At 39.2% G+C, this 72089-nt stretch overlaps 2 protein-coding genes and 1 pseudogene across 2 annotated transcripts; 2 read left to right on the top strand and 1 right to left on the bottom strand.

The window, feature by feature from the left end:
- Positions 1-9830: 9830 nt before the first annotated feature.
- Positions 9831-27499, bottom strand: LOC149821130 (2-methoxy-6-polyprenyl-1,4-benzoquinol methylase, mitochondrial-like). Its single transcript, XM_089982402.1, has 8 exons — positions 27398-27499; positions 26625-26751; positions 26459-26520; positions 25363-25512; positions 12861-13005; positions 10799-10870; positions 10498-10606; positions 9831-10202 (listed from the first exon to the last, which is right to left on the bottom strand). The coding sequence occupies exons 1-8, from the start codon at positions 27489-27491 to the stop codon at positions 10101-10103; spliced, it is 861 nt and encodes a 286-aa protein (XP_089838528.1). The 5' UTR covers positions 27492-27499; the 3' UTR covers positions 9831-10100.
- Positions 27500-30698: 3199 nt separating this feature from the next.
- LOC149821131 (uncharacterized) lies at positions 30699-37831 on the top strand. The gene is made up of 3 exons (XM_089982901.1): positions 30699-31656; positions 36464-36904; positions 37295-37831. The coding sequence occupies exons 1-3, from the start codon at positions 31068-31070 to the stop codon at positions 37489-37491; spliced, it is 1227 nt and encodes a 408-aa protein (XP_089839027.1). The 5' UTR covers positions 30699-31067; the 3' UTR covers positions 37492-37831.
- A 25404-nt stretch (positions 37832-63235) lies between these two features.
- Positions 63236-64366, top strand: LOC149821132 (arogenate dehydratase/prephenate dehydratase 6, chloroplastic pseudogene; annotated as a pseudogene).
- The last annotated feature ends 7723 nt before the right edge of the window (positions 64367-72089 follow it).

Here is a 72089-nt window from a genome sequence, read left to right on the forward strand (position 1 = left end):
ACTGAAGGTGTTATGCCTGTCTAAGGTTTTCTCCTTGTATCAAAAGTCATTGTTTTTTATTTTTCTGGGAATTGCTTGAGGTAGTATGGTAAAGTTATTGTAGGGGAGATTAACTGTCTAATATGAGAAGTAAAGAGTTGACATTCATTGTACAGGATCTTGGTTTGGCTGATACATCATATCTCTAATATTTTGAGACTGCCTTTACAGGACGTCTCAGCAACCTCCAACTCAAGATCTTGTGGCAAAGGACTTGCATGGCATTGAGTGGCACTTTCGGCATATCTTCAGAGGTAAAACGAGACACTGAAGTTACCTCAGCAGTTTAAAATCCTTAATCAGCTTGCTTGTAAACTGCTTTTTTGAAAATAGTTCAAACTTTGACTACTTTCTAAAACATCTTATTCCTATATAGATTCTAAAGTACAATGAGCTTGTGGTAGAGCTGCTTCATCACATTCATAAGATGGACAAACAATTACCACTAGCAAATTTTATCTTGTGGTTAGAGCATTGGCTGGGTTGTGCAGTGTTTTTTCTGTTCTATTGTATTGTTTGATTACCAAATTGCAATAATGAATATCTTTCTTGTGTGTTACTATTTTCATTATCTCATAGCAACTGGTGTGAAGTAGCAAATGTGAATGATGCTAGGGAGTATCTACTGACCAGAAATGCCATGGATGTGGCAGCAATTCTCCAAGAAGAGCAGGTGAGTTCTTAATGAAAGTAAGACTACATCTTTCTATTCTTCCAATTAATATGAATTTCCTAATTTTGTCGACCATCAACCACCAAGCAAAGATATAATGTTTTAAGTTGCAGGATACTATATTCTGCGTAGTGGCAGCAATTCTCTATCTTGGAAATATTGACTTCAAAAAGGGGAAGGAAGCAGATTCTTCTGAATAGAAAGATGGTAAAGCAACGTACCACCTTCATACTGCAGCAGAACTTATGTATGATGATGATAAGTTTATTTCCATCATTTGTTTGAACTATTTTATTTTAATTTCCCAAAAAATAAAATAAGATGCTCCTATCAGGTGTGATGTCAAGGCTCTTGAGAACTCTTATCTAAGTGTGTCATAGTGACACCAGATGGAAACATAACAAAGTCTCTTGATCTAGATTCATCAGCACTAAGTCGGGATGACTTGGCAAAGACAATCACAATTTATTCTAGGCTATTTGACCAGTAAGTGCAAACCTTTTATAAGAACTCTTGTTGTTTAGTGTGATAATTAAGCTTCCTGAATCTGGATCACTTCTGTAGATACTTTGAAAGTGCAAACCTTTTGTTGTTTAGTCTATTTTGTTGTGGTGTGATAATTAAGCTTTCTGAACCAGGTTGGCCGAATATGCAGACCTGTTTTAACAAGTGGTTGTAATTAGCTTGATGGTTAAGCCTAATGCTAGGCCCATTTGGCAAGAGGGTTGAGCTTAGGTTGTTTGCCTTAAGGCCTTGGCCTGATTGGGATTGACTTGCCTGTTGGATCTGATGTGGCTCAAAATTTAGGCCTTGAAGGCTAGATAAGGCCTCACTTTTAGTCATGTTTATTTAGCGACGAGGCTGACAGCTTCAACCTGTATCATTTCTGCCATTGTCTTTCAGCAGTATTCTCACTCTTATTTCAGTGAACATCATGGTTTATTAAATATTCCTGTTGAAGATGCAGTTTGGATCATATGTTGGTAAAAGACACTAGCACTTGATGATCATAGATTTGTGGAACTCTTTGATGTTAGACAATCTTAGTACCACTATTGCCAGAGAACAATTCTCATTTGGGGTTTGAAATCATATTATTGTATGTCTTCAACGACACGTTTAGATGGTACAAAAAGAAAGTCTTTCATATCGTAATTGGAGCTACTTGTAGGCTTGACATTAGTCTAATGATGCCAACTGGCTTTTTGTACCTCGCTATGGATGGGCCTGGCTTGGCCTAAAATTCCAGGAATTACAGAATTTTGTTTCCATAGTCTTTTCTAGAATGCCATTCAAGGTCTTGAGGTTTTTGGCTTTTTAGTCCTCATTCTAAATAGAAGGAAGACTCAAAGTTGAACTTTCAGAGCCAGCGTGATTAGGTCTATGATCCTGAGGTGGTTTCTCCTAGTAAAATAAAGAAGTGTACCAACCGGGGACCCGCTTGTCTGGTAGGAGCAGCTAGTGTGTGTCGCCTTGTGTTGGGATGTTGCTAAGTTCAAATCCCAACGGTATTATTGTATAACTGGTAGGGGTCCGCCTGACCCCAGCTTGCCTTTAAAAAAAAAAGTGATCGGTGTTAAGTTGATGCCCCAAAATCCAAACCATCTCCAGCTCGCTCTTTCCCAGTACCCCAGAATGCGGGATCGCATTGGGTGTGACCCTTTTTTTAACATAAACATAACTCTTTGTCTAACGTCATACCTGGTATTCTCCAATGACAGCAATGCATCAATGCTTAGTTTGGATTTTTGAAAAAGATTTAGGTATGTTTTTATTTGAAGAAAATGTGCCATGGCATATGTTGTTTGTTGATGATATTGTTTTGATTGATGAGTCTAGAGCTGAAGTTAATGCTAAGTTAGAATTATGGAGACAAACATTGGAAGCAAGAGGTTTTAAGTTGAGTAAGAGTAAGACAGAATATATGGAATATCAGTTTAGTAAGCAACGAAGTAGTAATGGGAGTGTAGTGAAGCTTGGTGAGCAAGAAATACCGGTGAATGATAGTTTCAAATATTTGGTATCTATCATGGAGAAATTGATGGAGATGTAAATCATAGGATAAAGGTTGGGTGGATGAAATAGAAAAGTGTAACTGGAGTGTTGTGCGATCGTAGAATGCTATTGCGGTTGAAGGGAAAGTTTTATAGGACGACAATTAGGCCTGCTTTACTATATGGTACGGAATGTTGAGCTGCCAAGAGACATCATATTCAAAAAATGAGTGTAGCTGAGATGCGTATGCTTAGATGGATGTGTGAAAATACAATAAAAGATAAGATTCAAAACGAAGAGATATGTAAGAAGGTAGGTGTTGTATCCATTGAAAATAAGATGAGAGAGAATCGTTTACGGTGGTTTGAACATATTCGGCGAAGGCCTAATGATGCTCCAGTTAGAAGGATGGAGAAATGGAAAAATATATTAGTTAAAAGAGGTCGGGGTAAGCCTAATAAGACTTGGATGGAGATAATAGGAAATAATATGAATGCTTTGAACCTCACCGAGGACATGGCATTGGATAGAAATGATTGGAGGAGAAGGATTCATGTGGAAGACCTGGAATGATTTTCTTTTTTGGTTCATATCGCCGACCCCAATTGTTTTGGGATGAAGGCATAGTTGTTGTTGTTGTTGTTGTTGTTGTTGTTTATTTGAAATGCATATTGATATGATTTCAAAAATTGTTGATATGAGTTTCTAATAAGCATTGATATGATTTCTAAAAGAATTAGTGCAAGTTTCTAAACCGTTTATATAAAGTATGTCTTTATAAAGATACCTACAAATTAGAATAGTTAAACATAATATGTAAATCAAACATTGTTTATAATAAATTTTTTTATAAATTAGAATAATTAATTTTTTTAATAAAAGTGTATTTATAAATTGAAATTGTCGTTTCTTTGTGAAAATGTTAATAGAAGCGAACTTGATACTCTTTTATGATGTAATAAAAACACGAGCATATGATGTAATAGAAACGTGTTTCTATGTAAGATAGTTTGTGTTTATCAAGTAATCGAAACAACGACACAAGGAGTTTACCATAGTGGGATGGGGCCTTAGTGGGATGGGGCCTAGGCCGTGTGACGGGCAGCCTAAGTTCAAAACCCACGAGCGTCACCCCCGTGTAAGCCGAAGCTTGATGACTCTCTGGGGTTGAGGGGTAAGCCCTCAGAGTTTTACGTCGACAGAACAGTGACCGTAAGTACGGCAGGCTGAGCCAACACGACTAGGTCTTTGCGAACTGGGGCGGTTTCTCCTAGTAAAAACAAAATTAATTGAAACACGTTTCTTAAACATTTGATACCTCTGTCAATGATTTCGAATACAAGTTTAGTATCAGTGTCTGGTACTGGTTCGCCTCATACGTGATATGCAAGGGTGTACTGAGTACCAATGTAAGTTTTGGTGAAACTGTAAATCTGTTATCTCTATCACCAGCTAAGATTAACCTTAAGTCATCCTTCATTGTAAAAGTAAGCATGAATCCATGACGTCAGTCACCACAAATAGTAAAAGTAAGTCCATGATTCCATGTGTCACTACACTAGATATCAACAGAATTTGCCAGCTGGGACCAGAATGAACCAACATTTATGTACTTCTGTATTTCTTGAACTGGACGGTTGACATTGAAGAAGAGTGCATGACCTAAAGGAACCCTGATACATTTAAAGTTACCTTAATGGTACTTTCTTGAAAAACTCAACCAACCTCACAACTTAGAGAGAGAGAGAGAGAGAGAAGCTGCACAATAGTAGCCTCTATTTATAAGGCCATCACCTTGAATTGGTCGCCTTATACATGGTATTCCAAATTCTCATCTTTTGTTCTCACAACATTGTCATGACATGAGATGAGAAGGAGCCAAACAACTTCCTTTGTGCACCATCTATAAGAACACCAAGGCTGACACTCCAAATAATTGGTTTCTTCCCTTCGTGTTCTATTTCTTTAAATTTTGTGCTTTTCTGTTAAGTGATCTTCACTCATGGCCGTGGACCATGTTAGTAGCATGCCTGAAGGGTATGTCCCAGCCAGTTTTGCAGCAGTAGGGAAGATCGTCTTGGCAACCATGATGGTCTCCTTTGTCATACTCTTCTTCATCTTGGTCATCCAAGTTTGTTTGCGATTGATCGTTGTTAGGTCACATCATGTTAATGATCATTCTCGGTTTCTGAATTATTTCTTGTACTTTGGCGGAATTCATGATCCTTCTCCGGTGATGGGTACGACCCTCTGCACCTCTGGTTTAGAGCAATCAGTCATTCAATCACTTCCCACTTTCATCTTCGCGGCAGGTGGAGAAAAGAATGAACCAGAGTGTGCCATCTGTCTCTCAGCGTTCGAGGAGAAGGAGATGGGGAGATTGTTGCCAGAGTGTAGTCATGGATTCCATGTTGATTGCATTGATATGTGGTTTCAGTCACACTCTACATGCCCAACATGTAGGACCCTTGTCAAGCAATGGCATTTATCTAGTAATTGCACTACCAAAGGAGATGCTTGTGTAGTCCCAGAAATGCCACCAATTGATATCACCTCCTCCCCCTCCTCTTCTGTTGCTGCTGCTGCTGGTTTTAATTCTTCGAAAGAAGCAAGTGTCTCAGTTCCACTGGCAGAATTTGCTGGCGGGCAATCGATGAAACAGCCTGAAAGCTTAGAACCTTTAGAGAGACAGTTTGCAAAATCTCCAATTGCAAACCCCCTAATGAAATTGAAGAGAATTTTGAGCATGGAGAAGGGGAGGTCTAGTAGCAGCCTGGCTTGTGATGAGAGTGATGTGGAAGCAGGAAGGGAAGAGGGTCGTTCTTCTCATTGTTGATAAAATTTTCACTTATGTCATATATTACCAATTAAAGTATAGGCAAATTTTTAGTTTGAGAAGTCTGCTTAGAGGTTAACTTTTTTAAATGAACGACATGGTTATTACAACCAAAAGGCAACTCACCTTCTTCTTCTCTAAGTGCATGATTGGCCCTTCGTATAACCAAAAGTAACTCTCTCTCTCTCTCTCTCTCTCTCTCTCTCTCTCTCTCTCTCTCTCTCTCTCTCTCTCTCTCTCTCTGCTTAATTGGCCCAAGGAGTTTCGGATTTGGGCAATCTTGGATCACCAATCTCATGTAAGAAAGTTTGGAGCCTCAGCCTAACTTTCAAACAAGAATTGAAATCAAGTGCAATGTGTTCACACTTTTAAGTGTTGGAGCCCAACAGCAGATGGTGAATGAAGCAACACACTAAAAGCGTGCAATCACATTTCTTAAAACAAACACTAAAGGTAACGTGCATGACTTGACAATTACACATAATGCTACCAACGGGGGCTCCACTTATTTGGTAGGAGCAGTTAGTACACGTCACCATGTGCTGAACGTTGCATGTTCAAAACCCAATGATACGAAGGTCTGCCTAACCCCAGCTTTCTTTATAAATAAAAAGTACAAATAATGCTTATACACATGCACACACGAAACTGCTGATGCAAGCTTTTCACATCGTGGATCGCGCTTCCATATGACGGAAACAGGTCCAATTCTCTCCATGAAGCACGTTTTTGCATTCGCACCCCTTGGGGAAAGACTTTCCTTTCATTGTGTTGCTTTTGTGAAGAGCGTTCATACCCGCGGATCCTGTCAAACGCTAGGTGAGATTAGCAATCTCACCCAGCATTTACAACCACAAACCCGGGTTTGTGGGTTTGTGGTTGTAAATGCTGGGTGAGATAGATAATCTCACCTGATCCGGGCTTGAACGCTCCTCACAAAAGTGACACAATGGAAGGAAAGTTGTTCCCCAGGGGTGCTACTCGATTTTTGAAGGCGAAGTCGTTCCCCAAGGAAAGTCGTTCCCACTTGTACTGAGCTACAGTAAAGAGGGGTGGGGTTTGTGGTTGTAAACGATCTCACCCAGCGTTTGACAGGATCCGCTCTCTTCAACCCCTGGTGGCATGTTGTTTCGGCCCAAAACAGAGTTTTTCCACAGACTACAAACGCAATGTGTGATCTAGGCATTACCGAGTCTGACTTTATCAGATCTAGCTTAATCACATTAGGATTTGGATTGAGTCTGGTAGAAAAACAGAATGAAAAATACAAATTAGATTAACTAATAGGATATATTTTGTATCTAATCAGATCGGATAATCCATCAGATTCAGGTTCGGTTGTGCAAATCTGCATGTGGAATCCGATTTTGATTATTAATTTGATTCTTATTGGCTCTACCAAATCTGACTAATCGAATTGGGATTTGGTCGGCGTTGACATCCCTTTCAGAACAGGTGATCTGCCAAATCACATATCTTTAACAAGTGTTATGAAGATTTCATCATCAATTCCAGAGATCAACCGCTGCTAACAAAGCCGCTGATGAGGATGTCGTGTGGGCTGCCATTTTCACCATCCATTTCATGCACGGCAGATCAGGTGCAATCACATTGAACACTTTAGTGTGACACTACACCTGATCTACACTCCATTTTTTGTTGGGCTCCATGTTTTGTGGGTCTTGGTGTCATTGATCTTGACAATAAGGCTTTGTTTGGGATCCTTGAATTGGACGTGGGTTGCAGTTTTCTTGTGTATTCTCATGCTCTCTGTTGTTTGGGAGCAGTGGCGTCGCCAAAACACTGAAATTGATAGGCCCCAACACCATTCACAAGAGGATGTTTTTCACTACTATGTCCTAGGCATCATCATATTTTGGCAACACATAGAAATGGTGTTTCCATCTCAATGCAAGGCTCCCAAACAGACAGGGTTCCCTTCACATTCTCATTATGTTCAACGCATTAACCTAAACAAGCACCCATATTGTTCTTTCCTTTTGAACTATTTTTCAATCCATACAGTTGTTGCCCATAAAACCAAACAATGCTATGAAACCAACGTTCTTAATGGCCCACATTTGAACTTTAAAAGTTTTTCTTGTTCCAGTGGTGACAGGGTGAGGGGTTCATGTCACATGGACACGCGATTTAGGGGTTTCATGTCTCTGTGACATAACAGAGACACATCACATGACACTCTATGACACGTTAGAATATAAATAGATAACTTCTAATAGTTTCTGCAATATTTTTAACGATAGTTTCAATAACAAATATGTTATTATGTAATAAAATACTAAAAAATATTTTTCAATTAAATATGAAAAACTGCACCCTCATCTCCTAGTTTTCGAAAATGTTGCATATTTGTGACTCATACCCATATCGAGTACCCATTCATGTCCGTGTCCTTGTGACATACCGGTGACTGAAAATAGAATCTTAAAGGCTAAGCCAACTCACATTATCACAACTGTTTGGTGGGCATTGCATGGGTCTGGCCCTCCCAAGCATTAGGGATGCAAATGGGCTGGATCCATAATGTAAATCAATTGCCCGATTTAAGAGAAACAATCTAACCAACTATGAAGGTATCTAAGAATATCTAATGATATCTGGGAAAAACTAGAAATTGAAAGGAAATACGAGAAATAGCAGGAAACAAACTGGAAATCATCTCATAATTCAACTCTCTGATCTAAATTTTTACCTCTCATTTATAGATAGATGAGAGGTTACAATCACAGATGGCTCTGGCTTCCTATCCGGATAAATACCTAATTAGGAAAGCAAATCCTAATTATACTAAATTGTTAAAATGAGATACAAATCAATTACTTAGATCCAATATACATTACATCGACCCAAAATGAAAAAATATCCAAACTATAAAATATAGATATCAAATGATTCAATGAACCACATAGACCCTAATATGCATCGCTCCACTCCTGCATTATTCTTTTCGGGTTAAAGAAGATTTGCCTCAAAAGTAGATCCTGCTAGAGCTTCTTTAAATCCCAAAAGACTTATAGGAACTATGAATGTGAGGAAAATCATCGATCCAAAGAAGTTGACAATGGCAAGATCCGTTTTGCCGATTATCCAAATAGACAGAACCGGACCCTGTTGCTCCTTGGTAGCTGATGCAACTCCAAATCCGATTCTGGGTTTAGGTCAATCTAGGGTGAAGGTTTTACAAATTTTGGCTATTTCAGATTCAACTTCCCATGTATTTAGTTATTCCAAACCTGACCCGTTTGCAACATTAACAAGCATAGTGATGGCTTATAAGTGAATTACTTCGTGCCGTATCACATTAGAAAATTTAAAAGAACAAGCAAGTTTGTCCTTTCCTTTTTTCCTAGCTTAGAGCTTTGGACATGGAAAATGATTATACAGCACACTCTGTGGATCATCTTCCCCCTTCTTTTAGAATTGGACATGGAAGAAGACCACACAGCCTCACGGTTCTTTCTTCTCTCTTCACAACAGGAAATCTCCATATGGTACTATCAGATGCAATAAAAATAAGCTGCACTCATGCACTGTACACGCAAAAGGTACAAGCAGATTGGGTCTTAATTGGATCCAAACATAGATCTAATAGAAATTTTTGATCTGAATCCAATAGAAATTGTAGATATAAGTCGGAAACACATTTAGATTCTACAAGATCCACGTCCAAAAATAATGCTATCTGATTTGGATCAAGGGTCCAACTTAATCCGATTCACGTTACGCACCCATGGAAGCAGCCACCAAGGGTATTCAAATATCAGTCAAGATGACTAAAAAAATGCTATGTTAAGAACATCAAACATGTCTCATGATATAACCAATCTCCTTGTGGTGGGACGTTGATGGTTCAAACCCCAGTGGTACGTTGAATAATAACTGGTGGCCCGTGGGGATCTGCCTAACCCCAGCTTGCCTTTAAAAAAAACAAAAACATGTCTCATGAACACCCATAGGGCTCCACTCATCTGGTAGGGGCAACTTGTGAATGTCACCAAATTGACGGGACGTCACAAGTTGGAAGCCCACAAGTCGTGTCCCTCGAAAGGTCGAAGCTGGGTGTACTCCCTGGTGGGCAGAGGGACCTCAATAGTTTTACCAACCAGTGTGCGGTCAGTAAAAGGGGGGGGGGGTTGTTAACCTTGGACCATCCAAAAAAAAAGTTGTCCCATGAACAACAAAACAAGCTAAAGAATAAAAACGTGAGAATAGATTAAAAAACATGGCATTTATGTCAGGAAACTGAAAAGGGAAGCATGATGATGAAACATAAGCATTTATTTAAGAAAAAGAATCACAAAATTACACTAACAATATACAAGAGAAGGAAGAGAAAAGCCTAGAGGACCCCAACAACAGAGGCACCAGAATATAGAGGCTTCGAGACTTTAGCCAACAGGCCCAACTCTATTATACAATTGGAGAAAGGCATTACTCAAAACCCACCATGACACAGTTGTGGAAACAATGAAATCAAAACGCCTATGTTAGAACTGTTAATCAAACAACGATGGCTGAAGCATGGAATCAAACCTCTTACAATTTGAAGCCTGAATGAATCGCAACAACACCCCCGACAAGGTTTTCATACTCGACGTTTTGAAACCCTGCATCTGCAATCATTTCTGCAAATTTTTCCTGTTGGCAAGTAAACCAAATTATAAAGAATCAGTCAACATATTTGTTCAGACAACATATTTGTTGAAATTGCAAGCACAATGACATTTTGTATTCCACGTTTCAATTTGTTTCTATGTGATTGCAGCTCAAGGCTATTAAAAAGAACGAATAACACGGGCAGGGCAGCAACCCCTCCAATTAGTTAACCTGTATCCTCTGATTTCACTTTTCGATTTGTATGCATATGATTGCAAATTATGGTTATTAAAAAGATGCCAGCGAGGAAAAAAACTAATTGATTTCTGCTATTCACCTGGGGAGGAAAGCGGCGGATGCTTTCGACCAAATACTGATATGAATCTCGATCACCGGCAACAAGTTCCCCAACTTTTGGGATAACAGAAAATGAATATAAATCATAACTGTAAAATGAGAGATAAAGAGAGGGGCACCAAGAGTCAATTGTATTAACAGACATGCTGATTGTCCAGTTGCAAAAAAAGAAAAAGGTACTAATTCAAGTAAAGCTGGTAAAAATGCCAAAAGCAACAAACAGGAAGAGCAAAAGTGAAATCAGATGCTTTCAAATGCAAACATGACTTGGAAGAACTTACATCTGTTTAAATATGGGGACTTCCACATGGCTAAGCTCCAGGCAAAGGAATCTACCCCCTCGTTTCAATACCCTGATATTGCAAAAAGGACCTCCATCAGCTGAAGCATCACATAGTTCTTTCTATTGTAGATTTCATTTGCATAGCTGATTGTTTTAACTTGATGAAGGTAGAATATCTGATGATTCAAGGTGTTGAACGTTTGACCCTCACAAGTTTCAATAGAGACTCATGTTTTTTAGCTACTACTACAACAGATAATGTATTAAGAAAGTTCGCAACTCAATTTTGGATATCACCTATCCTATTTTTCAGTTCTTCCTAAATAAAGATTCAAAAGTCTGACTGACACCAGATTCAAAATGGATATCAATCTGCCCAGTCTCATTCAGATCATCAATAGCATGACTCACCTGATCTAGAAGTATGGTACTGTTCTATCCATTTTAACAGAACATCTCAAAGAAGTAACAACGTAGATTAAACACCTGCAAAGTTTTCATAACATAATGACAAACATCTCATTGTAAACATCCTCATTGCATTGCATAAAATTATCGATGCCAATATATTTAAGCAATATATCTCTTAAATGATAATGCTATCAAATATGCAGGGCCATATATGATGTGAACTAAACCTGACAGCAGCTGTATAAGCTTGGCCAGCTAACCAAAAGCTTGGCGCAAGTTTGAGCCAAGGTCAAGTTTTTGCTCATCCAAATCAAGTAATGTTTGAGCTTGACTCAAGAATGCATTGTTCATTACAATTTTATGGACAGGGGAACTTCAATCATGAGCTCTTATTATATGCACCGTCTGTTTACCCATTGGGTAACAGAATTTTTAAAGAATCTAAAAAGTTCTACACATATATTACCCACTACTTAAATGAGCTTGTTGAGCTCTTAACTAAACTCCCTAACAGAGTTTAAGCTCACATGCTTGATTATTAGGCTCAAGCTGGGTAATTTATCATGCAAACTCAAACAGCTCTGTTACAAAACCAAACCCAGAGACACAGACTAGCTGCTAAGCTTGACAAGATAGTTACAAAAGTGAAAACCCTGACCCCCTCTATAATGAGATAGCTAAGATATTTTAATACATGATAGATTGAAACTCCCATGAATATTAATAGAAATATTCATTATGTCATGCAAGATAGTGAGATACCCTAACTTACGTGCAGAGCTCCAATAGGAGACGGACAATTTGGATGAGTTTGGTTTTTGTAGGATGAGACCTTTGTAATCAACCAATATGCTTCATTCTTTCTGTATGCATAATTCCCGGTCAAGATTTTATATTTATTTTAATAAGTTTTTTGGTTACTTCAAAACAAATCCATGGATATGACTAGAAAACATGGAAAAGGCATGTGTGTCTTCTATGAAGAAGTTCAGCAAGATCAGATATAATTAAAGCACTCACAAGGATTATATGTAACGAAAGTTGCACTCCCAACTCTTACAGGTGCCTAAAAAACCCCAGATATCTTCAATTGCCATAAGAGGATCCAGAGCTTAAAAGCATGTGAGGATAGGGATAATAAGTGATAACAAGCCAGGATGTAATAAAAGTTGCAGTCCTGAAGATTATATGTAACTTAAGTTGCACTCCCATTCCCAACTCTTTTGGATGCCCAAAAAATCCAAATATGTTTCTTCGATAGCCATGAGGATCCAGAACGTAAAAGCAGGTAAGCTTATGGCTGAAATGGCTGGCCCATATTTGGGACAGGCTGGCAGCTTGTTGATAGGTCAGGCCAATCTAGCCTGGACTGTCTCCAAAATCACAGCCCGGGGCCAACCCCATTTCTAAAGAAAAAAAGCCACGTAACAAGATGAGCAAAGCTAGCCTATGTCTATTTTTCACCAGGCCAGCCCAACCAATGCCTTTTTTTGGCGGGGACAGTCCTAAGCTCAACTTTTGAGCTGGCCTACAGGCAGTCCACAGACCATCTAGTTCGATGTCCACCCTTAGGTAAGCTAACTAAGAAATCCAATAGTGCTTCCTATAAACAAAGGTAAAAGTATAGTCAATTTGTTTAGTATGTTCACCTATAAGCTTCTGCAAGGGCCTTATCTATGTGTGTCACATTCCTGATTCCAAATGCAATTGTATAGCCATCCATTGAATTGTCTTCAAAGGTCAAACCTTCCGCATTTCCTTCCTCCCATATGAGTGAGCGAGCTTCAGCTAGGCCTACAATTGCAATACAACAAAAAAAATATGGAAAATTATAATTCTAAACAGAAGGGAAAAAAAATTGCAAGGACTAGATGATCCTCCATTATATATTATGAACTCTTCCCGTCGCAAGAAACCATTTATTGCCCCATGAAACATGAAGATTTGGTCTAATTCGCGTTAGAACACAGCTAAACTGCTTATTCCTTTTGTTATACAGCCTTGTTCATTTAATCCTTAGCCAATGATTACAATTCTTCTTTTATGTGTTAAAAACATTGTTGTAAGTGAAACATGGGGGTCTGCATGATAAAGATGTGAAAGTATCTTCAACAAGATACTATGATCAAGACCTTAATATTCTTGATAACAAAAACGTGCACACATGCACAATAAGAACAATTAGAACACTTGTGCACAAAAGCACAAATCAATCTCACAAATGCACTAAAAGAATAAAAAGCTTTATTGAATGCTTGGGCTTTGACCCAAAGCCATAGAAAAATACATGAGAGAATGCCCATATTTATAGGGCTTAGTGGGCCTTGGAAGGGGCTCCACACATAGTCGTTGGAGGGGTCCAACCACTAGTGTGTTGGCCCCTCCCAAGGTAAGTACATTATTAAATGCAAAAAAGAAAAAAAGAATTTAAAAAGAAAAGAAAATACAAAAAGAATAACAAGCATATTCACGAAAAAGAATATGCATAAAAAGACTAAATTACCCCTACAGCTAACAATAGGAATATATATATATATATATATATATATATATATATATATATATATATATAATGAGTAGATACATATACATATATATAGTATATGTATATGTATTACCTTATATATATAATATATATATTAGATTACATGGTTGATTATACATAATTTAACACCCCCCCCCTCAAACTTAGGGCAAGATGAACGAGAGTTTGCCAAGGAGGAAGTTGAATCGCGGAACACACAAAGCTTTAGTGAAGAAATCTGCCAACTGATATTCTGACGTGACATATAGAAGGTCAATGACTCCTTTGAGATACGCCTCACGAACATAGTGACAGTTCATCTCTACGTGTTTAGTCCGCTCATGAAAAGTGTGATCTTTCGCAATATAAATTGCACTTTTGTTATCACAGCACAGCTTGGTAGTGTGAAATTGTCTATGAAGAGACAATACGCATACAAGCATAAATACTTTATAAAAGAAGTGCACGAAGACACTCTCACAACACTTGAACAAAATACACAAAAAGCGTAAAAGTAACAAACATGCAATAATGCATGTATTTCATAAAAAGGAGCAAATGCTTGAGACTCTCAAGCTTGAAGAATTACAAGGGGGAACACCCCTATTTATACAAAGCAAAAGGGTGCAAAGGGGGGGCTCCCAAAGGAGTCATTGGGGGCCCCCCAACGACTCTATTGAGGGACCCCCAATGCACCTTTATGAAGTACAAAAAAGAAAAAATAGAAAATAAAGAAATACAAAATACAAAAATAAATTACAACATATTCCCAAATGGAATATGCGCAAGATTACAAGAATACCCTTTTCGGGTAAGAAAATAAAATATGTATAAATATATATATATATATATATATATATATATATATATATATATATATATTTATATATGTAGAGATACATATACATATAATATATTATATGTATATGTATCTCTAAGTATATAAGTATATATATTTATACTTACAACAAGGTTTTGGAGATACATTTTAACACCCCCCCTCAAACTTACGGTGAGATAACCGCAAGTTTGTCAAGAAGGAAATGAAATATGGGCGAACATAGTGCTTTTGTGAAGAAGTCTGCAAGTTGATACTCAGACGTCACGTATGGTAGATCAATGACCTTCTTCAAATATTCTTCTCTGACATAATGGCAGTCCATTTCTATATGCTTTGTTCGCTCATGAAAGGTGTGATTCTTGGCAATATAAATTGCACTTTTATTGTCACAGCATAGCTTTGTTGGTTCTCTGATAAACACTCCCATATCTTCCAAAAGGCGTCGAATCCATACAATTTTCATGGTGGTAGATGTCATGACTCTATATTCGGCTTCAGTGGATGATAGAGAGACCTTCTGTTGTTTTTTGCATCGCCATGAGATCAAAGACTCACCTAAGAAAACACAAAAGCCAATGGTGGAGTGACGATTACTAGGGTCACCTCCCCAATCTGAGTCAGTATAAGCAAGTAATTTTAATTCAGAAGAAGAAGATAGAAATACTCTCTTATTCATTGTTCCCTTCAAATATCTGATGATGTGAAGCACAACACTCATATGAACGGTTGTAAGAGCGTGCTGAAACTGACTGGCGATGTGTATAGCATGTGACAAATCAGGTCGAGTAATGCTAAGATACATTAAAGAACCTACCAACTGCCTGTAAGGAGTAGGATCGGTTAGAGGAACACCGTCGTCAATCTTCATTTTTGCTCCCACAACTTCAGGAGTTTTGCATACTTTGTCATCAGAAATTTCTGATTTGTCAATAATCTCACAAGCAAGTTTAGACTGAGATAGAAAATAACCACGTTGCGAATAGGCAACCTCAATTCCAAGAAAATATGTCAGAAAAACCAAGTCTGACATCTCAAATTTTGAAGTCAAAACGGACTTAATACCCTTGACTCCTTGAACATCATCACCCGTAATTAACATGTCATCAACATAGAGTAATAATATCACAATCCCTGCATTAGATTTTCTAGTAAATAGAGCAGTGTCAGTATAACATGAGGAGAAACCATTTTCCAGCATTACACTGGTAAATCTGTCATACCAGGCTTTGGGGGCCTATTTCAAACCATAGAGGGCATTTCAAAGACGAAGAACTTTATCTTTAGGAATCTTCATGCCTGGTGGAGCATCCATATACACTTCTTCGTTAAGATCACCATTTAAAAAAGCATTTTTCACATCCATTTGAAAAATGTTCCAATTTTTAATAGATGCAATAGTAATAAGACATCTAACTGTAACTATTCGGGCTACAGGAGCAAAAGTTTCTTCATAATCAATTTCATACTCTTGCCCATACCCTTTTGCAACTAAGCGAGCTTTATACCTTTCCAGAGATCTGTCGCTCTTAGTTTTAACCTTAAAAACCCATCGACAACCTATAGTTTTCTTTCCTATGGGTAGAGTTTGGAAATCCCAAGTTTCAGCCTTTTTAAGAGCATTAAGTTCATTTTGCATAGCTTCTTGTCATTCTATACATTTTTTAGCTTCTTCAAAATTCTTTGGCTCAAAATAATAGTGAATGACACTAAGACAAACCCTATACCGGGGTGAGAAAGAATCAAAAGAAACAAAACGAGTTGGAGGTCTCCTATTCCTTTCAGATCTTCGGTGATCAAGGGTAGGAACAAGCTCACTATATTGGTCCATAGCACTTCTAAAGGTGTCTTGATTTCCACGAGAGTAGGTTATTGGATCACTTGAAATTCTACTTTCTTGTTCATTGAGTGAGTTATGTTCACCAACATCACCATCATTTTCCTCATCATGATTTGATGATACATTATCATCATTAGATATATCATCATTACTAGACAATAAGTCAAATAGGAAGGAATAATCAAAATTTTCTTGTTGAGAAACATTTTTTTCAAAGTCACTTTCATTTTCTAAAAAAGTTACATTTCTAGAGACATATAACTTATCATCTCGAAGATCATAACAACGAAACCCTTTTTGAGTTTCGGAATATCTAAGAAAGGTGCAAGGGATAGCCTTGGGAGAGAGTTTGTCATTCTTATCCGTAAGTATAAAACACTTACACCCAACAACTCGTAACCTACTATAATCAGGTTCAAGCTTATATAAAATCTCAAAAGGGGATATTTTTCCTAATATTCTAGATGGTAACAGAAGCAAGAGCTGCTTCTGCCCAAAAGTTTTAGGAATGTTTTGGGAAATAAGAAGGATCCTAGTGGTCTCAATGATGTGCCTATGTTTTCTTTCGGCCAACCCATTCTGTTGAGGGGTTTTAGGACAAGACCTTTGGTGGACAATTCCATGATCCTCAAAATATACTTTAAATTGATTGGAGAGATATTCCCCTCCAGAATCACTTCTAAATATCTTTATATTACTGTTGAATTGATTTTTGATCATTGAATTGAAGGTTTTAAAACACGAAAAAATTTCATGTTTGAACTTAAGAAAATAGATCCACGAATATCTGGAAAAATCATCCACAAAAATGACATAATAAGAAAAGTCTCCTTTTGAAGCAACAGGTGCGGGTCCCCAAACATCCGAATGAACAATTTCGAAAGTTTTAGAAGAGAACATAGTTCTTTGCTCAAAAGGTAAACTTTGCATTTTTCCGAGAATACAATCATTACAAGAAAAAGAACTTTTACATAGGTCTTTTGCAAAATGTAAATAAGACAACTTGGTGATATTAGGATGACCAAGTTTCTTGTGCCATACATTTATATCTTTGTTTTGGGCCACATTACAAAAAGATTTTGGAACTTGAAGAGATTCCATATAGTATAAGTCTCATTTTCTAAAGTCTTCCCCAATCAATTTCCCGGACTGGCGATCCTGTATTAAACATTTATCACAAGAGAATTTAATATCGCAACCATGGTCCGAGAGTTGAGAAACAGAGAGAAGGTTTAAGTTTAGTTTAGGTATAAATCTAATTTAAAATTACCTATTCCTTTAATTTCAAAAGAGGTTTCATCCACAGTGGAAACAAAAGAGGGAGAAACATTTTTTGAGTAATCGGAAAGTGAAAACATGTTTGGTGACATATGAAAAGATGCACCGGAGTCCAAAAGCCAAGAGACTTTACCTGAAAAAGATGAAGTAGACACGGCGGCACCGGAGGTAGCTCCCTTGAGGAGAGGTTGAAGGGCTTCCACTATTTGATTTAAAGAGAGTGACCCACTTGATGATGCCTCCTCCTTTTGTGGTACACCGGTGGTAGCCATTGCGAGAAGCTTTTTCCATTTGGGATATATGGGTTTGATATGTCCGGGTTCTTTACAAAAATGACAAATAATTTTGTTATAGTCACTTTTTCCTCTTTGCCCACCATTTTCACCTTGATTTTGTGGTTTAAAATGAGGGGGACGATAGGTTTTAACATTGTTCCCGGGTCTTGATACGGCATTGACCTCATTGCTTTCTTCATGATTACAAGGAACCACAAGAACACTTGATCCTTGTTTACATAAACTCATACGAGTCTTCTCACCACTTAATTTGGTGAGTACATCTTCAAGAGAGGGAGGAGTAAATGAGGATAGAAGAGAAGACCTTATTTGCTCAAATTCGGGCCTTAGCCCATTCAAAAAATTGAATAACTGATCTTCTTCAAGTTGCTTGTGACGAAGTTCAATTGCCTCTCCACTCCATTTTGGTTCAAGCATGGCAAGCTCAATCCCTTATGGAGGAAAGATCGACAAAATATTCCCTAATAGTCGTTTCACCTTGAGTAAGAGAGAGAGTTTTCTTTTGAAGATAATACTTATGAGATAGATCCCTCGATGTATACATTTTCTCAAGATAATGCCAAGCTTCCGATGCCTTTTTGAACTTAATAATGTTGGCATTAATCTTAGTTTCAACGGATGAAAAGAACCAAGAAAGAATCTTGAAATTCTTCATTTCTCATTCATCATGCTTCTTAGAATACTCTTCAAGAGCTTTAACCCTTTCTTCTCCTTCAAGAATCTTGATTTCACTTCCGTTTACCACAATTATTTTGGGTTCCAGTTCCGGAATTGTACCTTGCACATAACCCCATAGCCCATTTCCTTTTATGTGAGCCTCCATGTTTTCGGCCCAAATATGATAGTTGGACCCATTTAATTTGAAGCCAAGAGTAAAATGAGACTCTTTTTCGCCCATTATGAAGTAAAGATAAAGGGAGAAATGGTGTACCAACACAATATTTCAAATGCTAGCTTGCGCAAGATTCTTCTAAAATATTTGAGAAGCAAGATCCACCACTCCAACCTCCAAAGATCTGAAGGCACGCTTTTCGAGGCACTTGAAAAGAAGAGAATCCTACAATCCTCTATCACCAACCAAGCTCTGGTACCATGTGAAATTGTCTATAAAGAGACAATACGCATACAAGCATAAATACTTTATAAAAGAAGTGCACGAAGACACTCTCACAACACTTGAACAAAATACGCAAAAAGCGTAAAAGTAACAAACATGCAATAATGCATGTATTTCATAAAAAGGAGCAAATGCTTGAGACTCTCAAGCTTGAAGAATTACAAGGGTGAACACCCCTATTTATATAAAGCAAAAGGGTGCAAAGAGGGGGCTCCCAAAGGAGTCGTTGGGGAGCCCCCAACGGTCACATTTGTGACCGTTGGGGGGCCCCCAACGACTCTATTGGGGGACCCCCAATGCACCTTTATGAAGTACAAAAAAGAAAAAAGAAAAAATAAAGAAATACAAAATACAAAAATAAATTACAACATATTCCCAAATGGAATATGCACAAGATTACAAGAATACCCTTTTCGGGTAAGAAAATAAAATATGTATAAATATATATATTTATATATGTAGAGATACATATATATATAATATATTATATGTATATGTATCTCTAAGTATATAAGTATATATATTTATACTTACAACAAGGTTTTGGAGATACATTTTAACAAGTAGGCCCTTCTATTGTGATCCTCATATCTTCTAGCAACTGATGGATCCATATAATTTTCATGGTAGTAGTCGTCATGACACGATATTCGGCTTCAGTTGAGGATAGAGACATTTTTTGTTGCTTCTTACATCTCTACGAAATCAGTGAGCCACCTAAGAACACACAAAAACCACTGGTGGAGTGGCGGTTATTTGGGTCACCTTCCCAATCAGAGTCAGGATAAGCAATTAGTTTTAAATCGGAAGAAGAGGACAAAAAAACTCCCTTGTTTAGAGTACCCTTTATGTCTCTTACGACTCGCAAGATGGCACTCATGTGGACTGATGTTGGTACATGCTGAAACTGGCTTCTAGTATGAACTGCATGAGAGATATTTGGTCTGGTAATACTCAGATACATCAACGATCCTACAAGCTGTCTGTAGGGAATAGGATCTGAAAGGGGAACACCATCATTAATCTTCATTTTAGCTCCTACTATAGCAGTAGTTTCGCAAACCTTTTCATCTGTAATACCTGACATGTCAATGACCTCAAAAGCAAGCTTAGTTTGAGATAAGAAATACCCTCTATGAGAGTATGCTACTTCAATACCCAAAAAATAAGTTAGAAAACCCAAATCAAACATTTCAAATTTATCTTTCAAAATTGATTTTATGCGCTTAACTCCATTAGAATCACTACCAGTTATGAACATATCATCCACATACAACAGCAAGATCACAATCTCTGCATTGGATTTTCTGACAAATAAAGCAGTGTCAGTCAAACAGGATGAAAAACCATTTTCTAACATTATAGAATTAAACCTATCATACCAAGCTTTGGGTGCTTGTTTCAAACCATAAAGTGTTTTCCGAAGGCGAAGCACTTTCCCTTTAGGAACCTCCATTCCTGGTGGAGCATTCATATAAACTTCTTCATTCATATCGCCATTTAGAAAGGTATTTTTAACATCTATTTGATAGATGTTTCACTTGTTGATTGAGGCAACAGTTATGAGACATCGGACAGTGACCATTCGAGTCACGGGTGCAAAGGTTTCCTCATAGTCAATTGCATATTTTTGACTATACCCTTTTGCAACTAATCGAGTCTTATATCTCTCAAGAGATCCATCACTCTTAGTTTTAACCTTAAATACCCATCTACACCCTATCATTTTCTTACCCTTAGCAAGGTCTTGAAATTCCCACGTCTTGGCCCTTTTCAGAGCTCCGAGTTCATTTTCCATCACAACTATCCATTCAGGACATTTTCGTGCTTCCTCAAAGTTTTTAGGTTCTACGTAAGAGTGGATGGCACTAAGACAGACTCTATATTTGGGTGAAAAAGAGTCATACGAGATGAACCTAGAGGGAGCTTTCCTATGTCTTTCGATCCTACGAAGGTTCTCCTCACTTTGAGAAACAGTCTGACTAGTATCATCATATCTTTCAAGAGCATTTATGAAGGTGTTTCTATCTCTATGAACATAGGTGATAGGATCTCTAGATGGTCCCTCATCGATATGTTGATGAGAAGAGGAGAGTAGGGGAATAATTTCTTCAATTTCATTATCACTTGAGTCATTCTGATTTGACTCATCATCACTAGTATCATCATCTTTGGCTAATAGTTCAAATAGAAAAGAATAGTCTACATCCTCATTATGTGATTCTGGACTTTCAAAACCACTAAGATTTTCCAAAACACTCACATTCCTGGAAACATACAATTTGTCGTTTTTAACATCATAACATCGAAAACCCTTTTGGGTTTCCGAATAACCAAGAAAGGCACAAGGAATGGCCTTTGGGGAAAGCTTATCATTTTTATATGTAAAGACAAAACATTTACATCCAAAAACCCTTAACCTGCTATAATTAGGTTCTTTTTCATATAACTTTTCAAGGGAGAAATTTTATTCAAATTTTTTGATGGAATTTTATTTATGAGATAAACTGAAGTAAAGACTGCCTCAGCCCAGAGTTTCTTTGGAATGTTCTGTGAAATGAGCACGGTTCTAGTAGTTTCAATAATATGCTTATGCTTTCGTTCCACTAACCCATTCTGTTGTGGGGGTTTTGGACAAGATTTTTTATGGAGAATATCATAACTTTCAAGATAACTCTTGAATTCATTTGAAAGGTATTCACCTCAAGAGTCGAATCTAAGAATTTTTAAACTTTCATTGAATTGATTTGAAATCATCATATGAAATTTTTTAAACGTTGAAAAAACTTCATGTTTATGCTTAAGAAAGTATATCCAACAAAACCTAGTATAATCATCCATAAAAATCACATAATATGAGAATCCTCCTTTAGATATCACAAGAGCAGGACCCCATACATCGGAATGAATAATTTCAAAGGGTTTTGTCGAAAACATAGATTTTTGATAAAAAGGTAGACTTTTCATCTTCCCAAAAATACATTCATTACATACAAAATCTCCTTTACAAAGATGTTTAATAAAAGGCAAATAAGAGATTTTAACAATGTTGGGATGTCACAGTCTCTTATGCCATATATGAATATTTTTGTTTTGAACAACATTACAAAATTGATTCTTGGAAACTTGGAGAAAATCAATGTAGTAGAGGTCTCCTCTCCTAGAGTCTTCCCCAATCAACTTCTCGGACTGACGATCCTGTATCCAACATTTATTAAAAGAGAATTTTATATCGCAACCATGGTCCAAGAGTTGAGAGACCGAAAGTAAATTTAAATTTAGTTTTAGTATGAGATGAATTTTTGGAATAAAAACATCTTGTCTTTCAAAATTGCCTATTCCTTTAATTTCAATAGGTGTTCCATCTGTCGTTGAGACAAAAGATGGAACAGAGTTTTTAGAAAATTCGGAAAGAGAACAAGCACTTGGGGTCATATGAAAAGATACACTGGAATCTAAAAGCCAAGATGTCTTACCGGGAGGAGAAGAGGTTGACATAGTAGCTCTGAAAATGCCTCCCTTGAGAAGAGGTTGTAAAGCTTCCATGATTTGTTGAAGAGAAAGAGACCCATTTGAAGATGATGGTCGTTCTTCCGATGGGGATGTCATAGCCATTGCAAGTAATTTTTTTCATTTTGGGGCAAATGGGCTTGATATGCCCCGGTTCTTTACAAAAATGACAATTTAACTTGCTATAGTCCATTTTCCATATCGATCATTTCCTCCTTGAACTTGATTCTTAAAATGAAGAGGTTTGTAGGCCTTTACATTTTTCCCCGGTCTCGACACGACATTCACCCCTTCACAATCTTCTTGAGTAGAAGAGGTAGCAAGTATGTTAGGATTGCTCTTACTAATTCCCATACGGGTTTCCTCCCTACTTAATTTAGTGATAACATCTTCAATTGAGGGAGATGTGAAAGCGGATAGAAGCGAGAACCGAATTTTTTCAAATTCGGGTCTAAGTCCATTTAGGAAATTGAAGAAATGATCTTCCTCTAGTTGTTTATGTCTTAATTTGATTGCTTCACCACTCCACTTTGGTTCAAGCATAGCTAGCTCGTCCCATATAGAAGATAATTCGGCAAAGTATTCCCGAATAGTCATCTTATTTTGTTGGAGGGTCAATGCCCGCTTTTGGAGATAATATTTGTGTGACAAATCTCTTAAAGTATACATTTTTTCAAGATATACCCAAGCTTCGGAAGCTTTTTTGAACTTAATAATGTTGGCGTTGATCTTGGTTTCAACGGATGAAAAAATCCAAGACAAGATCTTAAAGTTCTTCATCTCCCATTCGTCATGCTTTCTTGAATAATCTTCAAGAGCCATTTGTCTTTCTTCCCCTTCAAGAATCTTAATATCCCCATTTTCAATGATTGTAATTTTAGGTTCGGGTTCCAGTATCGAACCTTGAACATACCCCCAAAGCCCCTTTCTCTTAATATGGGCTTCCATATTACCGGCCCAAACATGATAATTTGAACCATTAAGTTTAAACCCAAGGGAGAAGTGAGAGTCATTTTCGCCCATTAGAGAGGATAGAAGTTGAAAAATAACACGTACCTCAAAAGATTTTCAAGTCTTTCTTGACAAAAGAGGTTTCTAAAATATTTCTCAAAGAAGATGATCCACTTCAAACTTCAATTGCTTGAAGGCATGTTTTTCGAGGCACTCAAAAAAATGAAAAAGTGCACAATCCTCCTCCTTCAACGAGGCTCTGATACCATGTGAAAGTATCTTCAACAAGATACTATGATCAAGACCTTAATATTCTTGATAACAAAAATGTGCACACATGCACAATAAGAACACTTAGAACACTTGTGCATAAAAGCACAAATCAATCTCACAAATGCACTAAAAGAATAAAAAGCTTTATTGAATGCTTGGGCTTTGACCCAAAGCCATAGAAAAATACATGAGAGAATGGCCATATTTATAGGGCTTAGTGGGCCTTGGAAGGAGCTCCACACATAGTCGTTGGAGCCCCTCCAACGGTCACATTTCCGTTGGAGGGGTCCAACGACTAGTGTGTTGGCCCCTCTCAAGGTAAGTACATCATTAAATGCAAAAAAAAATATTTAAAAGAAAAGAAAATACAAAAAGAATTACAAGCATATTCACGAAAAAGAATATGCATAAAAAGACTAAACTACCCCTACGGCTAACAATAGGAAAATATATATATTATATATATAATGAGTAGATACATATACATATATATAGTATATGTATATGTATTACCTTGTATATATAATATATTTATTAGATTACATGGTTGATTATACATAATTTAACAAAAGAGAAGTTGTAATATTGGCTCGAATGACAGACCTTAAATTTTTTTGGTACTTTTTTGAGCTTGATGGTTTCTAATCCCTAGAAAGAGCGTAGTGCCTTCAGTTCAAATTCATAATGACAAAACTGACACTTCAAAGGAACTTCATACAAAAATGTGAGCTATTGAAACTGCATTGCTTCTTCATCCTATTTCATTTAGATTGCTTGTTTGAGCACTTTTATGTCCTACCACCATGTCAACATTGATAGACTAGTGGCACTAGATTTGTAATTGGGTATAACCTTTTTGCATTATTCTGAAAGTATCAATAAACATACCATTACTGTAATACTGGATGTGGTGAAGGGCATTTCAGTAATTTGTCAAAGTTTACTATATCATAAAGCGTTAATGAAGGGTATACAAAATCTAACTTCACGTGGACTTCAAAAGTCCTTACTCCCCAATACTTTCTCTGACAACTTTGGCACTTGAAGCATGTTTCAGAAATAGACATTATAACAAAGATTATCGCTTCATTCAGATTGGCTTTTAGAGGGAAAGTATCATTTTCCTTGCATATTCATTGATTTGTAGAGGAGCAACTTCTTCACAAAGTCTTTTGTTCTCGGTTTCATTTCCACCTCAACAAACTCCTCCTGAGCTTCTTATAATTCACACAAGGTCTATATGTAATATGCATATGTTATCTAAGTTCATCATCTCTTTGTTTATGTAGAGAGGAAAGTTATCTCCTTAACATTTTGATTGTTTGAGATATTTTAGGTTTATAACAGTCAAATATTTTGTCTTCTTATGTTATTATGATCAATACATTGGCTCCACACCCTAGAATCAGTCTATTATTATATTTTATGTTTTAACAGAAAACTAAATAGCATATTGCACATAAGAACATGGACATGTACATAATAACAGCCAAAATAAAAGTAAATACAATTTTCATGTAATACTTCTCTCTGAAGCACGTTTTTTGCCAACATTCAACATTGCAGGGTTGATGTCACAGACATAGATCTGAGTTTCGTCCACAGCTTCACCGGATAAAGCATCTAGACTAGATCTACGTGCAACACTGTTAAGTACACGGAATGCAACATCACCTACAAAAAAGTTTTTCCATCAGTTACTATTACAGCTTTTTCTTCTGCATTTTCTATTCTTATTTTCATGATTGTTGGTGTCAATGTACACAAATATTCATTCCTTTTTTTCCCTGAAAGTGATAAACATGCAGTGAAAGTAGAAGCATAAAATCCCAAACTAAAATAATGACCCGCAGTTACCGATATCGCTGATATTTTGAAAATGTAATGATAATATCGGTATTTTAGGATAAGCCAAAATTATTGGCAATATATCATCAGAATTCGAAAATATCACGATAATATCAAGATGTTTCCACAATATTTTTTGGAAAAAAATATTTTTTATATTTTAAGCATACTTTATCTATTTTTTGTTTATTTTATATTTTAAAACCTTTTAAAACTTGTTTCTTTATATTTTTGTAAGAAAATAATGAAAGACTCGTTATTTTCTTATCTTTTTTATTATTATTTAAATTTTTCAATATTTTAAACCTCAGAGATTTTCATGCGAAAAACCAGTTATTGAAAAAAATTCTGAGAAAAACCCTTGCCGAGAAATTGCCTTAATAGGTGACTGTGCAATGACCCAGTCGAGTTGCATTTAGAATCTTTTGAAGAAGCAGAACCACAAAGCACCTGCCTCAGAACTTCCTGACGTTTAGATGTCATTTCAGAATGCTTAACAATGACATCAAAAAGAGTCAACTGACAACCTGAACACATTTAAAATGAATAACAGGGCAAAACCGCATCAATGATATATACCAATATGGTTATTATAAACCACAGAAATTCACAAGGAAGCCAGTTAATGGTTAACCCAAAAAGACCTAATGTGTTTCCATGAGCATATCCCCACAAACATTCAAGACAATGACAGAAGTGCATAAGATATATATTGCTGACATAAAGTTGCAACCATCAAAAAATATGAAACACGGCTCTTCAACATGCTTACCAGTCCCACCAGCAACATCAAGGTGTTTCATTCCAGGAAATGGATTTAGTTTCGAAACCAACCTGCAAAACAAAGCATTTGACAACATGAAAATATAGAAGAGCTCTCAAGTTTCATGTAGCACTCATCATGATTGTGACGAACTTTAGCTATATAAATTACCAACCTGTCTTTCCACAACCTATGCAGACCTCCACTCATCAGATCATTCATAAGGTCATAATTAGATGCAACACTGGTGAACACATTCCCAACCAATTTGCCCTTTTCTTCTTCAGGCACATCCTTAAACCCTATGGATCATGAGGAACCAAACGATCAAGGCAATGTGAATACAAAATAATTGTAAAAGGCAAAAAGATCCACAAGATACAAAACCACATTAATTGTGAACGTGCCAAAACTTCATTTGATCCAAATCAGGACACGAGTATCCGAAAGCTCTCCAGAAAATCCCAACATATCTCAAATGCACTTATTTATCATGGACATAGCTATACAAAGTACCCCCCAATACTTAAAAAGGTATAAGATTACAAATTGGAAAAAGAAGATTCACAATTGACGAGTGAATGCATTTTTATTTGTATCAAGCAAAATGGATCCAACATAGATCCAAGCAAAGAAATGAATCAATTATTCTTCAAATTGTTTTTGGAATTTCCCTTTTCCAGAGTCTCATGGTTGTTGCGATCATACGAATTTTCTCTTTAAGTTTCAATTCTTCACAATATAAAACCCCCTGACATCAATGGCACACTAAAAAATTCTTAGCGAGAGAACTACCCCTTAAAATCATAGAATCAAAACCAGAGTATCCTCAATAACTCAGGAACAGCAAACCTTAATTCACCCAAATGCTCAGCACGAGAAGAAACCGAAGGAAACACGAAGGGAGGCGTGAACAATATCAAGAGAGAGAGAGAGAGAGAGAAGTACCGAAGCTCGTGGAGTGAGAATGCAGAGAGGAAGAGGAAGTGAGAGCAGAGAGAAGCCTCCCTCTGCAACGCCACAAGCTCGATCTCAACGCCATCTGCGAGCTCAGACGTCGACTCGAGGGTCGTCGATTTTCTTTTATACTCGGCGCGAACTGCCCTGACCCGGCCCGATTATGGTTCGGATTGGGTCGGGGTCCGGGTCCGGGTCCGGGTCCGGGTCCGGGTCCGGGTCCGGGTCCGGGTCCGGGTCCGGGTCCGGGTCCGGGTCCGGGTCCGGGTCCGATAAGTCGGGACCATCGTCCTGAGATGTTGGTATTTGTTTTTTATAACAAAAGAACCCTCACCCAGAACTGGGATGGAAGTTAGGGATAGCAGTGGACCTGGGAAAAATGGAAGCAGATCAGGTCTGAACATGAGCGTTTTTTCTCGACATCGTGACCATCCTATTTGCATTTTAAAAAGGTCAAAAGTCAACAAAACTACATGGCATTCATCTAAAATGCAAACACACTGCCACTATGTCGGCATAAGCAAAAACGCTCATGTTCAACATGACCTGATCTGCTTTCGGGGAAAATGGAGCCCCACCCTGCCCTGTTTGGACCGAGATAGAGGATATCAAATGTGGATGGAGGTTAAAATCAAAACTCGTGTAGGATGAAGGTGGGGATGGACTTACGCTTTTCCTCGTCCTGCCCCATCTCCGTCTTCAATCCTTGCCTTGCCCCGCCCCATCCTTCTTTAGGGATGACAGTGGACCTAAGAAAAGTAGGGGCCTACCCGACCTCGTCCCGTTTGGACCAGGAATAGAGGCAGCGATGAAAGTTAAAATCAAGAGCGCAGATGGAGGGCAGGATTGATGGATGGCACAACAGAGGCACGCAGCAACAGCAAAAGAAATGAGAGTAGTTTGAGCAAAAGAAAAAGAAAAAAAAAGGTTAGGGTTTTTAAGGTTTGCTTCGAGAGGCTTTCTGTTGTGTTGTTCACACACTCGACTACTGAGCATGTACCCATTTCATAACTTGTATCTCTCAGTTTTCCTTTGGCTCAGCTTTGCAAATCAGCTTAATGAGATTGTTGAAACGGGCAAAAAATAAAAATGCTTTTATAAAGGTTTATTTGAAATTGGTTTTGATAACTGCCCAAGCATATTCACGAACAGGCCCTTGTTCGTGGATATGCCAATATGTGCGGATAATGGCCACACATCCCAACATCTCCCACTTGGCCATATATCTGTCGGCCTTGCTTCCACTATTGTAGGCTTTCCATGCAATGATTATGGATTTTTCATAAAGATTTGCCTTGTAATCACAAGTATCTTAATCTCATGTGTGCCACATGTTTTGTAAACAGATCCTCAGGGATCTCTTTCGTAAGAGGATCTGCTACCATGTTTGATAATGGTAGATAATCAACGGTTATCTCATTTTGTTCAATCATATCATGTATATAGTGATATTTTACCATTATATGCTTATTTTTAGAGTTATCTGCTCTACTCTTCATTAGAGAAATAACAGCCTTGTTGTCACAAAAAAGGTGTATAAGTTCAAATACAAGATCTAGTTTTAAATCACAGATGAACCGTCTAATCCACACTACAAAGGTTGTGACTGCATTACATGCAATATACTTAGCTTCCTGAGTATGCAGGGCCACATAACCTTGCTTTTTACACGACCAGGCTACTGCACCTCCTCCAAACAAGAAGATATAGCCAGAGGTAGACTTGTTGTCATCTTTGAATTCTGCAAAGTCAGCATCTGAGTACCCGATCAAATCAAGTTTGTCAGGTTGAAAACTCAATTGTAATCCTTTTGAGCCTTTCAAATATAAAAAAAATCTTTTGACAGCCTGTCAGTGAGGCCAACCAGGATTACTTTGATATCGGCTAACAAGACTTACTGCAAAACTTATATTAGGTCTTGTATAGAGCATAATGTACATTAAGCTTCCAATAACCTGAGCATAAGGCACATCTAGTCTTTGTTAATTTTCTCCTGAACAATCACTTTTACTTAAGTTCACCCCTTTAGCAACCAGAGTCCCAATGGGTTTCGAGTCATGCATTCTATATTTTTTCAAAATATAGTCAATATATCTTTCTTGACTCAAGCTGAGAAATTTTTATTCTCGATTTCTGGTAATTTTGATTCCCAAAATGTATAAAGTTTTACCCATATCTTTCGTTTCGAGATTGATATACAACCAACTCTTTGTTTTGACTATTATATTATTATCATTTTCAGTCAACAATATATCATCAACATAAAGAGATAAAATGCAAAAGTGACTCTCACTTTTTCAGACATATACACAGTGGTCTAATTGATTGACTTCATATCCAATCTTGGTTATTGCTTTATGAAAAGTCAAATACCACTGTCTAGATGATTTCTTAAGCCTATACAAGAATTTTTTCAACTTGTATACTTTATCACTATCTGTGACATATCCCTCTGGTTGAAACATATAGATGGTTTATTTTAAGTCATCATTCAAGAAGACAATTTTTACATCCATCTGCCAAACATCCAGATTATAATGAGCTGATATGGACAATATTATCCTGATGGATGCAAACTTAGCAACTGATGAGTAGGTTTCAGTGTAATCAACACCTTCCCTTTGGGAAAAACCTTTGGCTGCAAGTCTTGCTTTAAATTTATTTATTGACCCATCAACTTTGTACTTTTTTTTAAGAACCCATTTACAACTGACTGGTTTTCTTCTTTCAGGAAGATCAGTTAATTAAAGAGCTTGTTCAAACGTGTAAAAGTAGGCTCAGTGAGCCAAACAATATTCAGCTTGGCTCATATTAGATCTTTAAGTAGTAACAAAATGCATTTTACATATATTGTATATTTAGATGGTTGAAGTGTTTGACTTGCTAGCAATAAGTTTCCGGTTCAAATCCTACAGCTTCCATACAATATGAATTTTTATTTTATAAATGAGCCAGTTTGAGCTAGGTTCAGAGTTTACAACAACAACTACGCCTTCATCCCAAAAGCTAGGTTCAGAGTTTAAATTATATTATTTTCAATTGTAAATATTTTATTTTTCTATAATCGAGCCAATTCAAACTCGGCTTGCCACAAAAATGAGTCAAGTCTACGGTTCATTCAGCTAATTTAGCAGCCCTAGAATGTATTTATATCCAACTCTTCTTCATCATCAGAACTTATTTGAATCTGGTTCAAGATTCTGTCCTACTTCTTACATTTCGGATACGGATTCATACGGGTCTGTATCCGATCCATTTGCATACAAAGGATAGTTTTGTAAAGTGAACCCATGCCCCAAACCCGGGGAAAAGGTACCCCACAACCGCTGAAACAGTTTTCACAACTTCTGCCTCCACCACCCCCTCTGTCTCGAGAGAGAGAGAGAGACCTCCCTCTTTCTCTCAATCTCATATTAGAGAGAAGAGATCTAGAAATTGTTTCCACCTCTCTCTCTCTCTCAATAGTAGGATTTTTCATGATACCCATCTCTGTTTCGGGGATACCATCTTCCACTCCATTACGAAAACTTCATTCTCTGGTATTCCTTTGTATCCTTTCCTAAGAAAGGAAGATTTGAGTTATAAACACACGGCAAAGCGATTCCCATTCTCTCTCTCTCTCTCTCTCCATCTTTGTTTCTGTTGAGGGAATGATATAAAGATGCCTACGTTCACAACTATTGCTCTGGAGAATCTGCTGGAGCCCAACGTCTCTCGGCCTACCAAGCCGAGAGGCTCGAAACCCGCCTCCCAAAATCGGTTCCCGCAAAAGATCGTGCGAAAAAGCTCGAGTTATCACGAGAAGAGACCCCAAGACCTCTACTTCTCCCCTGCGCTGTACACCACGCCTGAGCCCACCCCAATTCCCGACTCCCCCTCTTCCTTCGTGCCATCGCCCTATGTCGTAAACTACAAGCGCCGCGAGCCCCGCCCGCAGAAGGCCAATGGCCCGGTTCGGGAAATGGAAGGGCCAGCGGGTTCTGGCGGGGAGTTTGTTCTAAGCGAATCAGCTAATCACGATTCGGAGTCAATGGAGGAGGCTGGTTCTGAGGTTTTGAGGATGGATGGTGATGGTGGTATCGATAATTTATCGAGAAATGTCAAGATTTGTGGGGAAGAAGGTCAGGAAATTGGTGTTTTTTCGGATAACGGGTTGAGAGATGTCATTATCAATAGATGGAAGGAGATGGAGGATGAAGGTGGGGACTCACCATTTGCCTCTCAAAGCGAGTTCTTTGATGCCACCGAGGGTACTCCCGCTCTTCTGATTTTTCTCCTGCTAATAACATCAATGTTTTGTCTTCATTTATTTTGGTTATGTTAATTAAATGGGAATCATAAAATTATTAATACACATGAAATTATGGTGTTTGATTGATTACGTTGTTTAATTCCTAAATTGTGTTGTATGCTTTGAAGATTTAATGTGCTCTCTAGCAAATTGTTGTTATTTTTGTCTAGAAATCTCTTCCAGAAGTTCTTTTTCTTTCCCCTTTTTCGTGTTTTAAATTATGATAAACTATTCATTTCCTGAAACGTAGAAATCGGATCAGTACGAATTGGCGCACATAGAGTTGGAATCCGTTGCTACCTATACCAAAAAGCTGTATATTTAATTGACCATGGAAAGCTAAGATTTTGTTTATCTGGTTCTGATGAATACAGAATTGAGCCATCAAAGCTGACACAGGTACAATTGTGTTCATATAGGAAGAATCTCCTTTAGAGAAAAGACACCTTTCTAAGCATTTGCAAATTGGTGATGTCATAGCAACTAGGCTTCCCCATAAGAAAGAGATGTTTCTTCTCCTTCTGCAGTGCTCCCTAATTGTCCCTTCAAATGTAAGATCAAATTCTTAAATCATATCTATAAGATCAAGTATATGTTCAAATTCTTAAATCATATCTATAAGATCAAGTATATGTTCAAATTAATGAAATACTGAATTCTTACATGGGAAACAGGTGTCACTTGGAATGGGTTTTATACTTTATTAGAATTTGAATCTGTGTAGCTACCTATTTTGGACTGTATACTTATTAAATGAGTTTTATTACACTGCCTTGATGAAAACAGAACTTGGAACCTCGAAGCTGGATCAAATAAGACTATTCACTTGAAGAAATCTGTAACCCTCCGAGGGATTTGTCTGTGGGGAAATAGATGGATCACTTTTATCGTCGCATCAAGGCCTCATGTTTGTTTTTTTAAAGAAAGTTAATTTAAAGGGTACATAATGCATTTCCCATTTACATTTCAATGGCCGATCTACATGAACTATAGCACCGTGATTCTACTATTCACAAGAAGAATCCTAGGTCCAACATTTTGTTGGCAATAAAATATTTTGAGCTGGAGTTCGGTAAATACAAAAATGTGCCACTAAAATTAGTTCAAAAGTTGGAATCTTCTAGGGAACATTCTCATGCTGCAAAAATTGTGCTGCTGGTAACGCTTTTGTGGATGTGGCATTTCTGCACATGACTGGGGCTGTTAACAATGGTGCATTCAATGGAGATCCTACCACTTTCTGGGATGCAAATGCACCCATAAGAACTCCACATACATCTGTTAAGTAAAGACTTTCAACAAAATACTGTTCTATTAAAGATCTTCTATCACCGAACCTAGTTGGTTGAGACCAAGGCCAAAGCTTGCACTCATTTAAATTCACTTGTTTGAGTAATTTCTTAGTTTTGAAAGCTATTAAAAGTGCAAGAAAAGTTTGATCCATCCAAGTCTTGAACCTAGATTGAATCTAATTCTGTGCATAATGTTGGATTAAATTGAGAATATATTTAGACCAAATTGTCAAAGGATCCATCCAAACTGTGTTAGCCTAAGTGTCTACTTTGCAGAATATAACTATAATATACTAGTTACTTGGACCTAAGGTTTGTCATAAACTGAGCTTGGGCTGTTCTTGCTTCAATCAATGCAGCCTCAACCAGGCCTGAACTCCACCTTGGCTCAAGCTAAGCTTGAACACTACGGTTCAAGCTCATCTTGGTTGAGCTTGAGTCAAGGTTTAAATTTAATACAATACAACCTTTTTTTTCTTTTAAGTTGAGAAGATGCAGGAAAAGTGGGAATTGAACCTGCCACCTTTTGCTTTGAGAGTGAAGAGCCTAATTGTTGGAGTAAATAAAATTGTCCAACATGTTATACATATATTTTAAGAAAAGAATAAACAAGCTTTATTGAGCTTTAATGAACCTAATCTCAAGCTCAAGCTTTGCTTGCTTGCTTGAGCTAAGCTCATAGCTGTGTTTTCCCCAGTGAAATTAGAAATTTCATAAAAATGGTTGTATTGCAGTATCCACAGCTGTATCCATGCTACATATCTCAGGGGTAAGATCTAATTATTCTAGCTTTTGATGATTCAATTTATGCATAGCAAAGTGTGTAATGAAAGAGCAAAAAATAAAAATAGATGCCTCTTATGGGCTTGAAAGAACACAATGACCACTTATGGTACAAAACTCATACACAAGCCACTTATGGACTTGAATCACAAGTAAAGATAATGAATATTATTCAAAGATTGGGTGCTTGAAAAAGAAATACCCATCTAAGGGGAAGCACCCCTATATATACACAAAGGAGAGCCAATATAGCTGTTGGGAATGGGATCTCCCAACAACTATATTTGGGAAATGACAATATTGTCCATTACAAAAACAGGAATTTACAAAACAGAAAAAAATAAAGGAAACAAAAATTATACAAAGACACTAGTGCCCCTCGTGGGCATAGCCTATACAGTGAAAAGATTGAAATACCCTATTGGGTATTACCTATTACAATGATATGAACATATGTATCATATATATATTTATATGTATATACATATATGATCATATATATATATATATATATATATATATATATATATATATATATATGAAACAACTTAACAAAGTGTACATAGAAGCTACAACATTCATCATTCATGTGGAATTGCACCAAAACAAGTCAACAGAAGAACAGAAACTACATAATGATAAGGATAAAAACATTGCTTCCTTGCTTCAATATCAATGAACAGCTTCAAAAACAATGATTCAGCATAAATTCAATCATGTTTGAGAGTGTAATCATCCAACATTTTTGTTCAGAACCTCTATTGAATTTTATGTATGTCCAGATTTCAGCGCCCAGTATATTGAATTCTGTACCTTGCAGTTTGCAAACCTTTTCCATGATATGCGGAGTTGTAAACTTAAACACAATACCAGATTATATGCACCTTATAAAAGGCTCCTGCGCTTACATGCTTGTCATGGTAGTAGCTATTTGTAATCTGCCAAAGTACTATGCTTAATGATACCACAATATAGGGGTTAGGAAGGTCAGATTTAAGGTGAAGAAAACATACCATAACACAGACCCCCAGAGCTGTAGTTCTACATATAGCTAGAAAATCCATCTAACATTAAGTAGTTAGCCATTGACATCCATTGACAGGAGGGTCACACAAACTTCTCTTTAGAACATCCAATGTTGGGAAGGTGGTGGTGAGTTTTATCATGCTGAATGTTGCCTGCAGCTGAGTTAGCTCAAGCTGTAACATTAGTCATTCTGTACTAGCTTTAAACCATTTACTGATTGTCGAAGACTTGGATAATGAATGATACCAAACATGAGGGACATCTACATACTCTAGCACATATTATAGGAATATTTGAAAGATAAAGGCCATGCTGTGCTGGCACACATACTTCCTATGTCACAGGGATACTCTAGTATGGGCTTGTGTCATGCCCAACTTATATACTATTCTTAATTAAAGCTGCAAAAATTGTGTCACAAGTCCTTTTAGCCATGTCCATGTGACAGCACACTACATTGCTAGCTATCCAAAATAGATAAAGTGGAAACAATGCATTTGGAATAGGGCTGCATAATGAGGTGAGCACGGGAGTCAAATGGAGCATTTATGTGACACAGCCCCTGAGATGTTTGTAGCCTATTTAGTATTTACTATCCTTGTAGGTAGTAGCTAATTTGTAACAACCATTCGAAAAGTCAACAACCTATTTTGCGGTAAGATAATCAGAGATGAAACCTATTCTGAATAAATAGATTGGATTTCACTATTTATAATACTGAGTATGCCATGCTGAACATAGGGATGCAAATGGGTCGGATCCAGGATGGAAGTTTTGCAATTTTTGTTCCAAATTTGATTCCAATCCGAATCATTGTCACAAATATCGTTATCAGGAATTTCTCAGGAGATTTTGAAAAAACTTGTTTTTCTCATGAAAATCTTGCAAAAATATCAGCATGTAAAAATTATTATAAATAATATATAAGAACAAAAATACTAGTAAAAGATTATCATAAATATACAACAAATGATATGGGTGAAAAAGAAATTTACTTGAACATGTTAATATGGATGCATGATATGGATGAATAAAGGCTTTACTTTAATATAAATGCAAGCATATCCTAAAGCTAACGGTCTTGAAGCATAGGGTATTGCACAAACTCTATAAAATAGTCCCATATTGATGAGGTGGAGGGAGGCAGCCCCCTTCCACCTCTATTTAAGAGGCTGTATCTCTTCGGTTTAGACACTCTGAATTTCAAAGCCCATTCATGTGCTTACTGGATGGGTAACAGGCTTTTCCTAGGCCACGTGGGCATCACTTTATGAAAGAGTAAATCTCTTTTAAAAGGTAGGAAAAGGGCTGTTGTAACTGCAGTATGATCGCAGTAATCTTGCGATATTATCGCGATAATCTTGTGAGATTTTGACAATCTCGCGATTTTCTTGTGAATATTTTGTGTTTTAATGTATTTAAAATATTGCAAGATTTTCAAAATCTTGGTGATATTTGCTACTATGATCTAAATCTCCATGTATTTAGCTGCTCCAGTTCCTAATCTAGTGCATGTCTAGGGTTAAACTTCGCTTTGTCAAGCATCTTGATGAATGGTCATAAATCCTAGAGTTAAATCTTTTTCACTCCCAATTGCTTGATCAATGTTTCTATAATATAATCTTCTCACTTTTTGCTTTCATATTTGTTTATGTGGCTTGATAGAATTTTTGCATGATGGCTCACCCTCTCAACGATCCCCTTTCTTTCGTTCTGGTCTGCAAGCTGAAATTGATGTTCTTAAGATGGATCTGTTATTGGAAATTGAGAGACGGATGAAAGCAGAAGAAGCTGTTCAGCACATGCATGCTGTGTGGGAAAGGATTGCCAAGCAGTTGTCTCAAGTAGGTTTATCATTCCCTATGATTGATAAATCCGGCAATTTAATTGAAGAGAGTGATGGCGCTGAACTGCTGTCCCATGAGGTTGCTGTTGCAAGGCTTGTGGCTGAGGCTGTTGGTAGGGGTAATGCTCGTGCTGAAGCTGAGGCAGCAGCAGAGGCTATTATTAATGCAAAAAATGTTGAAATCGCGAGGCTTCGTGATAAACTGCAGTACTGTGAAGCTGTAAATCATGAAATGACTCAAAGAAATTTGGAAAACTTTGGTATGTTTTGCATTACTATTGCTCTCTCTCGTTTCCTTATTTCTGACAGCTTCGTATTCATAAAAAGTAGGTTTAGGAACACTGACTGGAAAAGAAAATGTGGAGATTATTATCTCAACAAATGAAAGAGAAGAAAAATCTCTCAAGCTTGTTTCTCATCCACGTATGCATGTCTGTGTATTCATGCGTAACCTGTTTGTTAAATGTTCAAATTTCTATTTGTACTTGATTTGTTAGCGTGTTTGGAATGTGTTCATGTAAATTTTGCTTTTCTGTCCAAGTAACCATTCCCGTATGGTTCCCTGATATATGGTTCTTATGGACTTTGTATTAGTTGACTGGGTAAGTGCTTCTGGTCCGTGCTAATGCCCTTTTCATGTCTTTCTGCAGAGGCATCTCGCAGTCTCCGGCAGAGGAGGAAGATGAGAAAGAGGTTGGTTTGGGGTTGTGTTGGATTGTCATTTGCCATTGGAGCTTGCTTCTTAACCTATTCATCTCTCCCTCATGCGGCCACAAAGCCATCGGCAGCTAGCAGTAGCTTCTCCAATACGGGCACAAGCAAGCCTGAGTCCAAGGGCCATCCTTAGCTGACTACCTGCTCCTCCAACTTTCAGGTTCTTTGATCAGTTTATACTTGTTTCTAGCCATCTAGATTTGCAGGTCAGCCAAACCGCTGCTTTAAAATGCTAACATATAAGCAGCAATCATCAAATCAATCTAAGCCAACTTGGAAAATTGGCGCGTATACCTGTCTATTGGTGGTTCATTGCAGGAAGGAATAAGTTGGTCAAGTGACTCCGAACCGGCGAGTCGGCGAGTCGCTAAGTGCCACTTTTGCAGGTTTTGTCTGTACTAATGGTCCTTACAGAGGGAAAAAAAAAGAAAGGAACATAATTCTTTTTCTAATAAATCTTGGCTTAATGGCAAGATCTGAATTGATCACTATTTAGTTAATGGCACCCCTGTTTAATTGAGTCTCAATTTGCAGAAGATTTCTCAAGACTGATCTCTGCTGGAACAACATTTTGTAAGCAAATTTTGAAGCGACCATAACAAGTTCACCTGTCAACTGAAGAAAATATACGGAGTCCCATTTTCGCGTTTTTCCTTTTTTTTCTAGATACCTCCATCCTTACGGTTACTGAGGAAAATTTTCCACACCTATAGCGTTTGGGCTAATTCTGGAAACCTCCATCAGTTTGTTTTCAGGACCTCTGGTTTGATTCTTTAAGCAGGATGTTAGTGGTACAGGTTTAGGTTGCATATTTGGTTGTTGATTGGAATACTGTAGCTAGATCGGTAGGGTTCCATTGTGTTCTATTGAAGGTTATCCCTTCCAAAAAAAGGAAAAGGAATGGCAGGTTCTATGTACTTTGATTAGGGGTGTCAACAGGTTGGGCATTACCAAATCCGAAAATCTGACATGCTTTAATCGGATTCGGAGTCAGACAAGAGATTAATGATACCGAATCCAACTGAACACTAAATAACCAAATTCGACCCAAAATCTGCTTAAAAAGGTGATTTGGATCGGATTTGCTGTTTAAGTGCGGCTAACATTGAAGTTGTTAATGATGCACCCCTTAGAATTCGAGTTTGATGTGTCTTTTTTTATTGAAATGTATATTCCTTGTGGCACCCCTTAGAATCTGATCAGATCTCAGTTAAAAACTGAGTCTAAATCCGAATACGATGGTATAAAACTGAATCCACTCGATTTTGTAATCGGATCATATAAGTACACCATCGAAATTCCGGAAAAAAACTTACCAAATCCATTTTTAAAGCTGTTTGGGAGGATGTGCGGATTTCATAGTTACCTCTTCAGGTCACAATTTCTAAACAAACATGCAAATGTGGTATTGATTGCCTTTGATAGGTTACTAAAGGGCTTTGACTTGACCTGGTTATCTACACCTCTGTATTGGTAGTGCTTGAACTTTATCTGTTGTTAAAATCGGTTTAGTAGGTAAGCAGGTTTCTCAAAAAAAACCTCTGTATCGAAATCGTTTGTGAATAGGTACTTTTTCACTATTGGTGGACATGTGTAATTAAAAAATAAAAAGTATTTAAAAAATATAGCCCCCTTGAAATTATTAAAAAAATATTTAACAAACTGAAGTTGAAGCGACAATTGAATTGGCTAAGGACCAATTCTAACTGAATTGGTCTATTCAGGTTGATTTTGACAACATTGCGTTATAATTAGGGGTGTCAATGGGTCGGGTTTGGTTCGAACCCGTCTGAAACCAGACCCAAACCTGACTTGAGATGATGGTACCGGGTCCAGACCCAGGTCTAATCTGACCACCATAAAAGAAACCATAGCCGGATCCTATAAGGATTACATGATCCAGATCCGGTAAAATAAAATTTTTTTTTATCATTTTTACATTGAAAATTTGTGGAACTTAATCGAAACTCGGATCGAGCCTTGGTTTAGTATGAAATTTCACAAACCATACTCTTCTGACCCGGATTTTAATCAGGCCTTCTTATTTATCACCAAACCCTCACCCTATAGGGTTTGGTATATATGGGGCAGGTTTGAGTCAAACCTGACCCATTGATGGAATGCAAAGAGAAGAAAAATGGATCCCAATCCTCTTTGGATATTGATGACAAGATCATGTCGAGTTCAGAGTCATCACCTATTGATAATAGCAATTTTGATTCCACTATGGATAGTGATACTCCACCAAAAAGGTACGTTCATTGGAAGAAATTTATATTGGGTGTAAGAAGAGGAGAACAGGGGATTCAAATAATGGAAAACATTGAGGACCACTCCCTTTTGGAGTATGTTTGGACTTGATGATGTGGAATAGTCCCATATTGAAGAGTTTCAAGAATGTTGTCGGCTTTATAACCCATATGAAAGCTCTTATACTTGTTCCAAAGAACAAGGGGTTGGGATAACTAACACACACGCGCGCACGCACCCGCCATATCGGGCTGGGTTCGGGTAATTGGCCTTTTAGGGCCATATCCAATCAGAGTCCAATGACCCCTCGAATTTCGTAACGGGTCTCTTCCACGTTTTTGTAACCGTGATGTAATAATCGCAAATTTTATACAATTACCTAGAAAATTTGTGTATATACATATTTTTTTAACATGATTTGGGCCTAGGATCCGTTACCCGAATCCAAAAAGAAAAAAAATATGGGTGTAATAGCAAATAAACTGGTCGAATCCATCATTGGACCCAAGTGGATCCAACCCATGGATCCACTATTGTTCACACGACTCAGATCCACATTTTTTATTCCCCGGATCCAAATCGCTACCGGGTCCACCGTCGCGGGTCGCGGTTCGGACCCGGACCCGGCCCACACCCTGTAAAAAAAAAAAGGATACAAGGGCTGCCCGATAAAAATAAAGGGGGAAACCCCCCCGATAAGTCGCTGGTTAGGGTTCTTTTGAACCCTAACATTTGGAAATGGGAAGGGGGGGGGAGGAAGCCGAAGCCGCCGGGCTTCCTTCCTTTTTGGAAGGTCACCCACCTACAAAGGGGGACCCGAACCTCTCTCTCTCTCTCTGTTCTATTCTCTCTCTCACTCTCTTCTCTCTCTCAACCCTCGGATCAACCCCGAGCTCGGGCTTGCTGTGTGAAGCCCTGTCAAGAGACGCAACCGACCTCCTTGCGTGGCTGCCGCAACTCCTTTGCCGGAAAATGGTAGGGTCTCTCTAATTTTTTCTTCAGGTCGATCATGGATTGGGTGGGGTGTGGGTTGTCCAAAACCCAAATGGGTCGACTTGCAAGGGGGGGAAATTCTCCAATGTTGGGGTTGTCTGTCACCCCAAACCGAAAACCCCAAATTTTTAATTTGGGGGTTTCGGATTTCTGTTTTTAGGGATCGAGCATGTGTGTGTGGGGGGGGGGGGTTCGGGAAATAAAATGAGGGGACTTCAAATGGGATTTTTGCTGAGTCCTGTTAAGGGATTCACGAACCTCTAAATAGCTGTACCTGTTCTTTATTTTTTGGAGTATCTTGCGATTTTCTGCAGTATGGGTCATGGTTGGGTACACTGCTGGGACCCAAACCAATATGACGATTACGTAGTTGTCGAGTATATGAATTTTTGTTAATTTTTTTAGTTTGATTTCATGTTAAATTGAACGTGTTGAAATCTTTTGTTTTGTTTAGTTAACTGTTAATCTATCCAGATATTGATGAGTGGTATGCCTGCTAACATTTAGGACTTGGTAAGTTGATACTGTAAGCTGACGTGACAAAAAGTGTTATAGGTAGTCTGTTCTCAAATCGGTTTTATACCATTTGACAGGGAAGTGACTTCGCTTACTGTTAGCAAGTCTGGTTAGCTGTTGATGGCTATTTCACATTCACTGCATATATCAGACTCTGCTTGTTTTTTTTAGATGATTCTGGTTCTTAATATCCCTTATACTAACATGTTATGTTTCCAAACCCATAAAGTTTAAGGTACGGTTTCACAGGTTACTATTAAGTATATTGTTGTACCACTATTAAGGGTTCTATCTTGCAAATAACCTGTGGAATAAATATATAGAATAGTATGCTGATTCTTAAACACGTAGATTAGTATGTAACCAGGTCACATATCACTCACACACTTAAATACAGGGCTGTTTCGAGTAATTGAATTAAGTGTGGTTTGGTTTTTCATACACTCGGTTATCAACTAAAGGATTGTATTTTTTTTATCAAGATCTGATATTTGAAGGCAAAATGCTTGGAAACTCATGAATTAGTTCTGTACATATTTTTAAAGATTTCATGAATTGTTTTGGTGCAACTTTATTTAAGCATTATATGAAAGGTTGATGTGTGGCATGCCTAGGACCTGTATGCATAACTTTGGTTAACTTATATTAGGTTGCAATATGTTGATCAATAGGTTGTAACATTTGAAAAGTAGCCTTAACTGAGCAGCTTATCATTTTGAAGAAAACTACTTGTAATGGATACATATACATTGTTTGTTTTACCCCAATTTTATGCTCATGGCAAAATTTGCATGCTGAATGGTGATAACCAACAGGCCCAATTACTATAGTTGGACTGTGACCTAATCAATCCAAAACCCCTTGTACCTGTTGGAGGAAAATGTTAAAACTAAATTCTTGCACATGTTGGATTCAAAAGTTATAGGCCTAGATAGGCTAGGTGAGTTGTTTCAGAAGTACTCCATTAGCTAGTACTCCATTAGCTGTTGTGTATATGCACCATGCTCAATCGTCTAAAAGGGACTATACCCATTATATTGGAACATAACACAAAATGGTTTGGATGAACTACAACTAGTGTCATATGGGAAACCCAGCCTAATGGGCAATATGGGTTGAATACCCGGTACGGTTACTAGACTATTAGCTTGTATGCTATGGCAATAAAACTGATGAAAAACTTAATATTAAAGGTTGTGCGCCCGACTGGTTTAAAGGCACCGAGGGCCTTGGTGCTTGATGGTTTAAAGACACCGAAACATTATGAATAATAATCAAAACACTAGTAAGGAACTTAAATTTAATTTCTGTGCTTGACTGGTTTAAAGGCACCGGAGCACTTTGAGTGGGTTTAAGCAATCAATATGGAAAAGGGAATTGGATGGTTTATTCACCTTGGTAACTAAACTAAGGATGAGTATTCTACTGCCGTGGTAGTAGAAGGAAGTCGGGGAAAATCCCTGTACTTCGGGAAATAAATTTAAACAAAAAGAGTAACCCACTCAGTTTCAGGCTTACCTTGGAGAGGGTAGATGGTACAAAACTCTGGGGACATGTGTTTTGTTTCGAGCGTAAAGCGACTCGTTGGTCCCAGTCCTCAGAGTCGGGGGACCCGGACTACCAATTGTGTCCTAGGTGGTAGTTCCATCTTCTTCTGCAGAAGTTAGGGATGCATCCTGTTTTGGTTTTGGCCTTTGGGAGTTTCTCTCGGTCACTGGTCGCTCCCTTGGGATTTCAGTCACAGTTAGAATGTTCGGGTTAATAAAACAAGTCTGAATAATATACCCCCGAACATTCTCTTCTGTGATGGTTGCCTTGGCCCGTGTGTACCCGCGGGATAAGAAAAGATAAACATTAACTAGAACAGTTAGGTATCACTATGTTGGAGTCACTAAAGAGACAATTGCTTACTCTTTCATCATGCTTTATATTTGGTGCTTATGATGAAACGACATCCTAAATTGTGTATTTATTGGTTAATTGAATTCATATTATGGATGTTATTCATGTTAGTGTAAGTTCTGCTTTAATTGTTTAATACATTGCTTAATTGTTGTAGTTGCATAAAAATGCTTTTTGTGCTTAAGTATAACTGTTACATAATCTACCTTTCTATTCAGATATATGTCTATGATTGCTATTGCATCGAATTCCTTATGTGTTTATGTTTAGACTGAAATTCAAACACGCCACCCACATCACACTTGACACATGATCTACTTGCAAGAATAATTACAGTTTTCCTACTTAGACGTGGTAGTCTAATTCCTATAATTTTTATTATTTTCAGGCACAAAGTAGTCCATGAGCGGAACGGGATGAGGCGCAGACCAGGACTGGATCTATTTGTTCCCTGGCGATCCTAATTGCTTTTTGATTGAAATTTTTGTTTTAAGACTGAGGATGTGATAAACTCTGTTTGGATTCTATGATTATTGAAATAAGAATAAAGGTGGGGTTTGCTTTTACTTTCCTGTATCGTTCTGAAATGCTTAACCCTGTCATCATTTGTTGTTCCGCTTTTAAAAAAAAAAAAAATCCTCAAAAAAATCTGGGTTAAAATTTCGGGGCGTTACAGTTATGGTATCAGAGCCTGGGAACAATAAATCAAAGTTCACGATCATGCCACATCCTGAGACCGCTCTGTGAGTATATTTTATTTATTTTAGTAGCCATGATAATTACATTGTTTCTCCTATACAAGTATAAATATATACCTGTAATGACTTTTGAAACACTATAATGCAAAGATAGTAAAACTGTGTGTATTGAAATGGTTATTAGATGTACCGTCGATCCCAAGCTAGTTCGAGCACGACGAACGAATGGCAGGACCAAAGGGGTTTCATGATGGAAACTCTTGGTAATCTGGCTCAAACCATGGACACCCAAATGCGCCACCAGGCGGAGTTAGCTGCAGCCATAAGTGAAAGGCATAATACGAGCACAATCACGTATGAGAAATTCTTGAAGTTAAACCCGCCTACCTTCTCAGGCAAGGTTGATCCTGAACTAGCCGAGAGTTGGATTGCAGAGACAGAACGAGCTTTTCGGGTTCTGTCTGTTCCCGAGGATAAGCAAACGGACTTCGGCACTTACCGCTTGACGGAAGATGCACAGAAATGGTGGGACACAACCCGAACCATCCACTTTGTCGGAGTGGATACTATTCCTTGGGAAGATTTCAAGCAGACATTTTTAGAGACATATTTCCCCCAGTACGCTCGTGATCAGAAGCATCAGGAGTTCTTGGAGCTTACTCAAGGAAACATAAATTTGGTGGAATACACTACCAAATTTCGGACCTTGGAGCGTTATTGCCCAAATTTGTTCGTGAATGATAAAGCCAGAGCAACTAGGTATGTGCGCGGACTCAAGGACGGATTACGACCACGAGTGATGATAAATCTGCCGCCGACTCTCGCACAAGCCATTGAAGTGGCTACTATGTTGAATGAAGAATGGGAGCGATCAAGGAAGAGTCAAAAGGACACACCGGGAAAACGGGGAGCCGGTCCGCCGCAGCACCACGGTGGCAAGAAGTACCAGCCACCTTACAAGAAGCAAAAGTACAATGGTGGAAATCGTCCTCCGCAGCAACAAAGACAAAATCGGGTGTGCCAGAAGTGCAACCGGTCCCACTACAGACAACCTTGCCCTAGAGACACAGAAGCATGTCTCTACTGTGGAAAGATGGGTCATTATGCCCGTCAGTGCCACAAGAAGATGGCGGATATGCAGAAACGTAATACCGGGGGAGGACAGCAACATCAACCATCTCAGCCGCAGCAAACACCACAGCAAAATGCACAGAAGAGGGTGCCGGGACGAGTATATGTCACCACTGCGGAAGAGTTGGAGAAAGAAAATCTGGTACAAGGTACTGTATTTGTCAATGGCTGTGCTGCACTTGTTCTATTTGACTGTGGTGCTACACATTCGTTCATATCCGTAGAATTTGCAAAATTACTTGGTGCACATACTGAATCTCTGAAACATGAATTATATGTGTACAATCCGATAGGATATAATTCGATATGTGTAAACTACATCCCTGATGTCATAATTGTACTTGAAGGGCAGAACTTACCTGCTGACCTAATCTTGCTCGATATGACTGAATATGATGTCATTTTGGGGATGGATTGGTTATATGAACATTATGCCAACGTTCTCTGTCGACAAGGGAAAGTGGTTTCGTCCCGACCAGGATTGCCAAAGGTTGAGTTTCGACTCTCTAGACCTACAGTGAAGGGCCGAATTGTATCGATATTAAAGGTTCAGAAGTATATGCGACAGGGGTGCCGAGCATTCCTAGTAAATGTATTCTCCTGCGAGTCGAAAGTCACACCATTAGAAGAACTTGAAGTGGTTTGTGAATTCCCGGAAGTGTTTCCGGATGAGTTGCCTGGACTACCTCCACAGCGTGAGGTGGATTTTCATATCGAGTTGGTGCCTGGGACGGCACCGATCTCGAAAGCGCCTTATCGTATGGCCCCAGTAGAGTTGGAGGAGCTGAAGAAACAACTCCAGGAGTTGATGGAGCAAGGTTTCATTAGACCGAGCGTATCACCATGGGGAGCACCAGTTCTTTTTGTGAAAAAGAAAGATGGTTCTATGAGGCTGTGTATAGACTATCGGATGTTGAATCAAGCGACCGTCAAAAATAAGTATCCCCTACCTCGTATTGAAGACTTGTTCGACCAATTGCAAAAGGCTAAAGTGTTTTCAAAAATTGATCTTAGATCTGGTTATCACCAACTTCGGATCAAGGACGATGATATTCCTAAGACAGCCTTTAGAACAAGGTACGGTCACTACGAGTTCGTAGTTATGCCATTCGGACTGACAAATGCTCCTGCAGCATTCATGGACTTGATGAATCGAGTATTCAAAGCATACTTGGATACGTTTGTAATTGTCTTTATTGATGATATACTCATATACTTAGAAAGCATAGAGCAACATCGTGAACATTTGAGGATCGTATTGGGGACTCTCAAGGAACACCAGTTGTTCGCCAAATTCTCCAAGTGCGAATTCTGGCTCGAGAAGGTCATGTTCTTGGGTCATGTCATATCGCGAGACGGAGTCGCTGTAGACCCGGCTAAGGTTGAAGCTGTATTAAATTGGGGTCAACCGAAGAATATCAGTGATATCAGGAGTTTTCTGGGATTAGCAGGTTATTATAGAAGATTCATTCAGGACTTTTCACGGATTGCTATGCCCATGACCAAGCTCCTGAGGAAAGGAATCAAGTTCGAATGGACGGATAAGTGTGAGGAGAGTTTCCAAATCTTAAAGAAGAAGCTTACCACCGCACCAGTGTTGGCTTTACCTTCAGGTCATGGTGGTTTTGTGGTCTACTCCGACGCATCAGGTACTGGGTTGAGATGTGTTTTAATGCAAAATGGTAAGGTGATAGCTTATGCCTCTCGCCAATTAAAGACTCATGAACGAAACTACCCAACTCATGATCTCGAATTGGCAGCCGTGGTGTTCGCGTTGAAAATATGGCGACATTACCTGTATGGGGAACAATTCGAGGTATTTACTGATCACAAAAGTCTCAAGTACCTGTTTTCCCAGAAAGAGTTGAACATGCGACAACGACGATGGTTGGAGTTTATAAAGGATTACGATTTTACCATTTCCTATCACCCAGGAAAGGCAAATGTGGTAGCTGACTCTCTCAGTCGCAAAGCTGGTTGCAGTTTGTCCAGTCTATTGACAAAAGGGTAGAATTTGGTGGAGGAATTCATGGATTGGAAACCGTTTTCAGATGTCGTGGGGAGTATCAAGTTATCTAATTTATCTGCTCATTCGAAGATCCTTACAAAGATTATTGAAGGTCAAAAAGAGGATCCCCAATATGAGAAATTGAAGTCACTAGCCCAACAAGAGAAGTCACATTTCTCACTCAAGGAAGATGACAGTATTTGGATGAAAAAGCGACTTTGGGTCCCTAGTGATCCCAAGTTGAAGGAAGAACTATTGGGGGAAGCACATAGGTCCAAATACACCATACACCCAGGAGGCACGAAAATGTTTAAAGATTTACAACGTGGGTATTGGTGGAATGGAATGAAGCGTGAGGTCGCAAGTTATGTCTCAAAGTGTTTGACTTGTCAGCAAGTCAAGGTAGAACATCAGAAACCTGGTGGAATGATGCAGCAAATGGAGATTCCATAGTGGAAATGGGAAGAAATCACCATGGACTTCGTGGTGGGCTTGCCCAAAACACGGAAACAACATGACGCTATATGGGTAATAGTGGATCGACTAACCAAATCGGCTCACTTTCTACCCATACGAATAAATCAATCCCTTGAGAGCTTAGCAGACTTATACATCAGAGAGGTTGTTCGACTGCATGGAGTACCAGTTTCTATTATCTCAGATCGAGATCCTCGATTTACTTCATGATTTTGGGGTCAGTTGCAATAGGCCTTAGGTACAAAACTGAAGCCGAGTACTGCTTTTCATCCCCAGACTGACGGACAATCAGAGAGGACTATCCAGACACTAGAAGATATGCTGCGAGCATGTATGCTGGATTGGAAGGGGGAGTGGGACAAGCATGTTATTTTAGCCGAATATGCTTACAATAACAGTTACCATGCGAGTATCGGCATGGCTCCTTTCGAAGCTCTGTATGGAAGACCATGTAGATCACCTGTGTATTGGGATGAAATTGGTGAACGGTCGGTAGAATCACCAATCGTGTTACAACATTATACCCAACAGATCAAAATGATAAGAGATAGACTGCTCACAGCCCAGAGTCGACAAAAGAGTTATGCAGATCAAAGGCGCAAGGAACTCACTTTTGATGTGGGGGATCGAGTCTTTGTAAAGGTATCACCCACCAAAAGTGTGTTTCGTTTTGGTAAGAAAGGAAAATTGAGTCCCAGATATGTCGGACCTTTTGAGATTTTGGAACGGATTGGAGAAACGGCCTATCGTATAGCCCTACCTCCTCAGTATGCTCAGATACATAACGTATTCCATGTATCTATGTTAAGAAAATATCTTCAAGATCCGTCGCATGTCATCCAGTATGAGGACGTAGATATAAGGGAAGACCTAACAATAGAAGAAAAACCAGTGGAAATATTGGAACGAAGCGAGCGAGTCTTGAGATCAAAGACCATTCCTCTCGTCAAGGTGAGATGGCAACACCATGGCATCGATGAAAGCACGTGGGAACCAGAGGCTAATATGCGAGAAAAATACCCCAAGCTGTTCGAGTAAGCACTTACAGGTAAATTTCGAGGACGAAATTCTTTTTAGGAAGAAAGGATGTAATAATCGCAAATTTTATACAATTACCTAGAAAATTTGTGTATATACATATTTTTTTAACATGATTTGGGCCTAGGATCCGTTACCCGAATCCAAAAAGAAAAAAAATATGGGTGTAATAGCAAATAAACTGGTCGAATCCATCATTGGACCCAAGTGGATCCAACCCATGGATCCACTATTGTTCACACGACTCAGATCCACATTTTTTATTCCCCGGATCCAAATCGCTACCGGGTCCACCGTCGCGGGTCGCGGTTCGGACCCGGACCCGGCCCACACCCTGTAAAAAAAAAGGATACAAGGGCTGCCCGATAAAAATAAAGGGGGAAACCCCCCCGATAAGTCGCTGGTTAGGGTTCTTTTGAACCCTAACATTTGGAAATGGGAAGGGGGGGGAGGAAGCCGAAGCCGTCGGGCTTCCTTCCTTTTTGGAAGGTCACCCACCTACAAAGGGGGACCCGAACCTCTCTCTCTCTCTCTGTTCTATTCTCTCTCTCACTCTCTTCTCTCTCTCAACCCTCGGATCAACCCCGAGCTCGGGCCTGCTGTGTGAAGCCCTGTCAAGAGACGCAACCGACCTCCTTGCGTGGCTGCCGCAACTCCTTTGCCGGAAAATGGTAGGGTCTCTCTAATTTTTTCTTCAGGTCGATCATGGATTGGGTGGGGTGTGGGTTGTCCAAAACCCAAATGGGTCGACTTGCAAGGGGGGGAAATTCTCCAATGTTGGGGTTGTCTGTCACCCCAAACCGAAAACCCCAAATTTTTAATTTGGGGGTTTCGGATTTCTGTTTTTAGGGATCGAGCATGTGTGTGTGTGGGGGGGGGGGGTTCGGGAAATAAAATGAGGGGACTTCAAATGGGATTTTTGCTGAGTCCTGTTAAGGGATTCACGAACCTCTAAATAGCTGTACCTGTTCTTTATTTTTTGGAGTATCTTGCGATTTTCTGCAGTATGGGTCATGGTTGGGTACACTGCTGGGACCCAAACCAATATGACGATTACGTAGTTGTCGAGTATATGAATTTCTGTTAATTTTTTTTAGTTTGATTTCATGTTAAATTGAACGTGTTGAAATCTTTTGTTTTGTTTAGTTAACTGTTAATCTATCCAGATATTGATGAGTGGTATGCCTGCTAACATTTAGGACTTGGTAAGTTGATACTGTAAGCTGACGTGACAAAAAGTGTTATAGGTAGTCTGTTCTCAAATCGGTTTTATACCATTTGACAGGGAAGTGACTTCGCTTACTGTTAGCAAGTCTGGTTAGCTGTTGATGGCTATTTCACATTCACTCCATATATCAGACTCTGCTTGTTTTTTTTAGATGATTCTGGTTCTTAAAATCCCTTATACTAACATGTTATGTTTCCAAACCCATAAAGTTTAAGGTACGGTTTCACAGGTTACTATTAAGTATATTGTTGTACCACTATTAAGGGTTCTATCTTGCAAATAACCTGTGGAATAAATATATAGAATAGTATGCTGATTCTTAAACACGTAGATTAGTATGTAACCAGGTCACATATCACTCACACACTTAAATACAGGGCTGTTTCGAGTAATTGAATTAAGTGTGGTTTGGTTTTTCATACACTCGGTTATCAACTAAAGGATTGTATTTTTTTATCAAGATCTGATATTTGAAGGCAAAATGCTTGAAAACTCATGAATTAGTTCTGTACATATTTTTAAAGATTTCATGAATTGTTTTGGTGCAACTTTATTTAAGCATTATATGAAAGGTTGATGTGTGGCATGCCTAGGACCTGTATGCATAACTTTGGTTAACTTATATTAGGTTGCAATATGTTGATCAATAGGTTGTAACATATGAAAAGTAGCCTTAACTGAGCAGCTTATCATTTTGAAGAAAACTACTTGTAATGGATACATATACATTGTTTGTTTTACCCCAATTTTATGCTCATGGCAAAATTTGCATGCTGAATGGTGATAACCAACAGGCCCAATTACTATAGTTGGACTGTGACCTAATCAATCCAAAACCCCTTGTACCTGTTGGAGGAAAATGTTAAAACTGAATTCTTGCACATGTTGGATTCAAAAGTTATAGGCCTAGATAGGCTAGGTGAGTTGTTTCAGCAGTACTCCATTAGCTAGTACTCCATTAGCTGTTGTGTATATGCACCATGCTCAATCGTCTAAAAGGGACTATACCCATTATATTGGAACATAACACAAAATGGTTTGGATGAACTACAACTAGTGTCATATGGGAAACCCAGCCTAATGGGCAATATGGGTTGAATACCCGGTACGGTTACTAGACTATTAGCTTGTATGCTATGGCAATAAAACTGATGAAAAACTTAATATTAAAGGTTGTGCGCCCGACTGGTTTAAAGGCACCGAGGGCCTTGGTGCTTGATGGTTTAAAGACACCGAAACATTATGAATAATAATCAAAACACTAGTAAGGAACTTAAATTTAATTTCTGTGCTTGACTGGTTTAAAGGCACCGGAGCACTTTGAGTGGGTTTAAGCAATCAATATGGAAAAGGGAATTGGATGGTTTATTCACCTTGGTAACTAAACTAAGGATGAGTATTCTACTGCCGTGGTAGTAGAAGGAAGTCGGGGAAAAGCCCTGTACTTCGGGAAATAAATTTAAACAAAAAGAGTAACCCACTCAGTTCCAGGCTTACCTTGGAGTGGGTAGATGGTACAAAACTCTGGGGACATGTGTTTTGTTTCGAGCGTAAAGCGACTCGTTGGTCCCAGTCCTCAGAGTCGGGGGACCCGGACTACCAATTGTGTCCTAGGTGGTAGTTCCATGTTCTTCTGCAGAAGTTAGGGATGCATCCTGTTTTGGTTTTGGCCTTTGGGAGTTTCTCTCGGTCACTGGCCGCTCCCTTGGGATTTCAGTCACAGTTAGAATGTTCGGGTTAATAAAACAAGCCTGAATAATATACCCCCGGACATTCTCTTCTGTGATGGTTGCCTTGGCCCGTGTGTACCCGCGGGATAAGAAAAGATAAACATTAACTAGAACATTTCGGTATCACTGTGTTGGAGTCACTAAATAGACAATTGCTTACTCTTTCATCATGCTTTATATTCGGTGCTTATGATGAAACGACATCCTAAATTGTGTATTTATTGGTTAATTGAATTCATATTATGGATGTTATTCATGTTAGTGTAAGTTCTGCTTTAATTGTTTAATACATTGCTTAATTGTTGTAGTTGCATAAAAATGCTTTTTGTGCTTAAGTATAACTGTTACATAATCTACCTTTCTATTCAGATATATGTCTATGATTGCTATTGCATCGAATTCCTTATGTGTTTATGTTTAGACTGAAATTCAAACACGCCACCCACATCACACTTGACACATGATCTACTTGCAAGAATAATTACAGTTTTCCTACTTAGACGTGGTAGTCTAATTCCTATAATTTTTATTATTTTCAGGCACAGAGTAGTCCATAAGCGGAACGGGATGAGGCGCAGACCAGGACTGGATCTATTTGTTCCCTGGCGATCCTAATTGCTTTTTGATTGAAATTTTTGTTTTAAGACTGAGGATGTGATAAACTCTGTTTGGATTCTATGATTATTGAAATAAGAATAAAAGGTGGGGTTTGCTTTTACTTTCCTGTATCGTTCTGAAATGCTTAACCCTGTCATCATTTGTTGTTCCGCTTTAAAAAAAAAAAAAAATCCTCAAAAAAATCTGGGTTAAAATTTCGGGGCGTTACAGTTCGTGGGTTATAAAAACGTGGTTAGGGCTGGGGTTACGAACACAGAGGAAGTCGCCCGACTCTTTGTTTCTCTCTCCTTGCTCTCTCTCGCTCTTCTGAGTTTTCCCGGAAAGGGGGTTTTTCTGTAACAATGGTCTCGCGAGGTTGTTTTCGAAAGACAATTTACCGTCGGAGTGCATCGATCCGGATCGTAGAGACTATTGTATCATGGGTGAAGGACGTCGGACCCTATTTGCACTGTATGTGGAGGCAAATCTTCTCTAAATGGAGTACTTTCGTACACCTTAGCCTATTTCATAATATTAACATGTTTCTGTTGTTTCTATTATGTTCTTTGCATCTGTTTGTTCATTTGCATGTGTCTAGATTTTGGTATATTGTGGAATTCGACATGCTTGCTCTCTGTTTATGTTTCTGTCAACTATTTATCGTGTTTATACCTATTCTGATTTATATCATGATGTTGATTGTGAAACAGTGTGATCTGAAATTTTGTACAACAGTCTTAGAGAAGATCTTAAGCATGTCGATTGCATCCGAGTTTATACCGAAAGTGGACATGTCCGGTATGCTTGAAAAATTTGTCGGTCAAAATTTCAAGTGTTGGCAATAAAGCATGAAAATCTGGTTCATGACGATAGGTCTGTTATCTGTTCTGGAACTCGAATGCCCTTCGGTTTCTGAAACTGACCCTGATCCTGCTGTGGTTAATGCTGCTATAGAGTGGAAAAAGAAGTACAATATATGACGTGGTTGCATACTGTTGGCTTTGTCCAACACTTTGTTCAATATATACTGTTCCTCGTCTACCACTGCTAAAACCTTATGGGATCAACTTGATAAGAAGTACAATACCGAAGACCAAGGTCTTGAAAAGTACTCAGTTGCCAAGTTTATGAAATATCAGATGGTAGAAGGCAAGTCGGTCACTGAACAAGCACACAAGTTTCTGTTGTTGCTCCACAGTTTGGTGGAGGCTGATATGAAACTTCTTGAGAAGTTTCAAGTAGTGACCATCGTGGAAAAATTTCCTAAGTCTTAAGTAGACTTTGGTATGTCTCTCAAGTACCGTAGAGGGAAGATCTCCTTGGATGATCTTATGGTAGACATAGCCATTTAAGAAGAGCATAGGAGTCAGAAACAAATTGTGGTGCCAACTGAACAACCTAAGGTGAACATGATGACCGGATCTTTTAAAGGCAAGGGACAAAAACCGAAACCTGCAATGAAAAACCAATTTAAACCTAAGGCCAAAATCCAGAAGAAGGCAAAGAACAAACCGTGTTGGAACTGTGAACAGGTTGGACACTGGGCTAAGGAATGTCCTTCCAAGAAGGCCAAAGCTCATGGGACCATAAATGGAACGCCTCAAGTCAATATGGTGACTAAGGTCGTTGGGACCAGTACTGGGTATGTTTCTGTTAACCCACAAATCTATCATGTTTATGAGCCGACTGAGTGGCTGGTTGACATTGAGGCTAATATGCACGTTTGTGCTAATAAGTCTGTCTTTATCTCATACCAGGCTGCAGCAGGCAGATCCGTGACTATGGGCAACTCAACGGCTGCAAAGGTGTTAGGGATTGGATGCGTGGATTTGAAGTTTTCTTTAGAACGAGTTCTATCTCTAGATAGAGTGCACCATGTGCCTGTAGTTAGAAGGAACATCTTAAGTGGTTCATGTCTTGTTAGAGAGGGTTATGAATTTAACTTTAAATGTAATAAAATTGTTATTTTATATTCTGGAACCTTTATTGGTAAGGGATATTTAGATGATGGTTTGTTTAAACTTCGTGTTGAACATGTTTGCAGTAATAAATTAGAGAATGACGTTTCTTTTGATTCATTGTCTAATGTTATTTACAATATAGAATCATCTGATTTGTGGCATAATAGATTGTGTCATGTGAATTTTAATTTTGTAAAATGCATGATGAACTTGAAGATGATTCTTGAGCATTCCATAGATAAAACTAGAAAATATGAAATTTGTGTGCAATCAAAATAATGTAGGAAACCATTCCATACGATTGTTAGAGATTCTAAAATATTGGATCTGGTGCACATAGATATTTGTGAGTTTAATAGAGTGTTAACCAGAAATCATAAAAAGTATTTTATCACTTTTATAGATGATGACACTAAATACTGTTATGTGTATCTGCTAAAATCAAAAGATGAAGCCTTTGATAAATTTCTTATTTTTAAGAATGAAGCAGAAACTGGTAGAAAACTTAAAAGATTGAGGTCTGATAGAGGGGGAGATATACCTCTAACAAACTTGATGAATATTGCAAATTTGTTGGCATAATTCATGAGTTTACCTCTCTATATTCTTCTCAATCTAATAGAATTGCAGAAAGGAAGAATAGAACCCTATCTGACTTGATAAATGCTCTACTAGGGAGTTTTGGATTACCTACCTATATGTGGGGGATGCTCTAAATACAACTTGCCATATTCTGAATAGAGTTTCTCAGAAGCATAAGGACAATAACCCTTTTGAACTCTGGAGAAATAGGAAATCTAGCTTGAAATACCTCAAAGTGTGGGGGTGCCTTGCAAAGGTACTTGTCCCAGAGCACAACAAGAAGAAGCTGGGTCCTAAAACCGTTAGATGTTGTCTTTTTAGGTTATGTAGAGAACAACTATGCCTTCAAGTTCTTAGTAATTAAGTCTGAGATATCTGACATAGATGTAAACTTTATTATTGAGTTTCAAGAAGCTATATTCTTTGATGATGTAGTTTCCATGAAAGTTGGTTTACCTCAGAATCTTTCTTCTTTAAATATACCTTCAATTTCTGGTTCCATTCCTGAACATGTGGAAATGATGACAGATGTGGGGGTTGAGCCATCTTATTTCCACCCTAGACCAATTGAGTCTAAGGAAGTGATTGAACCAAGAAGGAGCAAGAGACCACGAATTACCAAGGATTTGGGAAGTGATTATATCACTTACCTTATCGAGGATGATCCTCCCACTTTTCGAGATGCAATGGCTTCACCTGAAGCAAGACATTGAAAAGAAGCCATAAAGAGTGAAATGGACTCCATTATCTCTAATGACACTTAGGAACTGGTTGACCTCCCTCGTGGTAGTTTCACTATTAGGTGCAAATGGATCTTTAAGAAAAAGTTAAAATCAGATGGATCCATTGATAAATACAAGGCGAGACTGGTTGCCATGGAGTTCAAATAAAATGAGGGAATAAATTATTTTGACACCTATTCTCTGATTATCTGGATGACCACAATTAGGATGCTTATTGCACTGGCTTCCATTTATGATCTCTCCGTCCATCAAATGAACTTAAAGACTGCCTTTCTTCATGGTGATCTTGAAGAAGAGATCTATATGAATCAACTTGAGGGTTATGTGGCTCCTGGTAATGAAAATAAAGTTTGTAAACTTGTTAAGTCATTATATGGACTAAAACAAGCCCCTAAACAATGACATGAGAAGTTTGATAATGTTATTTTATAATTTGGCTTTGTTGTCAATGAATCTGATAAATGTGTTTATTACAAAGTTAAAAGTGATGCATGTATCATTTTATGCTTGTATGTAGATGATATTCTATTGTTTGGTTCCAATATGAGAATTGTGAATGAGACAAAGTCGTTTCTTAGTAGTAAATTTGATATGAAGGATATGGGTGTTGCAAATATGATCTTAGGCTTAAAGCTGATTCGTTCAACTGATGATATAACTATTTCTCAATCTCATTATGTTGAGAAAATACTTGAAAATTTTGGCTATAATGAAGAAAGATCTGTAACAACTCTATATGACCCTTCTACTCCTCTTTACAAGAATACAACTGGTGTTTTTGTGTCTCAATTAAGGTATTTTTAGATTATTGGAAGTTTGATGTATCTTGCGAATTGCACGAGACCGAATATTTCATTCTCGGTGACAAAATTAAGCAGATACACAAGTTATCCAAATCACACTCATTGGAAGGCATTAGACAGGGTGCTTAGGTACCTGAAAGGAACTATTTCCTTGAGTTTGCATTACAAGAGATTCTCTGTCGTACTTGAGGGATATAATGATGCGAGCTGGATAGCCATGAACTTTGGGAGTTATGGCGTAACAGGGTATGCATTTATCTTGGGTGGCGGTGCAGTCGCCTGGAGATCAGTAAAGCAAACCATCTTGTCACAGTATACTTTTGAGGTTGAGCTCTGTGCTTTAGATGTCACAGGAATGAAAGCTGAATGATTAAAAAGACTTCTTGAGGAAATTTCTTTAATAAGCAAATAAATTCCTGCTATATCAGTGCATTGTGACAATATGACTAAAATTGCAAAGATCAAAAGCATAAAATATAATCAAAAGCAAAAAAGACACATCCAAGTCAAAATAAAATTTGTAAGAGAACTGGTGTCTCAGTTAGTGGTTGTTGTGGACTATGTTGGATCCAAAAAGAATACAGCTGATCCATTAACAAAAAGACTGGATAAGTCATTAGTCCTGAAATCCAGAGAGGGGATGAAACTGAAACCCATCAGTAGGTTATCTTCAGTAGCAACCCAACCTATCTGAGTGGAGATCCCACAAAGTAGGTTCAATGTGGTAATAACAAGCTGTAGGGTGAACTGGATAGCACCTTCTTAATGTGATGCTATGTATCTGTGTCAATTCCCCTGATTAATCTGAAAAGATGTGGTAGCTACAAGTTAGGGAATAGTTAAAATTTTGAATGGGTTCAAAGCCTTCTAGGCGAGATGTTAGCAGTGTATCTCTGGAGAAGCCCACCTATGTGAGTGTGACTGAGTGACCGCAGTTTAAGGAATTGGGTTATTCTTAAAGTCACTCATGAAACAAGATTCGGATGCATGGCCTTTAACGCGCCACCCCTAAAGATTACAACCAAAACCTTTATCGTGTTGTTGCTAATGGACACTTCTACATTAAAGGTTCAAGTTCAAGACTTTAATTCACTTCGTTCTTGTAGGGGTAAAGTTAGTCAACTAAGGTAGTGGTTCAAACCAGAAGATACCATTACTAAAAGCATGATATATCCTGCTGCAGATTACTCTATCTTGCATCTTGGTTTCCTCCTGTTTTCATTCTTTGAATTTGTGGGGGAATGTTGGGTGTAAGAACAAGAGAAGAGGGAATTCAAATAATGGAAAACATTGGGGGGGCACTCCCTTTGGGAGTATGTTTGGACTTGATGATGTGGAATAGTTCCATATTGAAGAGTTTCAAGAATGTTGCGGGCTTTATAACCCATATGAAAGCTCTTACACTTGTTCCAAAGAACAAGGGATTGGGATGACTACCACATACACGCGCGCGCGCTTCCGTCCGCCGTGTGGTGCCGATCCAGGCTCGGGTTCGGGTTTGGGTAATTGGCCCTTTAGGGCCATATCCAATCAGAGTCCAATGATGTTTTTGCCCAAATTTTTTGTTTTTATTTGGATTAGATAATGGGCTATGAGAATGGATAACAGATAGATCTGTTAACGGATCACAACCCCTCAGATTCTATAAAGGGTTTCTTTCGTGTTTTTGTAACCGTTCGTGGGTTATAAAAACGTGATTAGGGTTGAGGTTACGAACACAGAGAAAGTCGCCCGACTCTTTGTTTCTCTCTCCCTGCTCTCTCTCTCGCTCTCTTGAGTTTTCCCAGAAAGGGTTTTTTTCTGCAACAGTGGTTTCGAGAGGTTGTTTTCGAAGGATGATCTACCGTCGGAGTGCACCGATCCGGATCATAGAAGTTATTGTATCCTGAGGGAAGGATGCCGGATCCTATTTGCATCGTATGTGAGGGCGGTTCTTTTCTAAGGAGAGTACTTTCGTACGCCTTAGCCTATTTCATAATATTAACATGTTTCTGTTGTTTCTATTATGTTCTTTGCATCTGTTTGTTCATTTGCATGTGTCTGAATTTTGGTATATTGTGGAATTCGACATGCTTGCTTCCAGTTTATGTTTCGATCAACTGTTTATCGTGTTTATACCTATTCTGATTTATATCATGATGTTGATTGTGAAACGGTGTGATCTGAAATTCAGTACAACAATTTATAAGTTTGGTTTTGCACTTATGATTATAGAGTTGTTAAGTTATAAACAAGCAAATGAGAATGAAAATTGGAATCGCTCTGTGAAACAAGAATTACATGTCATAGAAAAAAATGATACATGGGAACTAACAGATTTGCCACATAAAAAAAACCCATTGGTGTGAAATGGTTGTATAATGTAAAATATGATGAAAATGACAATGTACAAAAATACAAATCTAGGTTGGTAGCCAAGGGATATGTATAAAAATATGGAGTGGATTTTCTTTAAACATTTTTCCTCAAATGAAGTGGCATGTATTTCAATTTGACGTTAAGTCAGCATTTTTGAACAAGTATCTAACGGAGGATGTCTAGGTTGAATAACCCCAAGGATTTAAAATTAAGGGCAAGGAAGAGGTTTATAAGCTAAAAAATGTTTTGTACTGCTTTAAACAAGCTCCAACAGCTTGGTATTGGATGCATATCTTCATCAAAATGAATTTCAAAGTTCCAATAAACCCACTCTATACATTAAGATTGAAGGGCCTGACAATCTTCCCATTTGTGTTTATGTAGATGACACCAAGTTCTTTCACCATTCTCATGGATGAATTCAAGAGAGGAATGATAGAAGAATTCAAAATGATCCATTTGAGTCAATTGCATTATTTTCTTGGGTTGCAAGTGAGACAAACTAATGATGAAATTTTTTTGTTGTAGGAAAGATATGAATTGGAGTTGCTTAAAAATTTTAACATGTCAAATTGCAAGGTTTGTTCTACTCCCATGAATGCTAATGACAAGCTGACTGTAGAAGATGGAAGAACTAAGACGAATAAAACATATTAATTTTAGGCTCTATTTGGGAGCACGTTTGAGAATCAGCTGACTCCAACTCCTCCAAAATACATGGATGAACTCCTCTTACAGAGAAGAGGTATTTGTGATTACTGGATTCACCAGGATTCCGTTAAGTTCCCTAAAAATTGGATTTTTTAATGTGTCACATCATGTATAAATGCTTGAGATTATTGTGCCTCCTACCTATATATTTCGACTCTCCCAAAAATCCGAGCTCGTGGGTCCATATTTGGGTCGGGCTGCACTTAAAGCCCGGTGAGCCGAGCTCTAAATGGGCCTGAGCAAGGCTGATGCCCACCCCTAAGTCGGAGTAAGCAACTACCCCCAACTCCTATCATGGGATCCTTGTTTGTACAGGCTCTATGAATTAAAGCCCGAATCCAATTATAAATCCCATTATCTTACATCAAGCGAGATCCAACCCAAATCTGACCACAATGGGTTTTGCAAATAATCCTTGATTAAAGAGCTAATCAGGATTAGGTGCCGTTCTATTTGACCGCACTGCAATGACGCAAGGCTGTGCGTCATCCCTTGTAACAATTGCACGATGCTGCTATTAACTTACACAAATGATTTGTTGGAGTTGCCCTTCACATCCTGCCAAATACCCTAATCTGGAAACCAGTGTGGATTCTGTGGATCATCGGACCCAATATCAAAAATCCCAACCTATTTCCCGGGTATGAGAAAGGAAAGTGTTGACCCGAATAATATTGGGGTAGACGGAAACCTGACCCCGAAAAATATGTGGGTCGGGTTTGGGTCATGATTTTTGCCTAGTGTTTTGCCGGGTATCCCACCCAACCAGAGTATTTTATATATATTTTGAATGAAAAAAATAATAATATGTGGGTCCGGGTATGTGATTCTATTTTCGTGACCTGACCCGACCCTACCCGACCCCTAGACAGCCCTAATTACCGGAACAACATTTTGAAAGCTTTTGTGATTGTATTGTAACATAGTCAAGGAAACATTAAAAACTCAATAAATGGTGATATTTTCATAATATCGTCTACTTTAAAGATATCATGATTCTATAACACGATATTATCACATTAGTAATGTTTTTTTTATTAAAAATATCTTTATGTCTTTATCTTTTAGAATCCATATGCATTAAAGAGGTTCCCTCAATTTTCTTTTTTTTATTGTGATTTTCACTTGTAGAAACAATCTTGATGTGAGATTTGTGGCTTGGGTTTGGGCATAGAATCAGGTTTATCAAGTTGGATATAGGATTTGGAAATGTAACCCATACAAACCAAGCTAAGACTTTTAATCTTTTCAAAGCAAATTTCTAAATCCTGCTTGTATCAGAACAGCCTGAGTCACCTATTTTTTTTTATATTTATTCGGAGAAACCACCCTCAGGATCAGAGACCTAGTCGCGCTGGTTTTGCCTGCCGTACTTACGATGGCTGTCCCGGCAGCTTGAAACTCCGCGGCCGGAGTTACCTAGTTGAAACCTAACCATGGAGCTGGAATGCAGTTATCATATACTGGCCAACCTATATATGGGTTTAGTTGGATCCTGTGATGGGCCAAGATCTTACTGGGACTGTGCAAAAGTGAGGACAATTAAGGATGTGAATGGGTTGGACATGCTTCGGATCTAAGCATTTTTAATCGGACCTAATCTGATTTTGCCTTGCCTGATTAGGAACATATTAAGAGTACGTAGAATGGAAAACGGTAATGAGGAATCTGGATGTGATTAGCTAATTGGACATATTTTATATGTAATCAGGTTGGATTATCAATCAGATTCAGATCGGTTTGAATTTACAGGCAAAACTGCGCATGGAATTTGAATCCAACTATTAATTGGATAGCACATGAGAATTCGATTTAGATATGGATTTGGTTAGAATCCGACCCAAACCTTACCCCTTGACATCCCTTACGTATAGGATTGGTCTATATTCAATCTTAGCCATCCAATCAACGTATAGGATTGGTCTACATTTTTCATCTGAATATTGGCTGATCCCAGCCATCCACATGTTTCAGTTGGAGGGCTAGGATCGTATGGCAAAGGATGGGATCCTTTTTGAGATTTTGATACCCACTAGTCCTATCATGAGTCAATGGGTTCACATCATATATAGTGACAGAAGTTAAAAGCGCCAAAATATAGGCAGCCAACAACTCGCAAGAAATTAAAAATTATTAGAAAATCTTGCATTTTCTGTAAAATCTCAGCAATATAAAATAATTAAAAATATAAAAAATAAATTGTTTCCAAGAACTATAAATAAAAAGGTTCAAAAATAAAAACCACACGGTTTTTCACAATAAATAGCCGATAAAAACATAAATTTTATGTTAAAAATGCGATATTCATGTTTTTGACAAAAAACTCATAAAAATTTACCGTTTTAAACTTTTGTGTAATTCCTCTTGATATTTTCATGAGAATTTCATAAATCTCGGGAGATTTGTCACCATGGTTTACACCATAGTGACAAACGTTTTAAACGACAATTTCTCGTTTTTCAAAAACTTGGGAGAAATTGAAAAATTTTCATAAAATCTCGCTTTCTTTTTGGCAAAATCTTGGCAATAAAAAAATAAATAAAAAAAATAAATAAAAAATAATAATTTATTTTTTATAAGAAAATATTAATAAAAATTATTTAAAAATAAAAATACATGTTTTTTCATGATAAATAGCTGTTTTAAAACGTAAATATCGCGTTTAAATCACGGTATTTATGTTTTTTCATAAATCTCGCAAGATTTTGAAAATCTCGCGAGAATTTTCCGTTTTAAACTTTCAAGCAATTTCTCGCGATATTATCGCAAGATTTTTCATAAATCTCGTGATATTTGTCACTATGGTTCACACTAAGAAGGCACTCGAAGACTAGAGAGCTTTCTTTCGGATCCAAACCACAAGTCCGATCCATTACTTAAAGGGTAGTTTGGAAATCTTGCAGCACCAAAAAAACTTCAATATCGTCAAACCCACACGTTGCGAAAGCGACCGAAGGCCGGCGTCTTCCTCACTCATCGCTTGGTCTTGAGTCTTCACCTAACCCAAACTGGGACATCAAACCTACCTCCCATCAACCAAAGTCTTTTAAATTTAAAAAAACCCCCCAATTTGTTTCGTTAATCACGGGCAACTAAATAAGTCCAAATTGGGTGGATCACCCTTCGTCACACATTATACCAGACCATAGTTTGCAAATCTCAGACTGCCCTTATTTTTTCATTCAACTTACGGAAATACCATTGCAGGCTTAAAGATAAGCGAATCGCCATTTCCCGTGTCGTGTCTTATTATATGCGATTTTTAATTAAAAAAATACACAAAAATATCATGTCTCGTGTCCCTGTTTATAAAAGCCAATTCTAACAATATTGCCGAAACACTGACAGATCTTTAAAAATTTCTGAACTAATTTCAGATATTCACCAAATCTGAATATTTGTCCGATTCGGTAGCTAAAAAACAAAGGAGCAATGTTGTCAGTAGCCGGATCAGACCTGTATCGTTTGGCCAATGACTGATTCTCAAGTGAATCGACCAAAAAATAAATTAAAAAGTATTATGTGTCAATTGAAACGTGACACATGTTAAAGCCATTAAAAAATATTTAAAATTAAATTTAAGCTATTTTTTTTACATTTATTAAAAAATAACCGTCCTATCGATTTTTCTGGTAATACGATACGTATCGTCCGATTCAGGCCGATACACACCGATACTGACAACACTGCACCGGAGGAAACAATGGTGTCTTTGTAATTTGATCAAAGTCCAAGTCCGTTTTCGGTGGGAGGTATAAGCAGTGAAGCCGTGAGGAGAAGTATCTTTTGCGGTGGGCCAGGCGAGCGGTCGAAAAGTCGAAGGAAAATTCAGAAAAAAAAAGCTAGAAATTTCCACCCACCTACCACCCTTCTTTACACGGGCGGGATGGGGAAATAAATTCCGCCCCCCGGAAGGGTCACGCTAGGGATCACTTAACGATCTCTGCACATCCTTCCCTTCCGATCTCTATCGCTTCGCGACTCGTAGGTCGACGTATCGACGAGAGCTTCTCGCTCGGACTCGACGCGGAGCGATCGCGGAGCGATCGCGGATCGGAGATCGGGTATTCTTTTCTTTTCCGTTTCCCCTTTTTCGTTAATTTTCTGCATTCTTCATTTTTCGAGCTTTTCCGACCCGGATCTGGCGGTTTATGGCGCTCAGGATTCCGATCCCGACAGCTTTGAGTACCAGTAATCGCAGGTATCTTTCCGGCGAGATCAGATCCGCCGGATCCGTAGTCGTTAGGGCATCATCCGGCGGCGTAAAGCAGAGGACGACGGCGGAGGAGCCTGCGTTCGCGTCGCGGTTAGGGATAGAGATGACGGTCCAGGAGCTCGAGCGGCTCTACAAGGCTGGCGGTCCGGCCCTCTGGAGCGCCGGGCCGGGAGATTCCGCTTGGTTCGGGTCGTCCGGCCAGCCGGTGCGCGTCGCGTACCAGGGCGTCCTGGGTTCCTACTGCCAGGAGGCCGCGATGAGGGCCTTCGCGACGTGTAACGCGTTCCCGTGTGCTCAGATGGAGGATGCGTTCCAGGCGCTCGAGGAGAAGACCGCCGATCGGGCCGTGATCCCCGTCGAGAACTCCGCCGACGGGGTCATCGACCGGAATCTGGACCTCCTCCTCCGCCACAGCGTCAGCATCGTCGGCGAGCTCGTCCTTCCGGTGAACCACTGCCTCCTCGCCTCCCCGGGCGCCTCTCTCTCCGGCGTGAGGCGGGTCGTCAGCCACCCGCAGGCGCTCGGCCACTGCCGGTCTCGGATCGAGGCGCTCGGCGTCGAGGTCGAGGAGGTGTCCAACTCGGCCGAGGCGGCCCGGTTCCTCTCGGAGAACCCGATCTCCGATACGGCCGTCATCGGGAGTAAGATCGCCGCGAAAGAGTTCGGCCTGCAGGTCCTCGAGCAGAACCTCCAAGACCGGAGCGAGAGCAACGTGAACCGGTTCTTCCAGCTCGCCCTCGACCCCGTTATCCCATCGTCCGAGACGTCCGGCGTCCGGAAGACGACCGTCGCGTTCTCGCTGAAGAACGGCGTCTCCGATCTCTTCCGGGCGCTCTGGCCGTTCGAGAGCCGGAGCATCCCCGTGACGGGCCTCCAGCACAGACCGAACCGGAAGAACCCTGTTCGGATCGTCGAGGGCGAGGTTGGGACGGTCCGGTACTTCGACTACACCTTCATCGTCGATATCCAGGGGTGCGCGTCCGATCGTGCGGTCGATAGGGCTCTCGCGCAACTGAGCGAGATCGCGGGCTTCGTCCGCGTCCTCGGCACTTATGCGTCCCGTTGATCGGGGTCGTCGTCGTCGTCTTTTTTTTTCGTGAATTCATTCTTACAGACCAAAACTATCTGATCGATCCTGGCCGTCCGTGCAAAATCGGACCGTGTTGGTCGCTCAGAGAGAAAGGGAGATGTAAATTTCTTTTTTTACAGGAAAGGTGCTGTAAATAATTTCACGGAACATTTTTTATTATTTTACGCAGAATTTCAATGTGTGTGCCCGTGTGCATGCGTAGTTTTATCGCACGTGCTCCTTCTTGGGGTTAAAAAAATCCCACGTGGCTATATGGATGTGGCAAAACAAAGCTCGAGGACTTGTTCTCGAAACTAGCTTCTTGGTTGTAAGAACATATTCTTTGGACGTGGGTGAGGGAAATTTTTATTTGGAATCATTGTTTCTGTCACGAGAATAAAATTTTTCGCAAAACCTGCAATGCGCAAGACTGCGTGGTCTGGTCAGCCTAACGGCTAAGGGTATGTGTACCAATATTTTGTATGTGCTAAATTATTTTCTTTGGTTCTACTCCCCACTTTTTGCACAACTGCTTAATGGAAACTAATTAACTGCATCTTCAAATGCGAATTTTATTTAGTCTATGTTGCTTAGTGTATAACTGTTTTATACCAGTTATCACTTTCGAAAAAGCATAAATTTGCCTTAGCCTTAAGTGTCATGTAGCATATTGCAATTACATGCGCACAACACAGCAAAACCTCGCTACATAAAGAACAAGACTTTACGGCATCCAGTCTAAGGACTAGTTGATGATTGAATAATAGAGCGAAAAGCACTACCCAAACTCATTCATCGATGTCTAGGCATTCACTCGCCTAGCCCCAAGTCACCATACTCAGTTGGAACCACCTATGATTATCTCTGGAGAAATTAGCCCTAATTCACACGCATCCCTGTGCATCCAATCGTTATGCAGAGAGAACTCTTGCAAATTGAGAGGTCTTTAACCAAATCTTCAAAGGCAACATTCTTTGATCCGCTGACACTGCTTAATTAAACAACACTCTACGTCTGTGCCGCCACACAACGATTCACTAACGATGATATTGTTGCTTATCGACGTCATCGATCAAGCCAACACATGTTGCATGTTCTTGCACTCGATGCATTTTTCACTCGGTAGAACTCTGCACTGCGCATACCTCATTCTAAAAGCTCGGTCCGAGATATTCTCTCTCACCCAAACCATTGTTGTCATTGACAATGCTGGTGCAGGTAAGAACAAAGTCTTGACTGATATGCCGGTTTTTCTTTGTAATTATCTTTGGTTTACTTTTTTTTCTTCACCCTACTTAACTTGTTTTGGTTTTCATCTACCATTGCCGCAACTTTTAACATGCCAAGTCTCATTTCTTAACAAGTCTTCAATCACTTAGATAACAGTCTTCTGTTTTATCAACATCGAGCATTCTCTACTCGTGAGACCCTAGCGCAGTCTCATACACAAACAGGTCATCCTCGCGTGCATGACAAACTTGTTGTCTATATGCTCATGGTTGGGATGCCTTCCAACCCCAGCAAGGGCAATTCCAAGCCCTTCATGGTTCTCACATAGAAAGACGACCACCAATGTGTGCCACAAGAATGTCAACTCCCTTAGGCACCAACTTGTAATTTTTCAATAGTTCAAATTAGTCCTTAAGTTGGGGACGTCTACTTGCATAATACACTAAAGCGGTCCTTTAAAGCGTCTTCTTGGACACCTGTCCATACAAGGAGTAACACGGCCCAATGTTGCAACTCTCATTTGAAGCCAGCACGCTGCAACTCTCATCCGGAGCCAGCAAAACATTCCTGTAGAAACCAAACCGATGAGCTACGAATAATAACTTTTTTTGCACACACAATCTACAGAAGAATTGCCAACTCAAGAGACCAAAACAACGAGCATTCTGCTCAAAATGAGCACTCTGCTAACCTACAATCTTGAAAGAGAATTTAAAAGTTTAGTTGAGTCTCCCACACCCAAAGGTGCAAATCTATCCAACAGAATCCAACGTACATTCTCTGCATGCACAAGGCAAACGTCATGTTCCACCAGTTAGCCTAATACACAACTGGTAGAAATCTTTGGCTTATCTACGTTCCCTTAGCCAACTGAACATCAACCTTAAACTTCTGCTTATCATCCACAAGATGCCCCATACCAACTTCTCAATATATTGCTTTTTGTGCTCGGTCAACCACACTTCGGCTGCACAAAATTTCATAACCAAGATAAACCATCACTGTCATCTTCAGTATCACACACGATGAACAACAAGGTCTCCGTGAATCTTTTTGCTCTGATACCAATTTGTCACAGGCATAATTTTTTTTTGCAAATCCGCAACCCACTAGACTGCCCAGTCTGGTCAGCCCAACGGCCAAAGACCGCACACCAATACCTTTTCATGTGCTGAATCATTTTTCATGGCCCTGCACACGACCTCATGCACAACTGCCTAGCAAAAGCTGATCAAACACATCTTCAAATGTGAATTCTATCTAGTCCATGTCGCTTAGTGTATAGCCATCCCATACCAGCTATTACTTTCGAAAGGGTACAAACTTGTCTTAGCCTTGTGTGCCATGGAACATATTGCAACTTCATGCGCACAACACAGCAAAACCTTACCACTGAACGAACAAGATCTTACAACCCCCAGTTCGAAGACCAGTTGATGATTGAACACCATAGCGAAGAGCATCACCCAGACTCATTCGTTGATGCCTAGGCATTCACTCTCCTAGCTCTGAGTGACCATACTCGGTTGAAACCACCTAAGGTGATCCACAGCTGCAAGATGTAAAAGCATCCAAAAAAATTAGTAACCTACAAAATTGGTCATTTGGTGAATTTGATAAATTGTTAGTCACTTTGGAAAATATGTCAAATTCATTATACCTACAAAACGAGAGCTTGAAGTGTTCAAGCTTTGGTTCACTCTAATAATGAGCCAAGCCAAGTTCAAGCTCATAATGAGCTTGAGTTAATCGAGTCGAGTTTGAGTTAACTTGTTTATAGAAAAATATATTAGCGTAAAGCTAGAAGAAATCAGATTATAAAAAATATATGTAAAATATATTTTTAAATACCTAAAAGGCTTATATGAGTCAAGCCTAGCCGAGTACTTATTGTTCATATCCAGCTTGTAGAGCCTATTTTACGAGTTTGGATGAGCTCTTTGCGAGCTTAACATGAGCTGAGCCACGAGCAGCTTGGCTTGTTTTCCAGCCTTAGTTAGATCCACACAAACAAGAGCATACCACTGTTTCTGTGTGTATGCACCTAAGTAGAGATGGCAGTGGACTAGGGCGGGGCGAATGCTGGAGACAAGGTCTCCACCGCCACCTCATCTCAAAATTATGCCCTCTATTTCTGCCTTCATCCTCTCATGGGTTTTGAATTTAACTTTCATCCTCGTTTCATGTCCTCCAAATGGGATGAGGCAGGGTGGGGCCCCATTTCCCCAGAGTTTGAACCGTCAAAAGGTATTTTAATTATTTTACTAATGGAGATTGGGGATAGAGCGAAGCGAGGCGGGGTGGAGTGGAGGAACGCGTAAGTCCATCCCTGCCTTCATCCTCGCATAAGTTTTTATTTTAACCTCCATTCTTGCCTCTAATCTCGTTTCATGTCCTTTGTCCTTGAAATGGGGCGAGGCGGGGCCCCATTCCTCCCTTGGTCCACTGCCATCTTTAGGCCTGTGATACAACTGGCTATTCTGATTTGTCAAAAACTACGGTCAAGGCTGACTCTACAAGTAACGCAAGGGCCAAGCTGGGGTGCACCAGCTCAAGACCAAACAATCGTAGGTCCTCAATGGGGCGCACCTCAGAACAACACCCTCTTGGAACAAAAGGGGAGCCTCGACTTCGCTGAAGAAAGCCTCCCCTGCAAGCAATGATTGCAAACAGGAAGGAAACAAAAGATGCTTACCAGATGATGGTGCGCCAGAACAAGAGACTGTGAGGAGGATGTTGTTTCAGCAAGCACGACCCATGCATTGGGCACGTGGCGTTGAAGCACGCAACGAAGGGAAACGTGGCACACAATGCAGATGAACCCGCACAAGAAGCGAGCGGTGTGGGGCGGCGCATGCGACGATGGCTTGTAGTATAGGAGAAAGACCATGCAGAAGGCATACAACGGGTGAACAAGTGTGGCGCGGGTGATCCCGCGAGATGGCTTGCGGTGCAGGGGGAAGCCCACGTGGGTCGTGTGTGGTGATGGCTTGCAGTGCAAGGGGAAGACCACGGAGAAGGCGTGCAACGGGTGAGACAGGGTGATTTGACGGGAGTTGCATAGGTCTGTGCAGGGAGCTTTGTGGCACCCCAGAATTTCTACTTGGAAAATCCTTTGGATTTTTAGGAATTTTTTTTTTGAAAACCAGAGAGCACAAGTGCGGAAAACTAAAAGGGCAAGTGGAAACTCTGGGCGAGCTACAGAGAACAACAATAAGGAAACATCTGAAAGGAAACAACTTTTTATTAAATACATTTACAAGTGTACAAATCTCAATCCTTTATACAAAACCCAGAACTGCCAAAATCTTGCAAGCATCAGAAGTGTGGGTTCAGAGTCCGTTGCAGCACATCGAGTTCCATCACATGCCTAAGCAACCTGTATCCCCATAAAACGGGGTCAGTACTCTTTCGAGTTGGTGAGACAAACCAAACTCAAAACACCGTGTGAAAAATGAAGCAGAGCTATACAAGATAGTACATAACATGCTTGATAGCAGTAAGTGAACAATTATACCAAAAGCAAGTGTACAAAGCTGCACACAGATCTATAAGAGCGTGTAACTAACATGGATCAATGAATCAGGCAAGGCATGTGCAATTAACTACGACTATTCATATCCATTAACATAGCATGCATCAAGGAACATAAATAACCAATATCATGTAGGACCGGTAAGTACAGTAACTATCACAAGTGCTAAAAACAGGCAAGTGACCAAAGTAACAGAACACAAGTAACTAAAACAACAACTGAACTGTAACAAGTGCTGGAAATGAACAAGCAACTAGAGCAACCGTGCAACAAGTAACTAGAATAACAAACTGAACTGTAACAAGTGCTGGAAACGAACAAACAACTAGAGCAATCGTACAACGAGTAACTAAAACAGCCAATCGGAACGATAATGAGTACTAAGCAGCAAGCAACTATAGTAATAGCTGAAATAACTGTAAAGCAGGCGCACAAGGCCGTAACAAACTGTACCAAGTATTGAACAACAAGGCAACCAAAGTAACAACTGAACAAGAACGACAACTGAAGTACAGACTACAGAACAAGTAAAGTACAACTACAGTAAGTCAGCTGATTGGTTAGTCTTTAAGTTCTTCTGATTACTCCTTCGGGTACGCGAAGGAACCTCGCATTCTGTGAGACATGCACCCGACATCTGTTATTCACGTTCTAGTGTGGTAACCGGGGAAGCTACATACCGAGTTCAACCTCATGCGAGCAGCACACGACTAGGAGAAAATACTCGCACAGGTAAGGATTGCAATCCATACTACTGCAGTAGTGAGGTCCTAAAAAGGTAACCTCGACCTCCCTAACTCTGAGTGACTGGAGGCCAAAGAGCGCTACGGCTTCTGTCAAAACACGTGTCGTAGTAACGACAAGTCACTCAGGACTGTACCATCCACCCTCTTCCAAGGTGAACCATTTTGTGAATGGGGCGAAGCAGATTTATCTTTTTTAAGGCTCATGTTCAATCATACCTCACAACGAGGAATTTGCCTCATGGTCCCCACAAGGTACGCAAAACGAGGACTTGGCCTGCCCATTCACGTGCTCAGCCTCACGCGGCCAACAGAGCACACTGCTCGTGAAAGCAGTCACAACACCATATTATTATTTCTGTTTTAGGATATATCACACGAGAGTCCACACAACACAAGGGCCACTGCCCGAAGACTCTAACTGAGCCCATATCAAATCATATCATTATTCATACCCTATGGTGTTATCTTTTTATTTCATGAAGTAAGGGCACGTGGTGCACTTACCAATGCCTCAAGCAATGTACCTCCTCGGGGTACGCACTACTCAACAACTGTGTCAGGATGTGCCAAGTGCAAAGTGTAAGAATATCACAAGTTCTATCTTTTGCACAATTATAACCACAACGACATTGCATATATCATTTCTAAGAGACAGTTAAGTGTACAAGCAAACACACATTCATATGCATATGATATTTCATCAATATTCCATTACATAAAGCATTGTCTCTAAAACGTTAACATTGGCACTCGCATATCCACAAACCAGGCAAAACAACATGAGTGTGTACTGATCAATCAAGTGGGAGTATGCATCATAACTCAATACAATAATATGAACTAAGCGAGTAAACCTCACGTGCAAGTAGTCACGCATATGCTGACTATGACAAGTACACAATCAAGCTAATTCAACATTGCAGAGCAACTTGCCTCATGATGAGACAGTTAGAAACATGCGGCCACAGTAAAACCGCTCTCGAACAAATCAAGACAACATACAAAGCATGTATCTTTAATATAAGCGAGCTCATCTCGCAAAGTGGGTCTACAGCCCGAAAATGACATGCTAAGGAGATCTACGATAAGAATACACATAGTATTGTCGTACAACACTCGCATCTTGTGAATCTCGTATCTATACAACGAGGGACAAGTACCTCGAAAGGTGTGCAATAGCCGAGTGTCATGGACACATAAGAGGAGACACATTGTTTGAATCATCAAACCAAAGCCTCTGAATAATCTAATCTTGTGCAAGTCAATACGTACATGGTTACAGGGAATCGTATCACACACAAGCATTCATATGCTTTACATTTGGCGAACCACACATAACGGAGAGTGCTAACTCCAATGCATTAATCGTAACAATGCACACATAACAAAATACATATTTATCTGTTTACTATTGCCATCAAGGCGGCGACAAAGACAGTCGTTGTAAACAAGTAAAGTGGCAACTATGTCGTGCGATGGGGAAAGTACGGCTAGTCAACTAGCTATCTCGTACAAAGGACTACGAAACTACAAGAACGAAGCCCGAACACTTGCAGCACCGAAGCCACAGTAGCAACAACCCAATCTGGTTGTAACAAGGCCAAACTCTCACCTAAAACCCGCAACACCATCCAGCTAGAAGGCAACCCAAGTACTGTAGTTGCACAACTCGGGGACAAAGTCTCCAACACTATAAAAGTGATATCGCCATGCGAGTCCAAGTGGCCCGCTGTTCTGGATAATGGTACAGACCTAGGTAGCAGGATCATCGGGTTGTGAGTCGTAGGTATGTATGCAGCCCCATAGACTGGAGTCCGGAGCTCTCTGACAAAATTGGAGAGTGAGACAATAAGGAAGGAAGAATCCAACAGCTATGTTGGAACAACTCTCAAAGAGGTCAACAACCTTACCAACCACATCGATGTACAAGGCACTAAGCGGTCACATACATGCCTGGTTTGGGCTAGGCTGCCGAGCTACGACAGCTCCCACGACGAGGTGAAAGCAAACCAGTTGCTACAAGGTTCCAACTGAAGAAAGGGACAGAGGGGGGGACAACGAACTGCACTGTCCCGCAACCCACACACTACTGGGACTGAATCCTCTGGACCCAATGGGTTTGTTCTAGAAAGAACCACCAAGGATAGTTATGGCGACGAGGAGAGGTATGCAATATGTAAAGATACACATGTAATATCGTGCAGTGTGT

This window comes from Nuphar pumila, chromosome 12 (assembly GCF_984573655.1).
Source record: "Nuphar pumila chromosome 12, dmNupPumi1.hap1.1, whole genome shotgun sequence".
NCBI classification, from domain to species: Eukaryota; Viridiplantae; Streptophyta; class Magnoliopsida; order Nymphaeales; family Nymphaeaceae; genus Nuphar; species Nuphar pumila.

Coding starts and splice junctions, on each gene's coding strand:
- LOC149821131 (XM_089982901.1), top strand. CDS start 31,068: ATGCCTACGTTCACAACTATTGCTCTGGAGAATCTGCTGGAGCCCAAC. Junction 31,657..36,463: donor GTTCTTTGATGCCACCGAGG/GTACTCCCGCTC, acceptor GTGGCTTGATAG/AATTTTTGCATGATGGCTCA. Junction 36,905..37,294: donor AAGAAATTTGGAAAACTTTG/GTATGTTTTGCA, acceptor GTCTTTCTGCAG/AGGCATCTCGCAGTCTCCGG.
- LOC149821130 (XM_089982402.1), bottom strand. CDS start 27,491: ATGGCGTTGAGATCGAGCTTGTGGCGTTGCAGAGGGAGGCTTCTCTCT. Junction 26,521..26,624: donor CATAGGTTGTGGAAAGACAG/GTTGGTAATTTA, acceptor TTTGTTTTGCAG/GTTGGTTTCGAAACTAAATC. Junction 25,513..26,458: donor TGATGTTGCTGGTGGGACTG/GTAAGCATGTTG, acceptor ACTTTTTTGTAG/GTGATGTTGCATTCCGTGTA.